Source organism: Malus sylvestris, chromosome 7 (genome assembly GCF_916048215.2).
Source record: "Malus sylvestris chromosome 7, drMalSylv7.2, whole genome shotgun sequence".
NCBI lineage: Eukaryota > Viridiplantae > Streptophyta > Magnoliopsida > Rosales > Rosaceae > Malus > Malus sylvestris.
In genome coordinates, this window is record NC_062266.1 from 29,591,658 (window position 1) to 29,652,605 (window position 60,948).

General features: G+C 37.4%; 5 protein-coding genes across 7 annotated transcripts; 2 read left to right on the plus strand and 3 right to left on the minus strand.

The window, feature by feature from the left end:
- Positions 1–21,655: 21,655 nt before the first annotated feature.
- Positions 21,656–23,526, minus strand: LOC126630416 (alcohol acyltransferase 9-like). The gene has a single exon (XM_050300542.1). The coding sequence runs from the start codon at positions 23,311–23,313 to the stop codon at positions 21,937–21,939; it is 1,377 nt and encodes a 458-aa protein (XP_050156499.1). The 5' UTR covers positions 23,314–23,526; the 3' UTR covers positions 21,656–21,936.
- Positions 23,527–37,384: 13,858 nt separating this feature from the next.
- LOC126630423 (trihelix transcription factor ENAP2-like) lies at positions 37,385–38,659 on the plus strand. Of its 3 annotated transcripts, none has more exons than XM_050300552.1 (2): positions 37,385–38,271; positions 38,465–38,659. In XM_050300552.1, the coding sequence occupies exon 1, from the start codon at positions 37,533–37,535 to the stop codon at positions 38,256–38,258; it is 726 nt and encodes a 241-aa protein (XP_050156509.1). In that variant the 5' UTR covers positions 37,385–37,532; the 3' UTR covers positions 38,259–38,271; positions 38,465–38,659. The 3 variants fall into 3 exon arrangements, with proteins under 3 accessions (XP_050156509.1, XP_050156510.1, XP_050156511.1); XM_050300553.1 differs by having other exon boundaries at positions 38,448–38,467; XM_050300554.1 differs by having other exon boundaries at positions 37,387–38,202.
- LOC126630426 (LOB domain-containing protein 21-like) lies at positions 38,625–39,539 on the minus strand. Its single transcript, XM_050300557.1, has one exon. The coding sequence runs from the start codon at positions 39,283–39,285 to the stop codon at positions 38,752–38,754; it is 534 nt and encodes a 177-aa protein (XP_050156514.1). The 5' UTR covers positions 39,286–39,539; the 3' UTR covers positions 38,625–38,751.
- A 12,060-nt stretch (positions 39,540–51,599) lies between these two features.
- Positions 51,600–53,766, plus strand: LOC126630411 (U-box domain-containing protein 1-like). Its single transcript, XM_050300536.1, has one exon. The coding sequence runs from the start codon at positions 51,703–51,705 to the stop codon at positions 53,764–53,766; it is 2,064 nt and encodes a 687-aa protein (XP_050156493.1). The 5' UTR covers positions 51,600–51,702.
- Positions 53,767–54,031: 265 nt separating this feature from the next.
- LOC126630410 (UTP--glucose-1-phosphate uridylyltransferase 3, chloroplastic) lies at positions 54,032–60,412 on the minus strand. Its single transcript, XM_050300535.1, has 17 exons — positions 59,540–60,412; positions 59,122–59,302; positions 58,888–59,037; positions 58,611–58,772; positions 58,323–58,495; positions 58,147–58,213; positions 57,744–57,910; positions 57,294–57,452; positions 56,939–57,030; positions 56,760–56,854; positions 56,552–56,629; positions 56,130–56,225; positions 55,606–55,680; positions 55,441–55,532; positions 55,178–55,340; positions 54,832–54,892; positions 54,032–54,475 (listed from the first exon to the last, which is right to left on the minus strand). Exons 1-17 carry the CDS (start codon positions 60,232–60,234, stop codon positions 54,363–54,365), a joined length of 2,619 nt encoding a protein of 872 aa, XP_050156492.1. The 5' UTR covers positions 60,235–60,412; the 3' UTR covers positions 54,032–54,362.
- Between the last annotated feature and the right edge of the window lie 536 nt (positions 60,413–60,948).

Here is a 60,948-nt window from a genome sequence, read left to right on the forward strand (position 1 = left end):
ACAGGCGAATGGGCAGGCCGAGGCAAGTAATAAAGTGTTGATCGGCATCCTCGAAAAAATAATAAAAGAAAGGCCTGGCATGTGGCATTTGAAGTTGAACGAGGCGTTATGGGCATACCAAACGTCGCCCCGGTCGGCGACTGCGACAACCCCATACGCATTAACCTACGAACACGATGCAATGTTACCAGTCGAGTTGAGCATAAATTCGTTGCGATTAATTGAGTAAAGTAGTTTGTTTAGCGCCGAATATAATCAGTCCATGAGACAGGAACTAGAAGATTTGGAAGAAGCGCGGCTTGACGCTTACAACTTGTTGGTGGCACAAAAGCAGATTGCCGAGCGGGCCTATAATCAAAAGGTGCGATAGAAAACATTCGGCGAGGATGATTTAGTGTGGCAAACGGTGTTGCCCGTAGGAATAAAAGATCCTAGGTTCGGCAAGTGGTCGCCGAATTGGGAAGGGCCGTTTATTGTGCATAAAGTATACGAAAAAGGGGCGTATCATCTTAAAGACCGAACCGGTGCGGTCCACAGATTACCGATTAATGGGAAGTTTTTGAAGAAATATTATCCGGTCACATGGGAAATGCGGGAATAGTAAACCAGTCCATTAAAATTGATAAGTATTTACAAAATGAGTAGGTCGGTTGGTTTACATTCAGATACATTTAAGGAGAAGAGGGAAGAAGAGTGCTGAGCAGAGCCTTCAACTCCAACCACTGCACGTCGGCCATGAGGACCTCGGCTTGCCGATTCTTTTTGTCCAGCTTCAGCCGCTCGACCCGTTTTTTGGCTGCCGCATACTCGGTTAGGCGATCCTTCCCGCCTGACTCGAAGTCTCTAGCAAGCTCGGAAGCAATGGCCGACCGACGTTTTGCTAGTTCGGCCATCTGACGGTCGAGCTCGGCTAACGCGTCTCCTTTTACCCGTAGATCGTCAATCTTCGGACGGAGGGTGTCTTGAACGGCCGTGGCGGCTTGCAGGTCTTGTTCGGCCTTTAGAGCGGTCTGTAAGATACTAAATGTCTCCCGAACGCGCTCCAAGGCAGATGATGCCCGAACAATGGCATCTCCGCTCAGGCGACCGTCGGCTCCAAGGTCGTTCAGACACACGCCGAGCAGATCAAGACCGTTGCGCTCAAGTACTTGCGATGATGAGAGCGACAGGACTTCTCGCAGCTGGGTTAGGGCGCTGGGATCGGCAGTTTCGGTCGTAGTGGCCGAAGGACCAGACTCTGCAGTAGCACTGGAGATGAGGGCTTTGAATTCGACCTCCCAGGAAGCCTGCACATACAAATCAGGTTAAGTTTAAAAGAAGTCATGACAGGAGTAGCAAGAAGGTTTCATTTTTTTAACCTGCCGAGAAGAGACCTCGGCCATGTCTCCAGGATCGTTGGTCGAACCTAAAGAACTCAATGGCCGAGCCCAGTGTTTCAGGTTGCTTCTCAATTCACGCGGCCGATGGAGGTTATCTATGTTTGATGGCCACTGAGGCGGCCACGAAATATAGATAACGCCTTTCGGCGCGTAGAATTCTCGGTGAAAAGAATGTACAGGCACCTGACATTTATTATTTTCCTCGTTTAGAATTCTAAAGAAAAAAAACAATCAAGGAAAGATGGTCGAAGGTGCTTACAAAGGCTGAGGTAGCCTCCTGTGGAGGAATGTGGAATCCCTGGTCTTGAGGATGAATAGGCGATTCCTCCGTTGCCTCGGGTTCCTCGACCGGTCGTTTGCCACGGTCGGCTGTGGAAGGGCCGACTGGAACAGCTACTTCAGAGGAGGCAGGGACGTCCTGGTCCTGAGAGGGAGCGAGAGGTTCGGCCACCGGGGTCGGATCCTCGACCGGGCGCTTGCCACGATCAGCCGTGGAGGGGCCGGCTCGAACCGCCTTCTCAGACACTAGAGGAGGTGGTTGGCGAGGATGAGGACGGTGTGCCGGCGGGACTTCGTCGCTCCCCTCACTCTCTTCTAGAACGAAGACCGAGGGCTTTGGATTTTTCGGGGAGGTTTCCTCGACCGTAGAGACCACCTGTTGAGGGACAGGCGCCTTCTCGACGGAGGGAGGTTCGACTTGTTTCTCGGCCAGGGGTTGGCCGGCGGCTGGAGAATGAGCACTGGGAGTCGTCGTCCCCGTAGTGTGACTGGAGATGACGTGGATCTCCCGTGCACCTTTCTTAGCCAGTTGTTTGACCCGCTTGGCAGGCGGGGAAGGCTCGATAGCCGGCTCGGCCTCTTGGCGAGGCTGTTTGACCAGCACGGCCCTACCGGCAGGTTTGTCTTTTTGGGCCACGACCGATTTTTTCCCGGCCATGGCAGCGGCAACTACCTCCGTTTTTCTCAAGGGCCGACTACCTAAGAAGACAGGCAATTCAGTAAGGCAAATCAATATGCAAGGTTGAAAAAAAAAAAAAAAAAAAAAAAAAAAAAAAAAAAAAGGAAAAAATTGAACAGGTACCTTGAGTATGAGAGGCCGAGGCCTTATTAGGTCGGTCACCAAAGAGTCTGCTCAGCACATCCTCGACCGGCGCACCAAGGAACTCCTGGGTGTAATTTTCCCACCACTCACCGAAGGTGTCGGTGCAATGGGTTTCTGGGGTGGCTGGTCGAAGGCGGATTTTTTGGTAGCGCTCTTGGAACTCCCTCATGGCAGTATTACATTCTGTCTCCGAGGAACGAGGCTCACGTCCACGGCTTAGGACTGTTCGGGAGGAGAGAAGGGGGACGGGGCAGCCCTGAAGGTAGCCGAGCTGTCGGGCAAGGAAGTTCGGATGATATACTTCCCAACCCGACCGTTTCCCATCACAGCTGAGAGGGAGGTCGCGAGCAAGCACAAACGATCCCAGGTCTGACGAAGATCGGCGTCTTCCTCCGAGCTCCATGTAGAGGTAGGCAGCCTGATGGAGGAAGGATAGTCTCGACGACGACATATCAGGAACTCGTCGTTGGAGAAGTCGTCGAGAGCGAAGAGGTACCGAAATACCTCTTCGGCTTGATGGGGAGGTATCGGTCGAGAGGCCAACTGAGGTCCAAGCTCCTCCGTTGGTGAGAAGTCAGCTATGGTCGGCCGAAGGGAGACGAAGTACACTTGTAACCAGAGCTGGAAGACCCAGAGGGGACCATTCTGGTGTGGGTCGACCTTGTGGAGGATTGCTTCGGCCAGGCAACGGAAGAGTTGGGCGAGAATGTTGGAACTCAGTGCCAGGACGTGACCACTAGCCAGGGCTTCGGCTATGGGCATGTTCTCGACCAAACACTTGTTTGACTTGGTACAACAAATATATTTGTTGTACCAATAGAAGAGGAAGGCTTCATGCTCTCCTTCTCGCAAGTCTTCTTCTCCTCGGCCGGCGAAGTGAAGATAAAGGGTGTTGTAATTACAGAAGTTCTTGTGGAGCTTCTGAATGTCTTCCTTCGACGGGATGTGGTCATCACGGCTCAGGGTCTCGAAGGCTCGACGGTCGAAAAGCGTCTTCAGGTCGATATTCGACGGGTGCCTAGAGAGAGTCGCGTCGACAGGGATCCCGGTTGCCGAAGTCCCCAGAATGGCGGTGATATCTAGGATGGTGGGACCAATGGGACCAAGAGGAAGAACCATTGTGTTGGTGGCCGAGCACCAGAAGCACAGAGCGGCTAGGAGAAGCTCCTTGTCGAGGACGACATCCATGGACGAGAGGAGGATGGCGTCGTAGATGCCGAGTGCCTTCCATTGATCGCCGAAGAGCCGTTCCATTCGAACGACCCAGGCTGCCCAGGTTGTGGTCGTCGAGGGCCAGGAGCCCTGGGGTTTCGCCGCGTCCCATCGCGACCATTCAAACCCTTGAAACAAGGGTGTTAGGCAGTGCTCCTGGAAGAGGCCAGTGATGGTCGGCGGTACTGCAGCCTTGAAGAGAGGACCCAGGATCTGGTGTTGAGTGCTCATGTCATTTTCAAACCGTATAGCCTTGATCGAGCTCCGATCAAGAATCTTCTGATGCTGGTCACATTCCTTGGAAAGCTTGGAAATGAAGGACGCCATTATAAGAAAGATTCACGGCGTAAAAGGATTTTCTGGGTTGGGGGTTTGAAGACGAAGACTTGGAATAGAGGACTGCACTATAGAGCAATAGCAAGGGATTTCAGAAAATTTTGGGAGCGTAAAGTACAAATGAGAGAATTTCGGTATTTATAGGGTTGTGGAGGGAAGAGCAATCGTTCGAAATTCAAAACAAAGGGGCAAAATCGACCGAAAGAATCGCTGATCATGATGAACATTTGGGAAATGCAGTTGAGAAGACCGAAGGGTTCAGATGTTGGGGGCGCACGATTGCGTGTGACGGCGAAATTAATGGCGGAAGACGTTTCGACGCCTGCACGATGACAAGTGGGCTCACGAACTGAGAAAGTGGCTCACGGATTGAGATAGTGGTCATAATGTCGACGGTTCAGGCAGCCGCACGCCTTGGACGTCATCATTAGGGTTGGCCGTCTTAAAGGACGCCACGTGGCAAGTTTGGTTAGCAGGATCAAGATCGTGCAATCGTGTTCAATAAATGCGCCTTGGAACTCGGGCATTAGGGTTCTGAGTGACATATTCGCTTCTTCAAGGCCGAAACTCGGCCAAAGAATTCAGGCCGAGGACCTCAGAAGCGAGGGGGCAATGTTTGGGCCCAAAATAACAGTTTGGGCCGAGTGTAGGGTCATTCTCGGCCCTGGAGGCCTTGCGGCAAGAATACCACGGATCGTTCAGTATGTGGGCCTCCAAACCTAGGTCGGCTAGGTCATAACGCAAGAGGTCGAAACCTAGTGCAATAAGGAGTCTCGGCAGGACCCGGAAGCGAATCCGGCTCAGGTAAAGGACTAGGTTCACAGTCCTAATAAAGGTAGGACTGGTCGAGTTGATGTTGATGAGGGAAAGAAAACCTAGTCCGAGTAGGTTGTTAACTCGACCTTGAGGGGAGCCATTGCTATAAATAGAAGAGGTTGCACATCTCCAAAGACCCCCACAAAATCAATACAAAATTGCCTTGCGCAAACTCTCACAACTCGTGATTTTTCTTTTTCCTTTTTCGCTGACACATCTTCCGTTGGCATCAACAGCACTGTGGAAGCAACCGGTGATATCTTAAGTCGGCATAGATAGCTCTGTCACCGTAGAGTCAGTCGGTCTCGCAGTATCTTCCGTTGGCATCAACAGCACTGCGACGAGAACGATTGATTACCTATCCAAGTCTCGGTCGAGAAGGGTTTCTAAATCCTTATTGGTCGAGGTCTTCTCATCAGCCTTCTCGGCGAAGTGAGGTGTTACAGTTATTACATTCGGCACATTGAAAGCCGAATTTGATATTGAACTTCGTAAGAATAGTAACCTTGTCTTCAGGTTCGAGAGCCCAAGAGGCCGAGACGTGTTCCTTTCTCGGTCGCAATCGCAAGACGCAGAAGTCAGTAGCGCGACCCAACGCAACATCAACAAATTTACTCCTCGGCCGAGCTCGGCCGACGAGTTGGCACACCCCGCATTCACCGAAGGACGTAGTTAGCTCATTAATTACTCGGCCTGCGCGCCACGTAGGCTTTGTAGTTTCCAAGGTCAACATTTTCATATTTGAATTCGAGAGTGATGAAGTTGGAGACCGACCTCAGGGAAGAAATTGGAGACTTGGATGCCCTGGGAGATGAGAGCGAGCAATCACTTGAGAGCCTTGCACTTGTCTACGGGCTCAAGTTCAACTGTGGGAATTCCTTCTCTGATCTAATTTGTCTGAATCAAAATTCCATTTGAAGTCGATGCAACAAACAAAATTAATACATAATTCAGAAAGTGGTGTACTTGATTTTGAAAAGACTGTTGCATGCAGAGCACAAAACCCAGAACGGCAACAACAAAGAAGGAGATTTGTGACTGATTTTTTCAATCCTTTTTCTGTTTGGAACGAAGGGAAACCACACACTAATCTAGTGAAAACGAAAATGGATTTCCTTCCTGTTATTCATCTCTAAATATTATTGGGGTGTGGGTAGTTACTGTTGAACCTCCCTCTAAACTCAGTTCAGATCGTGAATCCTCCAGAGTAAACCGTCAACTGGTTAGCGCTTATTCCTTCTACATCATTTTTAGCACGTATTTACTTTTGATTTTTTTTTCCTTCAACACAGTTGTTTTGTTTTTACCAGTTTGTCCTCATTTTATGATTTTTCTGGATTTGGATTGTGAAGAAAACAAAGGGGCTTTCTTGGCATTTCCGAATGCTTCACCAAACTGACCTTCTCCCTTTATATATATAGAAGATAACTATCATTCCATATTTCTTTTAGGACTTTTAGCTACATTTTGAGAGCTCGATTACAATTTTATTGTCCTATATGAAACTTAAAATTCGTCATTTTACTTTTTGAAACTCAATTGTGATCCCATTTTGCCCCTTGAAACTCCAAAGTAGCCACTTCGCTCTCTAAAATGCGATTTTGATCACACTTTGACCCCTACAACTCAATATTTACTCTATTTTTGCTTGTTTCTATGTATTCCTTTGAAAAACCATTAAGTTTACTTATGTGTCATAACTATGGTCCACTATAGTTGACTTGACAAAAATATAAAGCTCACACATCCAATTAAATGGTGTCACATAGATTGAAACAAAAAAAAAAACAGTAGAATTTAATTAACAGACATTAATAACATTGTATAACATTCATCCCTTCTCACTGCATATCGGGCCACCTTATCATTAGTTCCTTTGATTCGTTATTTATTGTGTTCTTATGTTCTTAATGGAAGTGGTTGGGGAAGAGAGAAGATGATTCTTTTTGTTTTTTTTACCATTCAACTTATTTCAGGGGATATTTTGACATATTACCAATTATTATGCACTTAATTGTCTTTCTTTTCCACATATTTTATATTAATTATTTCCATTCATATTAAAAAAAATTGAAAATGGAATGGCTTTGTTTTTTATTTTTATTTATTTTTATTTGCCGTTAATGGCAAGTTACTTAAGTATAGTATGCTCGAATCGAAACATGTAATTAAATATAATTAAAGCTACAGTTACCATTCAAATATGGATAATGTTCGGGAGACCAAACTTTTTAATTCAAATTTGCAAAGCAAATGATATGGTTGTTGATGATTGGATTATTACTTAGGCGTTGATAAGGTGACACATTATTTGGTTTCCAAATTTGATTTAAAATTTTGGTCTTCCTATCATCTCCCTTTAAATAATACCGCATTTTGTATACCATCGTATGGCAGCCTATTTATAAGATCTAGGTGTAATTTCAGGTTTTTATTATTTTTTTTATTTTTTTATATTTACTGCTTAAACGCAACAATATTACTCCTCTCACCTTCCCCGTTCTCTGGCTCCCATCCCTCCACCTGATCTGCTTTTGGAGATCAAAACATATAATGGGACTTCCGAAACAGTTTCTGCAGTTGCAAATCAAAATAAAGGAAAATTAGAAAAGAGCTTGTCATTATTGCCACCAATCTGAGACGAACGAAGGTAAAATAATGAGGGGTATACTTGTGCCCAATCTTCCTTTTGGAAAAGCCGTAGAAGAGATGCAACCAATTTTTTTCATATTTATATTAGCATATGGGCACACACAAAGTGTATGAGAATTTTTTTTGTTTTTTTTTTGTTTGTTTTTGAAATAGAAGGAGAGAGCAAGAGAGGAAGAGAGTGATAGAGAATGTGGGAGTGAGAAGTTTTTTTTTTTTGCGTTTTTTTAATTTTTTTAATTAGAGATATGTTAGGATTACATGTAGGCGAGGCTTTGAAAAAAAAACAGCAAAATTTGGTTGTGTGAAATTACATTTTTGCCTCATATTTCTTATTCATGTTCTGTTTTAATTAGAGGGTTTAAATTGGTAATTTCATAGGGTTTTGGTTGACAATGAGTGTTTTATTAATTAGTAGAGATTTGATGTTTGTGGGATTAAGAACCCTTGATATCCAAAGATTGCTTGGAGGGATAAACCCATTGAAATTGCAAAATCATCATGTTGCAATTTAAGATCAAGTCCCAACTAATAAAAGAATATTAGATGTTAGTGGGAAGATTGATTTCCCAATCACTTACTAGACCAGATATTGCTTATATTTTAAGTGTGATGAGTTAGTTTATTCATGTTCCAAATAGAGACCACATAGAGATAGTGATGCATATTTTGAGTTACCTAAAAGGAGCTCCAAAGAAATGCTTAAGTTTTTTAAAATATGGGTATATGGGGGTAAAGAGGTGTACTGATGTAGATTGGGTTGTAATATCATTGATTGACTACATTAGGTTACTTTACGTCGGTAGTAGGAAATCTTGTGACCTGCAAGCAAAATGTAGGGGCACGGTCTTCTGTAGAAGTCGAGTATAAAAGGATGGCGCATGGCATCTGTGAACTCTTGTGGCTTTTAATTTTACTCACAAAGATAAGTTTCAAGCCAAGGGGCCTATACTTTAATTTACGGATTTTTTAATTGTCTCTTGTACTACAAATTATGTATAGTGACCTTATATTAAACCCTAGAATTTATCTCTACATACATATTTTTTTTGTCTCAACATGATACATCCTTAAACGAGATCACGAACGAAAAATATCAACATGTATCGAACTATTAGTTGTGTACTTGTGTTAATATTTACTAGCATTTGCCTACACACTTTGTGTGCAAGAACACATTTTTTTAGAAAATGAGAAGGAGAGAGGCTTCAATAAAAACAGTATGACCTGTGAAATTACATTATTGCCCATCATTTTTTTTGTGTGATAGAAGATTAATTTGTCTTTTCACCCTTTTTTTATTGACAAAAATAATTTTATTAATTAGTAGAGATGACAGTCTATATACACAGTATGTTCCATGACTCGTTTTGGTGTTGTATGACAACTATGAGACAACCCTGATGTTAATCAAAATAAATTCAGATAAAAATAGCATGCATGTGCTGTGGGAATTGTAAACCAAGCTGTAACCACAAGGAAGAATATGCAGTATTACACTTGAGAGAGAGAAGAGAAATGAGTCTAGAGAAGAGAAGATAGAGAGAGAAGTAAACTTTCATATATTGTGTTTTATGAATGAATACAATCTTACTGTTCTAAGACTATATATTCTCTATATAAAACTTGTTGTTTAAGTCACAACATAACTAACTTCTAAAAGCCTTGCTAATCTCTTGACAAGTGTCTTATTATATCACCATTAATACTATCCTTAACATCCCCCCTCAAGCTCATGAGGTGAAACCAAGACTGAGATTGCGACAATGAGTTTAAAATAGTGGAGTAGATAAACCCTTGGTGAAAATATCAGCAAACTGCTCACTGGAAGTGACAAACTGAACCTGCAGGTGCTTCTTTGCAACTCGTTCTCGAACAAAATGAATATCAACTTCGATGTGTTTTGTACGCTGATGTAAAACCGGATTTGATGTTAAAGCAATAGCAGACATATTATCACAAAAGAGAACTGGGGAACTGGGAATATCAAGATGCAAAATTGTCAATAATTGCTTGATCCAATCCAATTCAGTAGCAGTTGTAGCAAGAGCGCGATACTCTGCCTCAGTGGACGATCTAGACACTGTTTGTTGCTTCTTAGAAGACCATGAAATTGGATTTGACCCCAAAAAGACCACAAATCCAGTTGTAGACCGTCTGTCATTCGGATCTCCAGCCCAATCTGCATCAGAAAATGCTCGTATAGTATCAGAATTAACCTCCAAACCCCCTCTAACATAGTGAATGCCCAAATTCAGAGTGCCTTTAAGATATCTTAGGATCCGCTTGACTGCACTAAAGTGAGACTCCATGGGATGCTGCATAAATTGGCATACCTGATGCACAGCAAACGCGATATCTGGCCTGGTAAATGTGAGGTACTGTAATGCACCAACCACACTTCTGTAGAGAGCAGGATTGTTGTAAGGTTTGCCATCATCAAGAACTAACCGATTATAAGGCAGACATGGTGTGGAACAAGGCTTGGAATCTAACATTTCAGTCTTGGTAAGAAGATCCTTAACATACTTAGCTTGAGAAAGAACCATACCATCATTCTGAGAAATAATCTGAATTCCCAGGAAAAAAATGCAGAGGACCCAAGTCTTTTATGTCAAATGCCTTTGTCAAAGCAGAAATCACATCAGAGATCAAATTGGGAGCATTACCAGTAATGATAATGTCATCCACATAGAGAAGTAATATCACTACAAAAGAATAAATCTTTTTCACAAACAAAGAGGGATCGGCATAAGTTGTAGTGAATCCAAGTGAGGGCAAAAAACTTGTGAACTTGTCATTCCAGGCTCTAGGAGCCTGTTTTAAGCCATATAAGGACTTGTGAAGTTTACAAACATAATCAGAGTAATGAGGATCAACGAAACTTGGAGGTTGTGACATATACACCTCTTCCTGCAATACCCCATGCAAAAACGCATTCTTAACATCAAGTTGTCTCAAATTCCACCCAAAATGAGCAGCCATGGCCAATACAAGTCTCATATTTGTTGGTTTAACAACTGGACTAAATGTTTCCTCATAATCAATGCCTTCCTCTTGATTGAAACCTTTTGCCACTAGTCGAGCCTTATATCTCCCTATAGAACCATCAACATTCCTTTTAATTTTAAAAACCCATTTACACCCAACCAGGTTTTTCTATGCTGGAAGAGGAACTAAACTCCATGTAGACTGAGTGTGTAAGGCAAATAACTCTTCTTGCATTGCATTAACCCATACCTGACACTTTAAGGCAGATTTATATGTTGCAGGTTCGACTGTAGACAAATCCACTGCCCCATTGTCATGAGTTGTAGTAAGTAAGGCCATCTTTTTGGAAATACCACTCTTGGACTTGGTTTGCATTGGATGCAAATTCAATGGAGGAATAGAGAGAACAACTTGAAGTCTCTCAGGTAGAAACTCAAAACTTTCAGAATTCGGAATTGGAACCACAGGATTCACAGAGGGAACCTCAGAAGCCACAGGGATTTGTGGAGATGAATACTGTTCATTTGCAGACCCATCAGATACTGGAGATAAGGATGATGAAGAATTTAAGGAATTGGAATGCTGTGAAACCGGAGAGGCTGGTGAAACTAACACATTATCAAGATTAGGCATTGATGGTTGTGGGGGAAATGGTGGATGGTGAGGTAGGATTGGTTGTGAGGTCACATGTGATGTATGAAGACTAGAGGAATGTGATGATACAAGACCTGGATAGGGAAATTCAGATTCATCAAATAACACATGCCTGGAAACATAAACTTTCTTCTTGATGACTTCATAACACAAATAACCCTTGTACTTTGATGCATATCCCAGAAAAATACACTTGGATGTCCTAGGTTGTAACTTTGTGGTGTTTAAGGGTCTTAAAAGTGGGTAACAAGAACAACAAAAAACTTTAAGGTGACTGACATCAGGAACCAAACCATAAAGAATTTCAAATGGGGACTTCTGATTAAGTGTTTGTGATGGCATTCTATTAACAAGATACACTGAAGTCTGACAAGCAAATGACCAAAATGGTGCAGGTAGGTGAGAGGTTTGAAGAAGAGTAATGGTGGTTTCAATAATACGACGATGTTTCCTTTCGGCCAAATCGTTTTGTTCTGGTGTATAAGGACAAGACAACTGATGATGGATACCTTTAGAAGTAAGAAAAGTTTGGAAATGTTTCCCTATATATTCACCCCCGCCATCACTTTGAAGTGTTTTGATTGAAACTGAAAATTGACTAAGTATAAACTGATAGAATGTCATAAATGTGGCACAAACATCAGTTTTATTGATAATTGGAAAAATCCAACATAATCGGGTACATTGGTCTATGAAGGTAACATAGTACTTAAAACCTTCTAGAAACAGACACGGAGCAGGGCCCCATACATCGCTGTGAACAATATCAAAGGGATTAACAGACGTATGTGGAGCAGAATGAAAGGGTAATTTGCTAATCTTGCCCTCTAGACAATTGGAACACAGCCTAGATATAGAATCAGCAATACTAGGAAGATTTGATTTCTTAAGCATAAGAGAAGCAACCTTATTTGATGGATGACCTAATCTATGATGCCATAGACTAGAGGTTACTTGTTTGCCAATGTAAGCAGCTACTGGAGGAGCTTTTTGTATAGAAGAAGAGGATGGTGTGGAAGGAATGGGATACAATCCATTACTGCAGAGACATTTGAACAGTATTCTCCCTGTGGCTTTGTCCTGAATCCAAAAACACCAAGCATCAAAGATCAGCCAACAATTATTGTCAAGACAGATTCTATGTACAAAGAGTAAATTCTGAGATATTCTAGGTACATATAGGACCGAATTTAACTTCAAATCATGAAAAAGAGTCTGCAATATGGAAGATCCTCTGTGGGATACGTTCAAACCTTCACCACTTGCAGTTTGGATCATCTCTGTTGAAGGAAAAGGAGTTGCCAATGACAGATTATTCAAATATGCAGTCATATGATTTGTTGCACCCGAATCTGTAAGCCATACTTGCTGAGAAAGATTGGATTCCAGTGGTGGAGCAGAAGCATTAACATGCATAGCATTCATAGATCCAACAGTATAAGGTAAATTTGCATTCCTAAAGTGACAGAACTTTGCACTATGATTCCTTTTTTCCACAGATTTGACACCCATCAGCCACTGTAGAATCAATATTCTGAAATCGACAAGTATCAGCAAGATGACCATATTTGCCACAGATTTGACAGGAAGTGCCAGAAGAAGACAGCTGCTGTTGTGGGGAATTTCCAAGAATCCCACGACCTTGAGTCGGGTAGAATGGCTTATTAGTCCCAAATTTAGAACCATACTGAAACTTTCCTTTGCCTTTGTTCTTGTTGTAAGAAGAACGATATTGAGAGGCAGCAGTTTGATTGTTGTAAAGATGCTGTTGATCAAATATTCCCTTAAGATTTGACTGAGACCCATCATTATCCGCAACCATTGCAGTAAGAAAAGGAGTTGCAGGGACATTATCAATCATTGCTTCTTCAGCAAGTAATTGAGATCTCAGATCTTTCATTGAAATAACATGATCCCTGACTCTAATGATTGATCTAATCGTGTTATATTCAGACAATAAGCCATTAAGAGTAAGAATAACTATATCATCATCATCAAATTTAACCCCAGCTGCAGAAAGATAATCTCGAGCCTCCTTAATTCGTTGTAAATACAGAGAAATAGAATCATTACCCTTTTTGATATTCTGCAACGCTGACTTCATTTGGAAGATATTGATTCTTGTAACAATTGAAAATTGTTCCTTAAGTCTTGTCCAAAGATCCTGAGCACTAGTGCTTCCTATCGCACAAGAAACAGTAGACGGTGAAAGAGTTGCAGTAATCAACTGCATTAAGGCACGATCATGCATCTTCCAAATCTTGTAGTCATCAGATTCTGTTTGAGAAGTAGTTCCTTGAGAATCAACCTCAGACCCACTAGAGGTAGACCTTGTAAATCGAATAGGACAGGGAGTAGAACCATCCACAAAACCCAAAATACCATGCCCTTCGAGAAGAAGCTGCATCTGAAAATGCCAAACCAAGTAGTTTGTCTCATCAAGCTTTACTGTCACAGATGATGAAACAGTGGAGATGAGAGAAGTAATCGGAGACTGGAGAATCTGTAATTGAGAATGAGTAATCATTGGTGCAAGAATTCAGAAAACTTGTTCGAGAACAATGATTGAGAACTTGTATCGAACACTTGGTGTGCACAGAAGACAAACGCCAAGAAGACTAATATGTAGAAGAAGATGAGCTCCAGAAATTTATACAGAGCACACAAAGATCAGAAACATCAAAGAAATCAGAAATGATGAGCGGAAGCAGTCCAAGATTGAAGATTTTCACCTAGCGATTAGCTAATCCGGCGAAGATACCATGTAAACCAAGCTATAACCACAAGGAAGAATATGCAGTATTACACTTGAGAGAGAGAAGAGAAATGAGTCGAGAGAAGAGAAGATAGAGAGAGAAGTAAACTTTCATATATTGTGTTTTCTGAATGAATACAATCTTACTGTTCTAAGACTATATATTCTCTATATAAAACTTGCTGTTTAAGTCACAACATAACTAACTTCTAACAGCCTTGCTAATCTCTTGACAAGTGTCTTATTATATCACCATTAATACTATCCTTAACAGGAATAACATGTTTCAATTATAATTGTGTTCCTTTAATATTTTGTGGCTGACTTGTATATTAATTTCTGTTTTGAACATTCAATATAACCATAACCCAACCATACAGTTTCATCGTGAAAAAAAAAAGTTTTATAAATGAATCATTTGAAATTATGAGAAAAATAAGTGGGACATCTTTGCAATTCTAACACTGCTTAGCAACGCCAGTTAGTACTATGGTTGATATTCCTCTTTACTTATAAGTGAGAGGTCTTCGATTCGATTTTCTATAAAAGAGAATTTAAACTACATTATTGTTAGCCTATTGTGAGGCTAAATTCACCTCATTCCCCTTCGTAGATAATATCATTTGTTAAAAAAAAACATTGCTTAAAAACATTTAAAGGACATTTTATAACAATTTCAATTTAATAAAAACTGAAACTCGTGTTTCAATATTTAATTTTTGAAAACGAGAGATTAAAGTATAAAATAAACATTTTAAAATTTGAAATTGGCTACTAGATAAATTTCGGTTTCTAAAAAGAATGAAAATTAAAACTGGAATAATTATAAAAATTAATTCATGTACTCAAAAAATAAAATTAATTCATAGATAAAGTTCTAACCAAACATGTAATGCGTCCACAATGTATAGTATAATGTTAGGTAAACAAACCAGAAAACCATTCAAACCAAACCACTTGATTTATAAAACCAAACAAAATCAAACGAAAGATTCTTTTGGTATGAAGTTTTTATTTTTATTAACAGGGGTTTAACCCAACAAAATTGCTTACAATAAAATACATAAAATAATACATAATACTAGTGGTATTATTATTATTTTTTTTGAGTAACTAGTGGTATTATTTGAAAAATATTATGTATCTTACTATTTTATTAAACATCTTGAAATTATGGGAAATTTGAGATTTGAGTTGAGTTATCAGATAAGTATTTGTGAAATTATGAGACTATAAATTGAAGTTATGAGCCACTTAGTACTACAATATGATGATATTTCTTTTCACTTATAAGTAAGAGGTATTATGTTCGATTCTTACTAAAGGCGAAGTTAAATCACCTTCTCTCATATCAGAGATGCTAATGGGGCGGGAATCGAAGCGGGAGACACTGAAACTTAAATTGGCAACGAGTGCATGTCAATAGCAAAAACCTAGTGTCAGAGAACACGTATAATTAGTTCTAAAGCATTATGGTTCGATTATAGTTTGGGATTAAAAGAAATGGAAGTGACGCACGATTTATACTTAAAACGCAACCAACTGAACCACCTCCATCCCTTATGCAATATCTTTGCTTGCAATAACTGCAAGATCAATACATTTACTTTGATGAAACAATTATCGAAAATGATCACTTCTTGATGTTAATTTAATGTGTGTTATTATTGGATGATTGTTGTGTTATAGTTGTCTTGTCATTTATATCATATAATATAAACCTTATTATAAAAAAATTATTTTTGTAACTAAAAGTGTTGTACGTCTACTGGTATAAAGAAAGTGTGAAGAGAATTGTTGGTGAATACTCACTTCTTGATGTTGATTTAATGTGTGTTATTATTTGGTAATTTGTTGTGTTTTCGTTGTTCGTCATTTATATCATATAATATTAATCTTATTATAAAAAATTATTTGTGTAACTAAAAGTGTTGTACGTCTACTGGTATAAAGAAAGTGTGAAGAGAATTGTTGGTGAATACTCGATGAGGAAAATGACGATGATGATGATAGGAAAATTATCTTTCCATTGATTTTCAATAAGATTACAGAATCCAGTATTTATATGGTATCTCATCACACAAATAATTGACAGCTCACTAACTATTGCAAACTACAAATCCTAACTGTCAAAATAACAAACTCTAACAAACTGTGAAAACATTTACAAATTGATACTCCTAAGTTTTATTTTTTACACTTTGATCCAAAATATCCCCCCTCAAACTTGTTAAGAGTTGTCCCACATTGATGAGGGACAAGGTTTGCTATGTGCTTATATGATCTTGGGCTACTCCCCATATTGCCAATTGGTTTTATGGTGGACCCTCAATTTCATCATGGTAGTATCAGAGTGGGTTGTCCTCGTGTGAAGCCAAATGGCCACACGCGTTCTACGTCACCCAGTTGTTGTCCACGTGTAGGCTTGAAAATCCGCCACATGTGCGGGGGCGTGTTGAGAGTTGTCCCACATTGGTGAGGGACAATGTTTGCTATGTGCTTATCAAATCTTGGGCTACTTCCCATATTGCCAATTGGTTTTATGGTGGACCCTCAATTTCATCAATATTAACCATAGTCATTAGTGATGACATGGTTACTTAGTAATGAAGAATATAGTTAGTTGAAATGTGTTGGTAGGTAGTCATAAGGATAAGATTGGTTAGAATTGTTAGAGGGTATTATTGTAATTGAGCTTATCAATTTACCTCTATAAAACCAAATGTAAACAACCATTTATAGCTATCCAGAAATATATGTAAAACTTCATACTCTCCCATCTTCTCTTCGAAAGCTTCTTCTTTGTTTTGTATTCAGAGATTGTTTAGAATAGTTAACATGGTATCATCGCCGGAAACGGTTCGCTACCATTTCCGATCCTAATGATTTTTCTTCTGCTGATGTTCTTTCTTCCGCTGGTGATCTATCTTCTGCTGTCTATTTCTTTTCAATTGAAGGTCTCTGGTTGTGCTGGAAACTACTGATTGGGTTCGCGAGTTTGTGCATTTGGTGTTGTTGCTGCTCATTGAATCAGGTGTTATTCCTGCCATTTCTTTTGATTAAATGTTTGGATGTATTGATTTGATCAGGTGTTATTCCTGCAATATGGGTGTTCATATGATTTCTTGAGTAATACTGTGGTGAATTGTTTTGAGTGTTCAAGGAAGTGTCAGTCTTTATTGGTTTTACATAAAGTATCAATCTTTCTTGAATTGTTAGAAAGTATCAATCTTTCTTGCTTTAAAAGGGAGTATCAATCTTTCCTGCGAAATTAGATAATAGTGCATTTGTTCTTCTGATTGAGTACAATTTTGCTTTAGGGTATATTGTGCTTTTCATCATGTCTACATCTGTTGTTAAAGTTGAGAATCTTTTGGGTATGCTCACAATCAAACTGAAGGATGACAATTTTGCTAAGTGGGCTTTTCAGTTCAAGTAAGTTCTAATGGGATATAAAATGTTTGGGCATTTTGATGGTACGGATGCTTGTCCACCAAAATTTGTGATAACCACTGATATTGGGGTTACAGCTGAGATTAATAAAGAATATGTTGAATGGGAATCGATTGATATAGCATTACTTAGTCTATTATTAGCTACTCTTTCTGATGATGCTATTGAGTATGTTCTTGGTTGTAAAGTTGCATTTGAAGCTTGGTCCATTCTTGTCGATCGGTTTGAATATGTGTTTAAGTCCATGGTTAATCATCTAAAAACAAAGTTCATAGAAAAGTATATGTTGAGACTAAAGAACATAAGAGATCAATTAACTGCTGCAGGAGAGTTTGTATCTGATAATGATGTTATAATTGCTAGACTTGCTGGGTTACCAAAGAAGTATGCCATAATTCGAACATTCATTCTGTTTAGAGAATCTACTATTACTTTGAAGGAGTTTCAGGCTCAGTTGTTAGGTGCTGAAAAGGAGATTGAAGGGGAGCTAAATGTATTGTCACAAAGCTTGGCTACTTTATACACTCAAGGCTCATCTACAATACCAAATTTATCTAATGCATCGGGTTCTAATCCCTTGGGCCATTGCCATATTCCTGCAACAATTGGTGGTATAATTCAACAACAATTTTCAATGCCTCAGTACCAACAGCCACAATTTCAATTACCACAACAGTCACAATTTCCACAACAACAATTTCCTATACCTCAGTATCAACAACAACCATCATTCTTTGAGTCGTTGTATGGTTTTGGTTTCATGGGGAATGGATCAAACTTTGGGGGATCAAAATAGAATTTTGCACAGAAGTCGTTCAATGGTTTAAATTACAGAAAGAAAAATGGTGGGTATAAAGGTAAACAGTTCAACTTGGGTAGTTCTTATGGTTTTCAGTCTGGGAATTCAAGGCAGAATGGTTCTAACATGTGGTCTAGTAACACTGCAACCAGGCATATTGTGGTAATCGAATGTCAAATCTGCAATAAAAGGGGTCATACAACTGTCAATTGTTTCCATCAAAATTCAAGTACACCATCCACAGGGTTCTTGCTTGAGTGCCAAATTTGTGGGAAAATAGGGCATTCTGCACTTGAATGCTTTCACAGGGCCGATTATGCTTTTCAAGGTGCTTCTCCACCATCAACAATGAATGCCATGGCTGCACAGCAAACACCTCAATATGGTCAACAAGACTCTTGGATTGTTGACACTGGAGCTTTTCACCATATCACTGCAGATGTGAATGCCCTAAATCAAGTCACTAATTATGAAGGTTCTGAGAAAATTACTATTGGCAATGGAACAGGTTTAACCATTGACAATATCGGTTCTACTACACTTAAACATAACTCTCATGAATTGATTCTTAATAATGTATTACATGTGCCAAAATTTGCAAGAACTCTTCTATCTGTGCAACAACTCTGTGCTGATAACCATAGTTGGTTTATTTGTGATGAGATTGAGTTTTTTGTACAGGACAAGAAGGCAAATGAGGTTTTGTATCAAGGAAAGAGTAAGCCTAAGGAGTTGTTTCAAATCCCAGTTGTCAAATGAGCAAGATGAGTACAGTTTACAATGCAGAATTCAGCTTTCTTAGGATAATTGGTCAAGTCAAAACTGTAGCATCAGAGATTGGGACATCCAACACATGAAATAATGGCTATTATGTTGAAAAAGTCAAATATAAGTATAGAAGTGGAAAGAAATGGAAGTGACGCACGATTATACTTGAAACGCAACCACCTGAACCAAGTCCATCCCTTATGCAATATCTTCGCTTGCAATAACTGCAACAAGATCAATACGTTTACTTTGATTCTGACAAAAAAAAAACGTTTACTTTGATGAAACAATTATCGAAAATGATCACTTCTTGATGTTAATTTAATGTGTGTTATTATTGGATGATTGTTGTATTATCATTGTCTCGTCATTTATATCATATAATATAAATCTTATTATCAAAAATTAATTGTGTAACTAAAAGTGTTGTACGTCTACTGGTATAAAGAAAGTGTGAAGAGAATTGTTGGTGAATACTCGCTTCTTGATGTTAATTTAAGGTGTGTTATTATTGGGTAATTTGTTGTGTTATTGTTGTCTCGTCATTTATATTATATAATATAAATCTTATTATAAAAATTATTTGTGTAACCAGAAGTGTTGTACGTCTACTGGTAAAAAGAACGTGTGAAGAGAATACTCGATGAGGAAAATGACGATGATGACGTGGGAGACGGATTTGCATGCAGGAGTGACGTGTCTGAAGACCAGAGGAAGTGCAGAAAATGTTAGGAGCAGTAAGCATGTGGTGGCCAACTAACGCCTTGGAACTCGCAAAAGCAGTCGCAGCAGAAATTTCTGTCTTCTGATACGATGCCCTATCTCTCTGCAAAAACAACATATAATCAATATTTTATATAAATTATTAGGTGACTTTTTTCCCTTTGCTTGTTCTTCACTTTCAGTCTGGACAACTCTTGGAATATTTGATCAGCATTTTTGTTGCTGTAAGCAACGCATGGAGGGGAGCTGTTCCAATCCGAGCCACAACCTCTATCTCTCAACGCGATTTCTTATATTAATTTCAAAATTTTATCTTTTCCTTGTTGCAAGACAAATATGTACGAACAAAACAAGTAATCCATCATCAATGAGATCTCACAGCAGCCATTGCGATCGTAGTTTAGTTTATCTGGTAAACAAACAGTTTATCCAAAACAAAAAGAAAATTTACGTACAAAGAGACTAGAGTTGAGTTATTCACACTGTATTTTATTGGTAAAAAAAAAAAAAAAAAAAAGGAAAGACACTGAACTTTGTTTCTGAATTTTTGAACCAATTCAACACGATGCATTCAACACACCCAGGCCACGTACACTGAAACATGATCTAAAGGGCATCGATCCAAACAGATGAAATAAGCATTTTCTATAAGGTGTAGTCATTGTTTATAAAGATGTAGGAATCATTTCTCAAAAATAAAATATGAAGTATAGAGGCACTTAAAAACCTTTTGCTTGTTACAGAATAATGGGAGAGAATGGGACTTATATACCCTTTTACAATCATGCTTAACTCCTAAGCTATGCTTAACTAACAAACACATGCTAATATAATTCTGACGTGGCATCTAAAAATATGCTAAATAATGAGCCATTAGCCTTTTGTAATATTAGAAAGGGAAATGATGTTTCGCATCTATTTTAGCCTCTCACGTATTCTTCTTTGTTTTATACTATTAGGTTGAATAAATCAAATGAAAACAGCCATCAGAATTAAACAAATATGTGTAAAAAGCTAAAAATGATGCGTGTTTATCATTTCTATGTTAGAAACCATCAACCCCCATTTGAACACACACAGAAAAAGACATCAACTCCGATCAGTTTTTCTCCTCCTGCATGGATTATATGCGCATGAACTGACGCGATGAAATCTTGGCTTTCCACTTTCGGCTGTTTCAATCTTTGTTGTAGCTTTTTTTCCCAAACCACATCACAGCCACTCATTTTCATTTACAAGAGTGGAAGGCTGAAATTTTATCGCATCAGCTCATGCGCAGGAGAGAAAAACTGCAACTCCCATACTCTTAGAACTGTGAAAAAGTTCAAATATGGGCTTTATTGCTAAAAAGAGCTCTAGTGAGCTGAGTTCTCATAAGATAACTCATGCAAGGACAGGGCATTGGGCCTTGACTAATATAGAAGGATTGGAACGCAGAATTCGAATCAAACAAAAGCCCAAATAGGTTAAAGCTCACTCAATTCTAATTGTACGCTTGAAAAAGCTAGGTTATAACACTGCCACTCCATCTGAGATAACAGATTGTGTTTGCTGCTTCTCATCCAACTTTGAATCGCATTTTTTTAATTAGAGTAGTTTAAAATATCTTAACATGTTACATCTTTTAGCCTTTCGGTCTTTGCAAAAGCACCTTGCCTGCCGAATTATTTAGGTACCAATTTGACGAAAGAAAAAAACACAAAGATTACGGTCTATTTGATAACTATTTATTTATTTTTATTTATTTTTGTGTTAGTGATATAGGGGAAATAAATAGAGTAAAAAAGGGGATGAAGAAGAGAGAATGAAGGATGGTAGAGAGATGTATTACAAGACACAAAAAATAAAAACTAAAAACTAAAATCTATGTTCAATTCTTTTCACTTTCAAAATTTTGTTTTCATTCCTTCATCTTTATTTTAAGTTGTTTTCCTTATATACATCCCACATGATCTCAAACACTAAAATAAAATGCAAATTATTATCAAACAGATCCTCCTCTATGTAGTACAAATTCATACAACCATCTAAGTGAGCAATCTTCTATTTAAATATGTTGTTCAACGTGTTCGTTAATACCTTTAGCATCAACATAAATTGGATCCAACGGTTCTCATCGCACATTACAATTTACCACTTCGATTGCATGCATTTCGGATGAAAACATTAGAACAGTAAACCCTAAACCATCGCTCTCTCGCTCTCTCCAATTATACAAGTAAAAAAAAAAAAAAACCTATACAAGTCAACGGCAGTGAGGTGAGCAAAAGAAAGAGAGGGAATCGAGTTCTACAGGTCCTCATGAGTAAGGACTCTTGACCAACATTTCGTACTTTTCAACTGCACTTGTGGGGACCGCCACCATGACCTTCACAGATTCCCCCCGATCATCATCACCATCGTTAGAATGTCCAGCTGGCAGAAACAGGCAGTACCTATCGCTGCATATGGGACCAACGTGCACCGGCTTCCCCATCCCAAAGTCAACCCTCTCCAGCCCCAGCCTCGACCACTGCGACACGATCAGCACCCCCACCGAGTCCGGACAAGCCCTTCCCCCCTCCCCGCTCACCGACTCCACCACCCTCCGCACGTGCTCCTCCCCCACCCTCTCCTTTGCGCGCTTCACCAGCTCCGCCGCGTGCCACAGACCATTCTCCGCCAGTTCCCTCGCGCTGCATTGCGCGCACCCCAGCACGAACGCGTTCCCGTAGTATCCGTCGGGTAGACTCGGCCTGACTCGGTCACGTACGTTCACGCTGAATAAAATCTTTAGGGTTTGGTTTGGTGGGAGATTCAATGCTCGAGCCCAACTCCGCCATACGTGACCGGATAGGACCTCAAAGGATGTGTACGACGATGATGACTCGGTACTGAGTCGACTCGTTGACGCAGCGAGTTTCTTCAGCTCAATTAAATATTTTTTATGGAATGTGATCGAGGTGGGGGTGAGTCGTTCGTTGGCGAACCGAGTCACGAAGTTGGAAACGTCCGGGACCTTGCTGTACTCGGGATGACTCGCCGCGTTGGTTATTCGATGATGACGTGGATTTAATGCATGATGTACTGGTTGTGGGTCCAGAAGGTGGCGATCCCAAACGGGCTTGGGTTTGAACTCGCTAGTGAACCCGCGCTTCCCGGTTGCCAGCTCGGCAAACGAGTTGAGAAACTCCGCGCTTCCGATCCCGTCGCAGACGCAGTGGTTGAATCCAACGCCAAGTGCCGCCGCTCCATCTTTAAGCCACGTCAGTTGGACAACGAGCGGCGGGGCCCCTTTAAGTACGTCAGCGACTTGTAGCGACAATAGCTTCCTCCACTCGGCGACGTAGCGCGGAGCACGCTCAAAGTCAGAGACTGCGACATTGTAGGAGACAGCTTCTATGAAGACTGCGCCCTGAGCCCGACAGACCACTTCAAGACTGGAGCCATCGGGCTTGGGGTGCACTCTGCCTGCTAGAGGGTAGTAAGGCACCAAAGCGTGAGCCAGTGCAGCCTTGACGCGCGACGCGGTCGAGATCTGATTCAGTCCCGGGCAAGGAGTGTAGACCAAGAGGTACTCAATGGTGAAGCGGAGGAAGAGCTGCGAGTCGACGGCGGAGAGGTTGAGAACGCAAGTCGGGGTGGGATCGGAGGGGGTGACGACCACGGCGTCCTTTACACGGAGAGAGCTTCCCATATCCTCAAGTATAACGATCAAATAATTGAAGAATTTAATTAAACCGTGAGTTTTGCGTATTTTTGGTAATGTGAGGGGTAGAGGATTTAGGGTTTGTGGGTTTGCTTTTTCCAGATGAGCAATGTATGAATATATAAGAGACAGAAAGGAATTTGGTGAATGTTTAAGCAACCCAGGGCCATGTGTATGTTTGCTGTTTCGTTACTGTGAAAGATTTGCGCAAGATTCTCTGGGTATACTTTACGAGAAAAAATGAATAAAAAAACAAAAAACTATTGTTCCCTCAGACTGATAGCTCTCTCTCCTACTGAGAGACTGATAAAGATGACTTTTTCCAACTAATCACTTAATCAAATACTTAACAAGTGTAGTCAATGATAGAGAGACTAAGTTTAGTGATGATTAAATTATGGAAGTTCTAACGAAAAGCTCACAGTACTGTTCATTTTAATGAAAAATCATATTTTTATACAAAAAAATCAAACCTGATACTATTCATTTTACAATTTATTTTATCCTTATCGTTAAAACTCAAAGTTTTCAAGCCATTTTCATTAGTTTTCCTTTAAATTATTACTTAAATGTTGATTAATATGTTTATTTTCCATTGGTAACATATCATTTAGTTTACAAATTTGATTTATTTAGCATTATCCCAATTTGTGTGATAATATTATGAGAAATACTAGGAATACTCTCTAAAAAATGGAACTCTTCGTAGACTTCTATGTCACCTCATGCATTTGCATGAAAATTAACGTTAAATATGATGTGATAGAGAAATTATAAAAAATCTCACTTTGAAAAAGTTTATTTAACCTTTCTCTAATATTATTAAACACTTACAAATCGAATTGCAGAAGTATATCTCACCAATAGTACCATAGAAGTAGGTACAATAACAGTTGCGTCCGTGAACGACGTTACAAATGCTTTATTGGAAAATAGAGTTTTATGAGCTTTTTTTGTGAAGAATCTCTAATTAAACTAATATACTTGAATTTGGCATTACTAGATTATTACTTGACTTAATATACATAAATCCTAACTAAAATCTTAATTATGGTTAGGTTTAGATGAATTTTGTGCACGTTTAGACAGGTATTAGTTTGTGTGGTGTTCTGATTATTCGCTAATGTATGTTTGAATTTAGTTATAACAACTAGGTGTTTTAAATAATATTTTGGGAGGTGGAGGGAACTGATGGACGTGGAGACTGATATCTGTCCACTTCATGTCTGCGTTATCTTATGCAAAAAGATATTGATACAATCATATACCAATATTACGTAAAACCTGTTTTGTGTGGTTGGACATCAAGATGAAAACTGGCCTTTTGGGGACTTTTGGCTTTTGGGGTGGGGTCTATAATTATAAGGCAATTTTAGGATTATTTCTCTCATTGTTTTTATCATTTTATGGTGAGAATTTTAACGAAAAGTTCTTGATACAGTTTATTTTAATTAAAAACTATATTTTTACACTAAAAAGTCAATTATGATACTATTAACTTTACCCTTTATTTTGTCATTTTCGTTAAAACTCAAAGTTTTCAAGTTATTTTCATTAATTTTCCTTTTTATGGTAGATATGATTTCCAAAAGACAAAGTATTGTATCGAACATATTTTAGTGCGGGTGAAAACCAAGCGAGACGGGCAAACTTGGCTAATACTTTAAGGATTGTATTCGAAAATAGATTAGTCGCGTAATACAATAATTTTATGTGTTAAATATAGTGAATTATTCAGTTATAACTCATATTATGTCCCAAACTACACATTGTCAATTTTATCTGCCACATATAATATATATATTTGAATTTATTAACTTATCTGCCAACTCAAAGTGAGACAATGAGAAAGGTGCACATATTCTTTGTTCACTATGTATTAGTGTTTGTAGAATGAAAATGATTTGTTATTTATTCAGCCTTCGGGGTGTATTTTGGCTCATTTACCTCAAGTGTATAGTAATGCTCATCACTTTACTTATTATTATTAGATGTGTTTAAATTTTGAGATTGTGAATCATTTATGGGGCATTTTTGTTGATTGCCCTGAAGTGGTAGTATTGCTCATTAGTCACCACCCTTAACTGGTGGTAATGCTCACCACTCTTAAGTGGTGGTAATTATTATTATTGAATGAGTTTAAATTTTGAAATTTGTGTCTATTTACTACGTAGGTCTCAAAATTTAAACGCATTCAGTAATAACTAGAATGATGAGCATCACGATCACTTGAGGATTCCCATTTCAGTTTTAATTGATTAGTAAATTGCTCAATTGAGTTGGAAAACAATACGGACGCTGCACATGAACAGGAATAATGTTGTTTGTGTAGTTATCATTTCGTTCCTCAATTGTTTATGTAAAGCAAAGCTACTACATTTCAATATGTATTTTTTTTATAATACATTTCAATATATTTTAAAGCTGGGATTTAAGTACTATTAAATGTAAACTAAACATTAATTTAGAGGGCATCAATAGGAAGCATTGTGCCTATCACATATATAATTGACTTTCTTACCAGATTATAAGCATTCTAATTGACAAAAGTACTAAAAGTTCACATATATAATTGACTTTCTTACCGGATTACATTTAGTCTATTCTTACTCATCAGTCTAGCTACGCATTATCACCGCTAAAGGGTTATTTTAAGTCTTGTGCCAACGGATTAAACCACAAACAGATTTTCTTTTCTCTATTTAGTTGGAGTAAATTTGAAACAAGATCACGGACTACTCTATGGAAAACAAATTGAAACGAAAAATGTGCCTTGAATTATTCTCTTGAAAAGCTAAATGAAGCTCACTGGCTAGAGCCTAGAATCTTAATTAGATACAATTTAAATATATACTTACGCTTTTTCTGTGTCATATATCTTCTGACATAGGCTTGCTTTAGAGGATGTTCTCTAAGTTTGCTGAACCTTAAAGAAAGCGCCCTAATTCCTCGGGTTTCCCTTTTAGAAATTCCTCCTCAGATATGGACTACATGAAAAAAAGTTGATGAAGTCAGCTGTAGATTTGGTATTGATGCCAATGCATCTTATGTGGAGGATGCCGTTAGTTTTGTGCTCGTCTACTCGGTTGGTCGATTGTCACTCTCCCTTTGGTTTAAATTGGTCATGCAGAACATATACTTGCTTGGATATGCACATAAAGTTGGAGACAGAAAGTTTAATTAGTCTCCCTTTAGAAACAGTCACCTACAAGCTAAATAGGGCTTAATTCATCAAGCATACGAACTCGAAACTTCATTTATATAAATAGAAATAATTATATGATCGCCTATTTTATGTATTATAAAAATACGATAAGATAAAAAAATCATAATCGAGTTGAAAAGGAAATGAACATTATATGGACATAAGTATTTTCCTTTTACAATATTATGAATTAGTACGGGCAGTGTGCTTATCCCATTGATGAGAGATGCCATGAGATGTCCACGGAAAGTCATATATATTGAATAGGGAAATTTTAGGGGGATTATAATTCTGTACCACGTTTATGTACTATCTGATGTGACAAGTGATGTGTATATGCTATGATAATTAATAAATTTATCTAATTGAATGTTGATTTTATGCATTACTTATCGCATGTGATGTTCCCTAGCATTACTCGTTAAAATTAAAATAATTTTCAAAGTTTAGGAAACTAAAGGAAGGAGGTAATGCATGCCTACCCCAGTAATTATTAGGATTCTATTTATAGGGACTAGAAGTTTATTTCTTTGAAAGCTAATTATGCTTCTATTATTGATTTCTTGCATTCTCTAAAATTGGTGCCTTGGCGGTTGAAGGTGAAGTGGAGGAATTATTTGCATTGAATTTTCCAAGTTTATTTTCAGTCTTGTCATATTTATATGAATGATATCAAATTGTCAATGCTCTAGCAAATAATGACACCTCTTCTATTAGTTTTGTTTGAATTCTTCTCCTGTTGTTATATGCCGAATTATCATCGACTTTATGTGGGTCTTTCAAGCTACAGCTTTTGATAGGTTTTTTATTTTTATTTTTTATAATTGTTATTTAGTTTGTTTGTTTTTATGGCTTTCTTTCGTTGTCATAATTAGGCTCATGCTCTTTTTGATATATTGTATTTTTCTTTCTATTAATGAAATTATCACTTAGTCACTTTCCATGATAGCAATGTTGGAGTGATACTTACTTTGTGATCTTAATTTAAAAAAAAAAAAAAAGGATTCCATATCTACAATTTGATTATGAACAGATGGTGGATGATCTGATCTTGTTTAAACAAATTCGTAATCTATTTCTGCCCTTTACTAGTGAATCCAATCTTATAAACAATTTGTGGAAATGCATCTAGCCATGTGGTCCATGTCATCTTGTTCAATAAAGTCATCAATATCATCCCTTCATGTGTTAATAAGAAGACTATCTACTTGAATCATATTTTGTTAATCACATGATATGACAATTAATGGTTCGATTCATTGTTTAAAACATTAAAGGTAGATATATCCATCAATCGTAACACCATATAATTCACAAAATATAATCTAAAAATATAACCTCCTAGCATTTCTCTATTACACAATGTGATTTCCATCTTATTTTTTAAGAGTTGTATTATTGTTTGTGACCTGCCCTCTGACTTTCTTTTTTTCCCTGGTTCTATAAATATGTTTCCCATATACTTTTGACTTAAAAAAAAAATTGTAATTTAACAACAAAATAAGTCCGCCCCCAAAGGATAATACTTGTGCTTTTTTTTTTAATAAACTCATTCCCCACTTGCAAATATCTTCTATTCACTGTAGAAATTTTATAATAAGAACTGTTTAATTTCTTAAGTTTCATTTGAAGATCATTCATTCGAATCAGAGTTCGATTAGTCATCCAAATGTATTAATAAATGGATGGTTCATCATGAATATGTTACTCAATACTTACATTGTTGATTTTTTTTATATACATTTGAATCACTAAACGAACACCGATTCAAATTATTTTTTGTAGGAATGATTTTCAAATGAATCTTAAGAAATTGAACAGTTCCGATTATGAAATTTCTACGAGAAGGATACATTATTCGCTAGAAGGAGAATGAGACCATCTCAAAAGGGATGCAAGTGTGACCCTTGAACAATAATTAAGGGTATTGAACCTAGCTATCTACTATAATTATATGTAGCAGTGAGATATTGCTTACGTAAACGAAAGGATAAGATCGTATGGATAGGTATATGAGTAGAATTATAATTTTATAAAGACTTGTTGGCATGAACCCTTAATTATTTGTATGAATAATGATTCTTAAACATTATAAAAAAAAATATTCATAAAGCAAGTATGAGATTGTGCGTATGTTTACCTTTTTATAAGACCAACTTTGCAATTAGAAGTGATTCGTGAAAGTTAATCTTGTTTTGTTGCAATTTCATAACTACTAGCATGTACACGTATTCATAGATAGAAAATTTTCATAGTTTTGATTAAAACAACAAATTTTCATAGTTGAATGAGAATTGATCTCCTCGCACTTTATGGTTTCAAACCTAAAGATACAATAAGTCAATGAAAATAATGGACATAAATAAACATAATTTATAATGCATCAGTACAGAAAAAAAGACAGTGAGAATCATTTTCCTAGTTCGATTATATGTTTTGGCCTGCCTTTTAGCTAGTTCATAGAAGGACAAATTAATTTCTCATTCCGATGGTAAGAAAACAAAATTAGAAATATGCGGTATCAGGTCAGCTGTAAAATTGTTAGGTAGCTGGGTGTAGTGTGTGTACAATAAGTCATGCATGACTGTGCTTGATACGATGATGACCATGACATTACCAAAGAAGCAAATGCGCCATGGTCAAATCATGACCTACCACCGACCTATTAATTTCTTCCTGAAAGATGCTCTGTGATCGCTCGGTGCAGTACTATCTCAGACTGAAAGAGATGGGAGATGGGAGATGGGAGGGATGATAGGGAGAGAGAGGAATACGAATCCCTTCAGCTTAACTTTTATTTAACTTATTAGGTAAATTACATAAGTATAGGATAAAAGAACAGTGATAATATAAGAAAATTACATTCTTATTCGAATGAGCGGTTTAAAGTTGTTGTAACGCCGGGAGAGAGGAATTCTCAGGGCGAGTTTGAGCCTCAAAGGTGAGGAGGTGGGAACGAAGATCAGGAAATTCCAGCAATGGGGAAAATTGAAAACAGCAGTGACAAACATCGAATAATCAGACCCCAACATAATCCTAACCGGATTAGTCTATACTAACATTTATATATTAGGTAAAATATACAAGTATGAGACTAGTAAAAGATAGTAAAGAAGAATTCTCTTTGACAATAGAAGACGATTGGATTCTTATTTGAATAACAATTCAAATTTGTTAGAGATTTCAATAATACATATATAAATTATTATTATTACAATTCAAATTTGTTAGAGATTTCAATAATACATATATAAATTATTATTATTATTTTGTGTGTGTGTGTGTGTATATATATATATAAAATATATGTATAGACTTGGTGTTGCATTGTGCAGCATATGTGTATGTATAATAGGGAAAGGCTACTGCTGCGGTGCGCAGCAAGCCTACAGACGGCAAGGTTGGATTTCATTCAACCTTTGTATATTTTGTTGAATGGTTACAACTTTTAGTTAAAAGACATGATGCTTACTCAAATTGTATGAGTAAAATTAAAGATGTAATAAGTCGTACCTCAAAGTCATCATTCGGATTATTCTCTATATTTCTATATTTACTCTAACAATCTTAAAGTGTTATTATCGTCATGGAGAACAAGTCTGATAACATGACTTTGAAGATTATCAATCAAGATGTCTACAAGCTAGACAAATTTGATGGATCAAACTTCACCCGATGGAAGGACAAGATGCGTTTCATGCTTACTGGTCTAAATGTCATATATGTGTTGTACCCGAAATTGGAGCCTATTCGTGAACCAAGTGACAAAGACTCGGACAAAATAGTTGTCGATCGAAAGAAGCGTGAAGAAGATGAATTGGTATGTCGAGGACACATCTTGGGCACATTATATGATCGCTTATATGACCTGTACTCACACATTCAATCTCCAAATGAAATTTGGGAAGCACTTGAACACAAGTACACAACGGAGAAAAAAGGTACCGATAAAATTTTAATGTTCAAATATTATGAATTCATTATATTTGATAACAAACCCATTCTAGACCAAATTCATGAATTATTGGTCTTGGTCTCAAAGCTTCATGAACTTAAAATAGTTATTCCGGATCATATGATAGTTGGGGCTATTATGGCAAAATTACCCCAAACATGTAATAACTATAGAAAGAAACTTCTACACACGGTGGAAGATATTAGTTTGGAGGATTTGCAAAAGGGTATTCAAATTGAAGAGGAAACTCGAAATCGTGATAAGAATTTTGCAAATCAAGATTCCTCTAAAGCTCACATTGTCGAAGGAAACAAATATAAAAAAAACTTCAAAGTCAAAATTGACAAAGGGAAGTTTAAGAAGATCAATTCCAACAACAATCAAAATAAGCAAATACCCCTTATAACCCTAGTGAAACTTTGCATAATAATTCTGGTAGGTCCGTTGCATAGCTTGAGTATGCTAATGTAATTAGAAGTTTAATGTATGCCATGCATTGTACCAGGCCAGATATTGCATTTGTAGTAAGTAAACTTTCTAGATACACTAGTCATCCATGTACTGCTCATTGGAAAGTAATAAATATAATTTTTGGTTATCTTAAAAGAACTATTAACCTGAGTTTAACTTACTATGAGTTTCTAGCAGTACTTGAAGGATATTCAGATGCAAGTTGGGTAACAAGTGCTAATGATAATAAGTCTACATCAGGGTGGATTTTTAAAATTGCCGAATGAGCAATTTCTTGGGATTCGAAAAAGCAAACATGTATAACATATTCAACTATGGAATATGAATTTATAGCATTAGCCGCAGCAGGTAAAGAAGCATAATAGATTAGAAATTTGTTATTGGAAATAGAGTTGTGGCTACAACCAATGCCATCCATTTCTTTATAATGTTATATTGAGGCTACTTTGTCTAGAGCATACAATAAGGTATACAATAGAAAGTCTAGACATATTAGCTTGAGACATGAATATGTCAAGCAATTAATAATTGATGGAGTTATTAATATTATTTATGTTAAAACAAGTAATAACTTGGCAGATCCGTTAACGAAAACACTTTCAAGAGCTTTGGTAGTTAGTACATCTAGTGGAATGGGGCTAAACCTTTTACTGAAATTTAGCCACCAATAATGGTAACCTGACTTTCTTTAGAACATCACTAGTTTAAAAGTTCAATGGGTAATAACAAGTTATTGTTAAGTGGTTGTGAAAGTACTGAAAATTAATATATAGCTTATTCCAGGATGATCAGTGCAAGACTGTTACGTTTAGGAGGATGAGTTTTGTCACTTAATGAGGTTATTTGTAGTTATGTCTATAGTAGCAGGGACATGGGAATGAACCTCACCTATATGAACATAAGAAATGGTGCCACTTCTACCAAAAGTTGGGTTTTCTCTTGTAAATGTTTATGAAACCAGGATGAAGCACAAGGCCATAATAGTGCTTAATTATTTCAGAAATTTCTTTAAGGAAATAAGACATAATCATGTGTGTAGTGATTCCGGTTTTAACATAAGAATAGGTGGTTTAAACTTAGGTCACCATCGCATTCGTTATAACTTTGAATTACTTACACTAATTAAAGGTTTAATTCGAAAGACACCTTTATTGTATGCATGATTATATCGGTATGTTTGTGATTAATTATAAAGAGAGGATTGTTAGTATATTATTTATCATATTATTGAAATTGGGAAGGATTGTTAGAGATTTCAATAATACATATATAAATTATTATTATTATTATTGTGTGTGTGTGTGTGTGTGTGTGTGTGTGTGTGTGTGTGTGTGTACTTGGTGTTGCATTGTGTAGTGTAGCATATGTGTATGTATAATAGGGAAAGGCTACTGCTGCGGTGCGCAGCAAGCCTACGGACGGCAAGGTTGAATTTCATTCAATCTTTGTATATTTTGTTGAATGGTTGCAACCTTTAGTTAAAAGACATGATGCTTACTCAAATTGCATGAGTAAAATTAAAGATGTAATAAGTCAAAATTATTTTCTGAAAATATTAAATAGAAGACATGTCTTTGGATCAACACTTTTAAGAAGAGTTATATATCTTCAACTAAAATGAAAGGGTTCGATGAACAGGTGCTTTAATGCCTATAAATACCTATTGTGGCATAATGTTTCATACACAATTTCAGAAAATAATTTTGACTTATTACATCTTTAATTTTACTCATACAATTTGAGTAAGCATCATGTCTTTTAACTAAAAGTTGTAACCATTCAACAAAATATACAAAGGTTGAATGAAATCCAACCTTGCCGTCAAATTAGGGTTTGGTTTTTTTTTTTTTTTTTTCAAAGGTTTGGAGTTTTTTTTTTTTTTTTTTTTTTGTGGAAACAGGTTTGGAGTTTAGGATGTCCAAATCTACAAATCTACAAATCATTTCCAGTCATTAATGGCTGCTCTTGCATTATTGAGCGGCTTACTTTCATAATCTTTTCTTTTCTAACACAGTGACACAGACTAGGAGCCTCAAGAATAAATTAAAAGTGAAAAGGTTAAGTCAGAAAAATAGGTCAAACTTTGTCCCTACGGGAAACAAAAAGATGCTGTCTGATATCTCCTCATATCCCTGTAAAAAGGGAAAAGGTTTAGACCGAGATAATAACTCCTACACGAGAGATCAAGTTCTCTACTTTTTGTTAGCTTCAATGGATATGCATGGATCTGCATGCAATGCATGCTTTTCACAGTCATGCATCAATGTCGATCGGCTCGGAGAATTTCCTATAGGCATCGATTCTTTGTCCAGCTGGTTTGTGATTTAACCCTTCACTTCTTTTCACAAAAAAGCCAGACCAAGACAATCTGCTTAAAGGCGATTTTATTAGTTTGCACTAAGATTGTTTCTTTTTAGGGTTTCGTCGTGATACGGAACGTTTATTTTGGTTTGATTTAACTTGTGATTAAGGGCGCAGGTCAGTCATCATTTTCCACAGCAGTACCCTAAGAGCTGCGACTGGAAAATTGGAAATATATGTTGAGTCGGCATCGTCATAAATTAGTCGGCACTGACGGCAAAATCTTTGTCCATAGGTACGCTTGTGGTCATAAATCATAATGGTGGTGGGATATGGGTACTCTTTTGAAGTCAGTGCTCTGGATGACTTTTGTTTTGGCATGGAAAATTGTTGAAACAGTTTAATATTCGTTAGAAATCATATTGAACATCAGAGATCTCAATCACCATTTAACAAAGTTAGATCACAACGTTTTTCTGAATTTCTGTCTTACAATGTCAATGAGGTGGCTATAGATCGCACACATTAATTGCATATTTGCTACCAACTAGCAATTTTGTTTTGGGAGTTTGTTAAGGTACGTCAATTCTCCAACTGGGGCAATTTCAGACATAACATGCAACAACGACAAACCATTATCTTATTAAGTGGTGTCGGCGCTATGAGTACTAGAACGCATTTAGTTTTGCATCAAGTATTCTATTAGCTCCAAGTAAACCATGTTTTCTCTAACTCTTTGAAGGATTTTTTCTACCCTTTTGCCTTGAGCCTCTGTCTCATAATCGTATTTTCTAATCAGAGCATATGTAGGTCTTTATTCACATGTCCAAACCACCTTAATAAATTTTCTCTCATCTTATCTTCAATTGCGACCACTCTTACTTTATCTTGGATATCCTCATTGTTAATCTTGTCCTTTCTCGTGCACGCATCCAACGAAGCATTCTCATCTCTGCTACACTCATTTTTCTATGTGTTGAAGCTTGACCGCCTAATATTTTGTGTCGTAAAGCATTGCTGACCTTATTGTCGTCCTATAAAATTTTCCCTAGTTTTAGTGGCATACGACAGTCGCATAACATACCGGATGCACTCTTCGACTTCATCCATCTACCTTGTATTCTATGATTGAAATATTCATCCAATTCTCTGTTCTTTTCAGACATTGATAAAATTTGAGTTTTAACATTTGTACATATAAACCACTTCTCGTTTGTAGGCGTCCACATGAACTAATTTTGTGACATTAATAAAATGTGTGTCGTAGTGATCTACAATAAAAAAATCAACTATCATGTGTGTGCGACGAAGGTAAATAACAAGCAAAATTAATAACTCAGCGTATGTTTGTTGTAAACAGGGATGTAATTAACCACTTTAGCTGGAGCAAATATGTTCCTTAATGCACTTGAGTTTTGAATCGACTCATTGTTGTTTAGATTGGTTGAAAGTAGAATATCACTTTTGAAATCTAAAGTAACCTATAAATCATTTAAGAGCATCTCTAAAAGATATGTTAAATGTAAAACATCAAAATGATATTTGATGACTTATATAGCAATTTGACATTTTGCATAAATTTTTTCTCCACCCGATATGTTAAATAAAAATGTAATTCTATAATTCCTTTACCTATTTGTGGGATCCAATTATTGAGACAATCAATCAAATACTTGGAACACACAACATCATTTATTATGAATTTCATCCCATCTATTAAACAATTATTAAATAAATTTGATAGCAGCTGTCAAATATGACAACATAAGGCTTTGCCTTCAATTGCCTCAGAGTGAAGGCACAGCTGGAGAAAGTTTACCCATTTTTATTGTCATATGTCTATGTGGCAGTTTTGACATCTTCTTTAACAATGCTCTAATTTGCTAACTCCCGATATTTTGATCAACCATGACGTTAACGGACAATAAGACTATATACACTTGACTAGGGACCTTCAAAGTTTCAAAGAACTTATGATTCAAATGTTAAAAATACATGCGTATGCAACCATACCGTATTACCATGGCAATTGTAGCAATCAAATTCAATCATATAAACTCAAGTAAATGCCATTTGCCTTTCACATGTACATTAAGCTGAATCAATTAAGATCAATTACAAATCATTGACTAACATGGAGCACATGTACTCCCCCCTTATGCATCAAACTCTGAATTCTCTCGTCGCAGTTTGGATTAGTTGACAATAGAATATCGTTTTATTGAAGAACAAGACAAAAAAATAACTCAATTTATGTTTACTACAACATGTATAACCTGGGCCATGAAGAACCAACCCCAACCCAAATCAATCCAATGGGCAATATCCAGCTTACAAATCAATCCAGGAAAACCAACCCCAACCCAAATTCCTGCCCAATGGGCTTAAGCCCAAGAAGCCCATTCCCAAATTGAACTCCCTAAGCCCATTTCTCAACTGGGGATTCAAGAGCTGTGATCTTCATACAGGTGCTTAAGCCCCATCCCCTCCGAACCAGCTAGTCACGTGTCTTGTTTTAACGTTCTCGTGTCGTGGGAGATTATGCATAACGCAATTGGCTCATTTGCTTATCGTTTTAGAATATATAAAAACCCAAACTCGTTAACGAATTCTTACTTGTACTTTACTAACATCTCTAAGTTTCTCTCGTCAATCGAACATCAAATTATAAAGCATTAACAACAAATAGAACATCTTAGTTGTATTTAACTAGCATCTCTAAGTTGTTCTGTGGGGTTGCCCATAAATTAACCAAGTTTGCCGTTTCTATTGGCAATGAGTTTGTATGGTTAGAGAACCCTCCTGAGTTCATTCAGAACCTCCTCTACGAAGATTTCTCGTAGTTTCATTCGAAGTTAATAAAATATCGAGGTTTCATCAAATAAAACAAAACAATAAATAGAACATTGAGAAAAGAGATTGAAAATTAAAGCATTAACAAAAAATATAAAGCATTAATAAATAATAATTATTTATTAATTTTCATAAACATTTCCGCATAGGGATGAAATTTATTACCAAATTACTGTATCAACCGAATTGTCAACGTTATACTGATTTTATGCTAAACTTTTTGTGCCAGTTGGTATTGGCATGGTATTATACCGAATTGAAATTTTGTAGTACGGTATTGCTATTCAATATCATTACTAATAGTATTATCGTACCATACCGAAAAATATAAATATATATTATACAATTTATATATATAAATAACTATATAATATTTCAATAATTTTAGTAAAAACCCATCATTGCCTCTCATTCCTTCGACACTTTCTCTCTTCGACACTCTCTCATTCTCTATAGGGATTGGTGTTGGTGTGCTTGCTACCTATGGTTTCTTACAGCAGGAATTCTATTTGGGTTTTCTAATTTAGGCAACAATATATGAGATAAAGTTATAAAAATAGAAAAAAGCAAGCGTTTGGGGCTTGACTTCGGTTGAAAAAAAATAAAAAAATAAAATTTTGGCCCAAAAAGTGATCCAAAACAAAGAGACAATTATTATCATCATACAATGTCAATCGAATTATTTGACATACCGACATTCGACACACCAAAAGTTTAGCACGGTAATAGTACTAAATTTTGCTATAACAAAATTTTGGTATGGTAATTCATACATAGGTTTTGGTAGAGTAATCGTAAATGAAAACACCCCTATTTTTGGGGTAAGCCAAAGAGTGAAAATTGAACAATATTTGGCTACTCAAAGATGAGTAGAAACTCCTACTCAAAATTTGTGCTTATGATCAAAACCGTTTATATTATAAATCACACTATAAAGATCATCTCTACAAAAAATAAATTAAAATCAAGATCGTTTAGTCAATCTATTGTAGCAAATGCATAAATAGTTTGTAATACTTTTACCAATACCGTTCATTTGTTTTTAAAAAGTTTGATGACTAAACGACCTTAGTTTTAATTTATTTTTTGCAGATGCGATTTTTATATGGTGATTTATAATATGAACGATTCTGATTATAAACACAAAGTTCTATAAATTAATAGCTAATAATTTTGAAAAATTTTGAGTTGGAACCTACTCATCTTTGAGTAGCCAAGTGTTGTTTGTGAAAATTAAAGCAGTCGGTAGTCCGTCCAACGACAATTGGGTAGCTGACGTCACTGCCGGCAGATTGAACGGCCAGATTCCATATCCTTCTTACTCCGATATTTTCCTTCGTCTGTCGATCATTACCCGCATCGACAGCTCCCACTTCCTTATCTCTCTCTCCACCACCTCCGGACCCGAACCCGTCCCTGTTCATGGACCGCCGAACCCGTACCCACGCCCCGGCTGGCCGCGAGGACTGTTGGAACGAGGCTGACACGGAGGCACTAATAACGGCCTGGGGCGACCGTTACGTCCATTTAAACCACGGCATCCTCCGTCAGAAAGAGTGGAAGGAGGTGGCTGACGCCGTTAATTCCACTCAAAATGGCGGCGTCAAGCCGTCCAAGACAGACGTCCAGTGCAGGAACCGCATCGACACGTTGAAGAAAAAGTACAAGCTGGAGAAGTCGAAGCCCGGCCCGTCCAAGTGGCCCTTCTACCGCCGCCTCCACTCCCTAATCTGCTCAACTCCCTCAAACGCCACCGTATCTACCGAATCAAAACCCCCAATCCTCGCTCTCACTGGCAAATCCCCCGACCCAAGTCCTTATCCCCTCAAAGGGTCTCGCCGCGACGACGGTGGTGATGAGGCGGCGGGGTTATCGGGTGGAGCGGCGTGCAGGGAATTGGCGAGGGCAATTTCGAGATTTGGGGAAATGTACGAGAGGATTGAGATTTCGAAGAGGAAGCAGATGATGGAGCTGGAGAAGCAGAGAATGGAGTTCGACAAGGAGCTCGAGTTGCAGAGGTTGAATATGTTCATGGATGTTCAGGTGGAGCTCGGGAAGAAGATGAAGCTCCCAAAGTACTCACATGCTTCAGGTGCCGCCATTGCTGAGAGCCTCATGAGTAGTTTCTTGGTTATATTTGACCGTTAAGAATTACTGCAATGTAAACAATTATAACGCCTTTTGATAACTATTCCGTTTTTCGAATTCTAGATTCTCGGTTTCTTCTGTTTGCTTGATAATAATTTTGTTTTTCGAATTTTAGATTCTCGGTTTCTTCTAGTTGCTTGATAGGCCTCTGGTTATGTTCTAATGAGATTGTGTGCTGCATAACTTTAGCAGGGAAGAAATCGTAGGGAAGAAATCGTAGAAGTTTCGGAAGGGGGACACGAATTCATATGCAACTGAGACGTCAAAGCGGCGGTGTCCCAAAATAATGTGTGATTATTTGTGCATGAGTAGTTGTTTTGCTTGATAATTATTGTACATTATGATTCTGATTTCCGTAGAGTAATATTATTTGTCAATAATCACATAATCCCTCCTTCCCATTTCTTTATTTTGATCAGAAATTAAGTCCACACATTTCAAATTACCAACAAAGAGAGAGAAAGAGAGAGAAATTTAGAGAGAGAGCATGAATTCACAGTATATATGAAGGATAGCTAAAATCACTAGCTTGTCCATGCTGGCTGATCAAATCAGATGAATTCTGGCAGAAATTGTTACTATTTAATCCACTCCAAGCAGGAAATCCAGTGAAAGTAGCCTCATCTAACATGGCACAACAAGAAGAAGAGCACGACGACAACGAGGGCGAATTCTTCGGAGCATAGCAAGCGAGACGAGCTCGAGCAACGGCCAGATCATGCTGCAACTGAATCATCTTCCTTTGCAACATCGATATGGCGCCAATGCAGCCGTAAACAGGGTCTCTCAGCCTCGCTTCTGCCTCGTAGGCCAGCGAATTCACCGTGTCCTCGCGCTGATCCTCGGGGACTTCGGTTAGGATCTTGCTCACATTGCTCGCCCCGAACACTTTGTGAACTTGGGCGAATTTTTTGGGATCGTCGGAGTGGAAATAGGGTGCGAAAATGCAGGTGGGACTGCATCTTCTCTTCAGTGTCTTGCAAGCTGCGCAAGAGGAGCTTGAACGGGGCTCATGACTTCCCTTCATGGCTTCACCAATTAAAAATTCTACTTTAATTCCTCTAATGACTTATCTCCTTTCCATCACATGCATATATATAGCCTTGTACATATGTAATAAATGGTTAGTTTTTACCAAAAAAAAATAATTATAAATGGTTAGTTCGGAAACGATGAACAAAATTTAGTGACATGTTATTTATATATTTTTAACAAGGGACGGATCTCGTGTATGACGAATTCGATACCAAATTAGGCTGCACATTGTATGGTTTAGCCGAACTCTCTCACCCCTAGTGTAAAAATATCGATATACTAAAAAAAAAAAAAGAGTGGATCTGTGACACTACGTTTTTTTTACATAATTTTTACATATGTTTTTGTGGATCCCATTTTGTAATTTTTTTTAACAATCCGAATTGTCTATCATTTAGAATATCGTTCGTAGATTATCCTTACAAAAAATTAGACAAATTCAAAACCATTAAAACATTCATTTGTAGTAAATAAAATAAACGAATATGATTCTATAAAGAAACCCTAAACCCTTAATCAAACGGGCATATGGTTTCAAATTTTAATGATTTTTGGTAGACATGATATTGAGGCAAGACCGAAAACATAGACGGTTCGAATCGTTGAAATATATTTTTACGGAGTGAGTCCCAGATAAAGAGTATCAAACGTTATGTAAAAAATGATGTCACGACTCAGTTCCTTTTTAACAATACTAATCCATGTCCGTATTTTATAAATAATGGACTTCAAGCACAAAGAATCTATGTTCAGATGATATTCAAAATTCAAAATTATGTTTTAGTTGATTGGAGTGTGATGCAAGTTGCAGGGTCCTAAATTTGCATGAGCTATTTTGTGGTTCAAAATGAAGTTTTTCAATTCCATAATTCAATATTTATTCATTTAATTGAATGAAATTAAAAAAAAAAAATCGAAAATAATTGAAGATGGGGCACCATCATGATTCTGCGCCATTGGTGGCTATAATGGGAAATGATGGTTCATCAAAAGAGGATGGGATATCTCACTTGACAGAGTGACCAAATTTCAATTGAAAAGTAGATTAATCACATATCAAGAAAGTTGGATTCGTCCACAGGATGGAAAAACGGTGCAAAAGATAATGGATACGTAAGAAATTAACTTGGATCTTCAGTGGATAAGGATCCTCAATTCACTAGTAGAATTGTTGATTTATTGAATTTCATTCTTATGATTATAATCGTTCATATTATAAATTTTTTTGTAAAGATCGTTGGATTTGTTCACAAGATAAAAAAAGGGAACGGTGCAAAAGATAATGGATTTGTAAGAAATTAACTTGGCTCCACAGCGGATGAGGATCCTCAATTCACTACGTGGTCAAATTACCGGTTACAGAACTTTATGTTTATGATCGAAACTGCATATTATAAAGATCTTTGTAAAGATTATATTTGCAACAAAATGAAATTGTTTAGTTGTCGAACTGTATAAAAACAGATGGACGGATTTAGCACAATTATTAAAAACTGTCTATTTATTTGCTACAATTGATTGACTAAATAACCTTAGTTTTAATTGATTTTTATAGAATTGATCTTTACATAGAGATTTATAGTATGAACGGTACCGGTTATAAATATGAAATTGGCTACTAAATAAATTGAGGAGAAATTCGTCCTCAATCTTGGAGAGCCAAACATTGCTCAATTTGAAATTAGGAAAGCATCGCCCTAACATCATTTTTATTTGTGATTAACTCTTTTAACATAAAAACTTATCATTACCCATCATAATATTCTCATACCCGAACTTTTAAAGCTTACCAACTTAAAGGTCCGCTTGATATAAAGAGAATGTACATGTGAAAATTTGAGGAATAAAGATGAGTGGACAAGGGTGGAGGGAGCAACAAAACTAGAAAAGAAAGCCTACTAAAAAATTATTCTCGATTTTTCTCATGTGTAACATTTCATGTTCAGCTCAATTTCCGTCACTCCTTGTTCATTCCTACATACTATAAACACACGCAAAATTAATATAGAATATTAGACTGCAACATTGATTATGTGAGTAATATTAGAAAGAGAAAAATTATAATATAGGACTGTAAACGAAGCGCTCTTAACACTTGAACTACAAACCACTTTGCCTAAACCCTTAATTTAGGATGACGTTTGCCAAACTCTCCAATTTAGTCCTCTTCGGTTTTATTCTCGGCTAATTAATTTTTGTCCCCAATATTTTTGAGCAAACGAGAGAATAAGTTGTCACTTCAGACATTTTTGTGGTAGAGACAGAGTGGAAATGCAACAAAGACGACATCAATGGTCAATAGTGCTCCTCCCTCCAGGAGCCCACTTGATGAAATGCATGTCGTTTTCCCAAAACACACGAAGAGAACCGCACCATGGAAAGTGTCCATCACGCCTTTGTTTTGGTTCGAAACCCAATCCGGTTATTGGTCGACACGCTCGGGCAGCAAGCGTGGGGCCAAATGTGCATAGAGAAAGGAATATGGGCCGGCCCAAAATTGAATGATTAGGGTTTATTTTTATTTTTTTGAAACACATCAATCTTCTCCTTTGAAAAAGAAAGAGATACTCCACTTGGAGGAACAGAGAATTGTGTTAAGTCATATAACAAGTTAATTATAACTAGATATCGAAATCAATATATACCATACGTTTTTACAATTTAAGTGAGTTGAATCTGGATATCTCTCACTTACAAACATCACTAACTCGTAAGATTAGTAATAATTGCCGTTGTGGGTGCGCATAAAAAACAGTGTCTTATTTAACATTAGCCCCTGACATACGCATTCGGGTGTGACAATTTGCTTTTTTGCATTGTTTTTTTTTTTTTTGTTCTAATTCTACTGATTTTAGATATTATTGTTTTTTGTTAAAATATATTTTAATAAAAAAATAATGAACGCCCATAATCCAAATACATGGGTTTTTTATTTATGATTTTTTGAAATCCTAATTGGAAAAGAATAATTTGGGTATTATGAAAGTTTTATCCTTTTTACTTGTTCCCTTTATATATAGATAAAAAAATAAAATAAAATAAAAAGTGTCTTAGACTGTAGCAATATTTTTGTGGCTTGACTTTGGGAAAAAACTCCACTCACCCAACCATTCCCACTTATTAATGTTGATAAATGAAACTATTCATGTGTTTCTAGATTTGACGTTGTAGGCCACAACACGAGATCTTCTTATATAATCAGAGATTGCTAAAATGCTATTTAAAGAAAGAAAATGATATGCTAAGATTACTTGTGCGTTGCTAAAAACTTGCATGTAACAATGGTACGTAATGGAATATCTAAATTATTTTGAATCGCACAATGCAATGACATAGATTTATGTGAATCCCATTATTATCATCAATTACCGTTGCATTATACACGTTCTCACGCGTTACTGATGTTAGCACAATTTAAATGAGCGAGGGAGGGAGGAAATTAACCGAAACAGGATTAAGACGGAATCTGGGTAATGGGCTAACAGTGGGCTTTTGATAAGAGAGACTACAACGGCCGGCCCAATATCATGTAGACTACATGAGGATTTGGACATAAGTAGACCTGTAAACGGGTCGGGTTTATTGGGTTTGAGTCGGGTTGAACCCGACCCGTTAAGTTAACGGGTCACCCGAACCCGACCCGTTAAGCTAACGGGTCACCTGTTTCACCCGTTATCACCCGTTAACAATTATTATTATTATTTTTTTTGCATAAAGTTTATTTTTTGTTATTAAGACTTTACTAAAATTACTAAAATATCCTCAACTAACGGGTGTTAACGGGTCTAACGGGTTGACCCAAAGTGACCCGTTATTTAACGGGTTGTTAACGGGTTCACCCGTTAGCAACCAAACCTGTTAAGCATCCACCCAAATACAAATATTAACGGGTTGGGTCGGGTCGGATTAACGGGTTTGGTCCAAAATGCCAGGCCTAGACATAAGCAGTACTAAAATATGCATGCAGCATATGCATATGATGTTAAGAATTACGATTATTACACTTAATTACAACTATAAGATAATAAATGGGGTTGTTGACAAATGTTAAGGAGACTCTTTTAGAAGTATGACTCTTTTTCACTAGTGGCGAATTCACTAAGATATCAGAATGATTCTTGACCCATCCTGCATTTTTTTCTTCTTGCTACCAAAAATTCAAATGTGTTCTCAGTCCAAACATTTTTTTTTGTTCCAGGCTAGGCCTCATTTTTCTCTCCATCTTGCAGCCTTCACTTCCCCTCCTTGTTCTATCAAATTTTCTTTAACTTATATTTTAAGAAATTTTTTGCTTACTCTTTACCTCACATTCGGGTTTCTAGGTTTGTGCAATGTTTTTAGTTCCCTTTTCAAATTTTTATGCAAATTATTCCAATATCTCATGCTCTGAGTTCAAATACCTATGTAAAGCCCTCCACACAAGAAATCGGGCTCCATCATTGTTTGGCACAATGTTTTATAATGTTGACATGAAAATCGACATTAAAATGTCAAGTAACACATAATCTATATAAAATAAAATAAACCATTTTAAGAATCTATTTAGCATTTCTCTTTGTTGTTAGCAAGAAAGGCAGTGGATTTATAGTCTTGCATGTTTATTACTATTATAATTAATGGAGAGGACTGGTATTATATGCGAGAAGTCGACTAAAACCAAATAATCCAAACAAAAAAGGTTATTTCAGATGTTAGACAACAGCCAAGTCAAACAAGCTCTCTCACAAAATAAAAAATAAAAAATAATAATAATATTTTGCACTTTAGTGATAATTCTTTCTAATTAATTGGAGAATATCACATGTTTGACGCATATAAATGTCAAATCAACAACTTTTTGTTGTGTGTTTGATCTCTAAATTCCTTCAGCATATTATAGTGGTTCTTTATAGTGAATGCAATTTGCATTTTCGATCGTTATAAATATTGTATCGTTTTCAAAAGAAAAAAAAAAGCAATGTTTTAAGTAAATTAGCTCGAAATCCTTGATCCTTTTAAAGGTTTAGGGGAATGAATTGTTAAGACTACAGAGAAATCTTGAGGAAGAAGACTTAGAATTCTGAAGAAGCAGAGAGAGAGAGAGAGAGAGAGAGAGAGAGAGAGAGAGAGAGAGAGAGAGAGAGAGAGAGAGAGAGAGAGAAGAAAAGTTTGTTGTATTTCTTGACAATGAAGTAACAAATTTACAAAGTTTGTTATATAGTTTTTACAAAGTTTTATCACTAAGCTAAAGACTAACTACCTTATAACAACCTATGTTATCTCTTGACAAGTGTCACTCAATTGAACCATTTATTCATATTCCACATGGATATTGGTTTTCTTCACTTCACTATTCTTACATTCCCCCTCAATCTCATGCTTAAGTGAGCTGAACATGAGATTGCCACAATGCAATTGAAACTATGGTGCATACAATCCTTATCTAGGCAAGCTCAGCAACAATGATGGCAAAAGCTCTATACCCAGCCTCTGTTGAAGATCTGGAAACAATATGTTGTTTCTTTGAAGCCCACGAAATCGGATTTGAACCAAAAAAGACAATGAAACCAGAGTTGGACCTTCTGTCATTTGGATCTCTTGTCCAATATGCATCACTATATGATTGTAGATAAATAGGTCTTGATTGAAATTGAATTCCATACTCTAAAGTACCTTTGAGATACCTATTTATTCTCTTTACTGCAATAACATGTGACTCCATGGGATTGTGCATAAACTGACAAGCTTGATTGACTAAGAAATCTATGTCAGGTCTAGTGAAAGTGAGATATTACAATGCTCCGACAATGCTTCTGTATTGCTCACGGTTATGATAAGGTTTTCCATCATCTTTGAGCAACCTAAGATAAGGAAGACATGGAGTGGCACAGGGTTTGTAGTCTTGAAGATCAACTTTGTCCACTAACTTCTTTATGTACTTTGATTGGGAGACAAACAAACCATCAGAGGTGTAGTGTATCTATAGCCCTAAGAAATAGTTCAAGATTCCTAACTCCTTCATGTCAAACTCTTTTGTGAGATCTTCTATGACATTTGAAACCAACTGAGGATCACTGCATGTGAGGATCACATCATCAACATAGAGCAAGAGAACAACTGTGCCTAGTGATGTGTGTTTAACAAACAAAGAGGGATCTGCTTGAGACATTTGAAACCTCAATCCTAGTAGAAAGCTTGTAAACCTCTCATTCCAAGCTCTAGGAGCTTGTTTTAAACCATAGAGTGATTTTTGAAGCTTGCAGACATAGTTTGAGGGATGACAGGAACTTTGAAAACCTGGAGGTTGTTCCATATATACCTCTTCTTGAAGTATACCATGCAAAAATGCATTTTTGACATCCAATTGCCTTAAAGTCCATTTAAACTGAGCTGCCAATGCTAGAATCAATCGAATTGTTGTTGGTTTAACCACTAGACTGAATGTCTCACCATAGTCTATGCCTTCTTCTTGGCTATACCCCTTTGCAACAAGTCTTGCTTTGTATCTGGATATTGACCCATTTGCATTCCTTTTTATTCTGTACACCCACTTACAACCAACAAGGTTTTTATGTTTGGGAAGAGAAACAAAGGACCATGTGTTTTGAGAATGGAGAGCATCAATTTCATCTTGCATTGTAGATTGCCACTCTGGTATTTTTGCAGCTACTTTGAATGTTCTTGGTTCTGTTGGTGTGAGATTTGCAGCCACTGAAGCAGAATAGGCATTTCTTTTGATAATTCCACTCTTTGACCTTATCTGCATTAGATGCAGATTCATATGGATTGGTAAAACAACAGTGAGTTGTTCTTGTTGGAAATCAGGATCAACAGGGATAGTGAACTGTGTAATTTTAGGCTGATAAGGTTATGTGATTTGTGAATTTGAATTTGTATCTGAAGTATGTAACATAAGTGTTTGAATAGAATTTGAAGTACTACATGATTTTGTTTCCAAGAACTCTAAGGTTGTAGATGTAGTCAAGGATTCTGTGGCACTAGATGATTTTTGATTCAAGAGTTTTGAAGCTCGAGATGAGGATGAATGCACATGAGATAAAGGTAATGTGATCCGATTATGTAGAGAAACTGATGGTATTGATGATGCAGACAAATGTAGTGATGACATGGATGTTGGTTTTGAGATTTGATGTGTAATAGATGGCAGTTTTGAATATGGGAATTGTGTTTCATCAAAAAGCACATGTCTAGAGATATAAATCTTATTTGTACTCCCATCTAGACATATAAAACCTTTGTAGTTTTCAGCATACCCTAAAAAGATATAAGTTATTGTTTTTTGTTGTAGTTTAGAACTGATATATGGCTTCATTAAAGGCTAGCATGCACATTCAAAGGTTTTCATATGTGTAAGAACTGGAGGTTTTCCCATTAACAACTTGTAAGGAGATTGCATCTTTAATGTAACACAGGGCATTCTATTGATCAAGTATATGGTTGTAGAACAAGCAAAGAACTAGAACTATGATGGAAGTTTAGCTGTTTGCATTAATATTATAGTAGTTTCTAAAATGTGTCTGTGTTTCCTTTCAGCTAAGCCATTTTGTTCTAGGGTATATGGGCAAGATTTCTGATGAAAAATTCCTTTTGATGCTAGGAAATTTTGAAATTGGTGACTGGTATATTCACCACCACCATCACTTTGAAATGTTTTAACAATTGCAGAAAACTAAGTGCTGAGAAATATATGAAACTTAACAAATGTTGCAAAAACTTCAGCTTTATTATTTATTTGAAAGGTGTATCTGGTACATTTATCAATGAAACTAACATAGCACCTAGACCTTTCAAATGACAACACAGAGGCAGGCCCCCATACATCACTATGAATCACTTCTAATGGGTTTATAGATTTACTTGCAGAAAAAAATAAAGACAATTTTGTAAATTTACCTTCCAAACAAGGTGTACAAATAGTTTGAGATCTGTATGTGGATGCAACGGCCTTAGTGTGTTGTAGAATTGCAGAAGTAATTGCATTTGATGGATGCCCTAATCTTTGATGCCATAAGTTTGTATTAACAGGTTTGGCTAGGTAGCATGCATGTGAATTTGATGCAAGTAATGTCTTATGTGGAGAATGAAATGGAATGAGGTAATAACCAACTTTACACAGTCCATTGAGAAGTATTTTCCCTGTGATTTTGTCTTGAACCCAAAAAGAAATATCATCACTTATGAATCTACATTTATTATCTGTGCAGAGTTGATATATAAATAGTAGGTGTTGTGAGAGTTTAGGAACATGCAACATATTTTTCAATGTAAAAATGTAACTAGAAGCTTGCAGTTTTGATGCACCAATACTAGAATTTGTCAAACGCAATGGTTATGGTATCAGTGCCTTGATATGGAGTAGCCAAATCCAGATTTGCAAGTTTTGAGGTCATGTGAGATGTGGCACCAGTATTTGCAACCTAAAACTGTTCAGGTGGTGCAGAAGGATTGTAACTTGCTTGCATTGCAGTGAGATTGACTGAGGGTGGTCTTCCTTGGTATGCAAAATTGTTCCTGTGGTAGCTCTAAGTAGTTGAATGCCCAAACTTCCAACATATTTGACATTGTATAATTGCACCATTTCCGGTAGATGGTGTATTGTGCCTTTGAAAACAATCTGCAACCACATGACCCATTTTGTTGCAGATTTGACAAGTAGGAATCTCATTTGGATGATTAGGACATGTATGTTGGAATGGTTTTGGAGCACCAAGAATTCCAGGGCCTAAGTTGTATGATGAAGAGTGAAATCTGGGGCCATTATTGTAGTGAAACCTGCCTCTTCTTTTTCCTCCATAGTTAGACCCTTTATATCCATTAGAATGAAATGAATTACCATTGAAATTTCCAAAGCCATATTGAGAAGATGATCCTTGACCATAATTAAACCCAGTAGAACTAGACCCTCAATTGGGATTGTAGCCTTGGCTTGAGGAACCTATATCAAAGCCCTGAGATGGAGATGGAATTTGTTCAAGACTAAAAGCTTTTCCTTTTTCTGACTGAGTACTTGCAACCATTGCAGATCCAAAATTCACAAAAGACTCACAAGACTATCCAATTATGGCTTCCTCATCAAGAAGCTGTCATCTAAACTATTTCAATGAAATCCCATTTTGTCTTTCTCGAACAACACATCGAAATGTATTATAATCAGCAAATAATCCTTTAAGAGCAAGAATGATTATGTCCACATCTTCAAATAAGACACCAGCTGCAGCAATATGATCTCTTGCATCTTTGATTTTCTGTAGATAAACAGAAATGGAATCAGACCCTTTATGAATATTTTGTAGCTCTGTCTTCATTTGAAAGATTGTGGCTTTTATGAATGTGGAAAATCGTTCTTTGAGACTTGTCCACATTGCATGAGAACTGGTACTTCCAAGAATGTAGGAAATCATAGTGGATGGCAGCGTAGCTATAAGAAGTTGCATAAGAGCACGATCATGCATTTTTCATACTTGATAGGCATCTGATTCAATTCCTTCAAGATTTTCCTTATCAAGAAACCTCTGTGGACATTTCTTCGACCCATCAACAAAACCAAGAATGCCATAACTCTCTAGCAAAAGATTGATCTGAAAACTCCATGCAAGATAGTTGGAGTCATCAAATTTTACTGTAACCGAAGATGATACAGTAGTAATAAGATTTGTAATGGGTGATTGCACAATTTACAATTGTGCCGCAGTGACCATTGTTGAAACAACAAAAGATTTCTTCACTTCGAACTTTTATCAAACATGTAACGTGCACTGTTATATCAATCGAGTATCTTTAAGTCTGAGAAGAGAAATATATGTTGTAGAGAGTATGCGGAAGCGTTAGAGAGAATAAAAGTTTGTTGTATTTCTTGACAATGAAGTAACAGATTTACAAAGTCTGTTATATAATTTTTACCAAGCTTTATCACTAAGCTAAAGACTAACTACCTTATAACAACCTATGTTATCTCTTGACAAGTGTCACTCAATTTAACCATTGATTCATCTTCCACATGGATATTGGTTTTCTTCACTTCACTATTCTTACACGAATGGCACATTCAAGCCCTTTTATTTTTGGAAGTTAATACTATTATCATCATGGATTTTCTTTAGTAATATAATATATAGGCAAAAAAGTTGTCACCATCTCCTTCATCATAATTAATAACATTATGTAATGAATAATATGAAATCAGAACAACTAATTATCTCCAATTAAAAGAGAGGTGTGAGATTTTTGGAGAATTAGAACTATTGTCAAAGACATAAAATGGTTGGCTTCCTCTTTTAATTTAGTGGAATAGAACAATTTGTATATTTGGGATGGTTGTATTCCCTATCAAGCTAGGAATGCCCTGTTGTATGACTCTAGAGGACTCGTGTGTTCCAAAGGCTTCTCCCTTAATTAATTTCATTTTTTTTCCTAAAAAAAATCCATATTCAAAAGATAGTAAACTTGGTTCATTGTGCAATAAATTTAAAAAGCCGATATTATTTTTTTATATCATGTGATTTACAAAATATAATCTAAAAAAACTAATTTCTCTAGCATTTTCCTAAATTTAAATCTTGATGGTGTACTTGTTTAAGACCTAAACGTGTGAACATTGAACAATCTAGGGTTTTTGGTTTGACAGTAAGTATTGACCATTGCTTGAAACTTAGAGGCAATTAAGTGCGTCCGAAAATGATGAACGAGCAAACAAACTGCAAAAGTAAGACAAAAGAAAAGTGGAAATATTATATTTTCAATCATCTTAATTTCACTCTTTCGTTCATTCTCCTCTTTCTTTCTTTCTTTCTTACATTGTCCTCCAAAACCATAAGTCGCATCTTTTTGTCCTTTTCAATTGTGGCCAAAATCTTTTCGTTTATTTTATGTAAATTTGTAATTAATTAATAGTATACACGTAATGTCCATACGTAATGAGTTGTAATATGTGTAAATATATTTGTTTGTCTTCAGTTAGTTATATTTAGCAAGAGTTTTCAATATAAATGGTACATTATAAACGGTGTCTCTCCCATATTGTATTGTGGTCGAGGTATTCATGCATGGTGCATTGACAACTAAAAAGATCGAAATATCAACAATATTAATACTAATGGTTATTCACACTTTTAAACATTGCAGTTAAAGAGATGGATGCATGGCACTTACTTTTTTATACGATTTTTCATTCACGTTCTATCTTTTAGAACATCATTCATAGATCATTCTTGCAAAATATTAAATAAGCTTAAAACTATTAAAACATTTATTTGTAATGAAGAAAATAAACGAACAAGGTTCTACAAAAAAAATCATAAACCCTTAACGATCATATGGTTTCACATTTGGGTGATTTTTGGTAAATATGATATTTGAATGAAGATCTAAAAGATAGACGGTTCGGATTTTTGAAATACATTATGAAGCAGATCGCATAATAATGTGTGCCAAAAGTTGTGAAAAAAAATGATGCCACGGACATGTCCGTCCCCATAGTTAAATATAAAAAGAAATGACTACAAAATATTCGTATAACCAATGTAGTTATATACAGTTATGCACAATGACATGATATGTTTGCAAGCACATTTTTAATAGAATTGAATTTTACGGTTGTAAGTAATATCATTTGTATTACAGTGTGTCAACGCTATGTTTTTTAAGTAGCATTAGACTACTAGCTAGTAATTATAAGATCAATTAATTTCCTATATTTATGGTATTTCCGCACCGAATGCTCAATGCTTCCTGGGCTGGTTTGGTATTGCTGTGCTTTGAAAAAAAACTGATTTTGTTATGCTGTGAGAATAAGCTCATTTTTGCTGCTTCACGTTTTCAACTTTTTTTTATCCAAAACTGTGAAAATAAGCTGTTTTTAAGTGTTTACCAAACACATTTTTGAGCTTAGTTTTTTTTATACCCATTTTTTATAAAAGGACATCAGTACTAAACCAATACTAAAACATTCCACGTACAAACATGAGAAACCTGCAGTTTGAAATGGCTTCAATTAACATTCGACGTCCCCAAACTTTTTTTAATGCAAAATTTGGTAGGGGAATTATAAAACCCTAGAAGGCCTGACGTCCCTCCAAGTGGCAGCAACCCACGAATCCCTCCCTTTTTTCTTCACTTGCCATCATCTTTTCTTTTGCCTTCTGATGTCAACTTTCCAAACAGAAAATTCCAATAGTCCATGCAATTACGTTATTCATTTCTTTCCTTCCCCATCACTTTTTGTTTATAACACCAAAAAAATTATGAAACGTTCTTCTTGTTCCAGATTTCAACGAAAAGGTCCTCGAAAGTGTTTCGTTTGCTCTTTGGCCTGAACCTGAATCCTAAACCCTAAACTCTAAATTGCAACGGCGGAACCGAGCAGTTTCTCTCGTTTGTACCAACAATTGCCATAAGCATAGTGACATTACACATGGATGTAGCTCTTGTTCCTCCTCTAATGGTTTCCACGGGATTTTTGCCGACTGGGTCGTTGTTACAATCATTGGTTCACATATGCAACGAAGTTTGCTCCATGGAAAAGCTTCCGGTTTTGCAGGGCCGGAACATCTCCACCATGATAAGGAGGATCAAGCTCCTCGCTTCTCTGTTCGAAGAGATACAAGAATCAAACGGCCCGCTTCCTCCCTCTTCGATCCTTTGCCTCACGGAGCTTTTCTCGGTGATTCGAAGAGTCAAGTTTCTGATCCAAGATTGTAAAGACGGGAGCTCTCTGTGGGGGCTTATGCAGACTGAGTTGGTTTCGAATCAGTTTTACGTGCTGGTGAAGGAATTGGGGAGGGCTCTTGATATTCTGCCGCTGAGTTTGCTTAAGGTGACGGCAGATATAAGAGAGCAGGTCGAGCTTCTTCACCGGCAAGCGAAAAGAGTGGAGCTTTTTATCCATCTCAAAGAGCTGCAGAGAAGAGAAGAGCTTTTGGTTTTGATGGGAAGCAATAGTGAGAAGAACAAAGGGTTCATAGATTTGGTCAAAGTGAGAGATGTTCTGAGCAGCATTGGCCTGAGAAACACCGTGGATTACGAAGAAGAAACCTCGAAGCTTGAGGCAGAAGCTCGCAAGCAAGCAGGCAGCGGAGGGCTGATTGTAGTGTCAAACATAAACAATCTCATTTCCCTTGTTTCGTATTGCAAGACCATCATTTTTACTGATGATGAATTCGAAAAACCGAGTAAAGAGGATATGAAACTGCAGTGTGTCCGCTCGGGTAGATATTATGATCATTCTTCATCTTCTAAATCGTTGATTCTCAATGTTCCGCATGAATTTCGCTGCCCGATTTCATTGGATTTGATAAGAGACCCTGTTATTGTAGCATCCGGGCACACTTATGACCGAAATTCGATTGCACAATGGATCAATTCAGGGCACCAGACGTGCCCCAAAAGCGGGCAGAAGCTGATTCACATAGCGCTGATTCCAAACTATGCACTCAAGAGTCTAATGCAACAATGGTGCGAGGAGAACAACGTTCCCACAACTGAATCTTCCCAGTCTTCTTCCTCCGATTTGGAGAGGAGCAACAGTAAAAGGGAATTGTACGAGGACGCCGTGGATCACATTTCAGTTGTAAAAGCTGCTGTTGATGCTGTGAAATTGACAGCTGAGTTTCTGGTGGGAAAACTAGCAACTGGCTCACCGGATATCCAAAGGCAAGCGGCGTATGAGCTAAGATTACTTGCTAAAACCGGCATGGATAATAGAAGGATCATAGCTGAGGCGGGAGCTATTCCGTTTTTGGTGACATTGCTGAAATCCCATGAACCGAGAATACAGGAAAATGCAGTTACTGCACTGCTCAACCTCTCCATCTACAACAACAACAAGATTCTGATCATGGCGGCAGGAGCAATTGACAACATAGTAAACGTCTTGGAATCAGGGAACACAATGGAAGCAAGAGAGAATGCAGCAGCAGCAATTTTCAGCTTGTCCATGATAGATGACTGCAAGGTAACGATTGGAAAGCACCCTAGAGCGATTCTGGCATTGGTGGGGCTTTTGAAAGAAGGCACTCCGGCTGGTAAAAAAGATGCTGCCATAGCACTCTTCAATCTTGCATTCTACAATGCCAACAAGGTGAGCGTTGTGTTTGCTGGGGCGGTTCCTCTCCTCATTGAGCTGTTGATGGATGACAAGGCAGGCATTACGGATGATGCCTTGGCAGTGCTTGCTCAGCTTTTGGGTTGCTCTGAAGGGATGGAAGAGATTGGGAAAAGCAGGATTTTAGTGCCTATTCTTATCGATCTCTTAAGATTTGGTTCTCCAAAGGGGAAGGAAAACTCAATCACTCTTCTGCTGGGGCTGTGCAAAGATGGAGGAGAGGAGGTTGCAAGACGTCTGCTAATGAACCCACGGAGTATTCCTTCCCTTCAGAGCTTGGCTGCGGACGGATCCTTGAAAGCTCGAAGAAAAGCCGATGCACTGCTTAGATTACTGAATAGATGCTGCTTTCAATCTCACAATCACATTGGATGACAGTGTTGAGAGTGTTTGGTTAGATACAATTCAGGTGTATATTTGTGAAAATTAAGCACAGAAATGACAGTATTGTTCATTTGTTACTGCAAATTGATCCCAAAGCTCGAAGTGTTGTTTGTTTCCAGAACTGTATATTTTCCCATTCATTTTTTCAGTCCATATGATTCATACCTTTCCGAAGAGAGCGAAAATGGTTCGAACCCAAGATTTATGCACAGCAACCATATTTCTTGCCAGATCTACTAAAGAGCCAGATCGAAAATGAAATAATTGAATACATTTTATTGCTTCGTCGATTTTACATCAGTTTCTCGCGGAGGCAACAACCTGTTGCCCCTCGCCGATGATAAAAGAAATAAGTAGATACAATGAGCAGCTGGAGTGACCCTAAGAGTATGACGCTCTTAATTTAACATACTACTGCTTAAAAAAGGGGAAGGAGAAGAAGCAATTCCAAAGACGAAATAGGTTTAACAATGTTAAACCAGTCAGACCGGAGCATGCCGGCTTTAATGCTGTTATGAGGGTGAGTTCCAAATCCTTCTGTGAACCACGATTCACCTATGACGAGGATGAGTATTTTGTATAGCGTTTCACAACTCTACCAATTCCAACTGAATGTGTGTGCCCTTTATCCTGTACTCCCAGAACCAGCTTCCACTATCCATCATGTTCTGTTCAATGGGATCTAATCGGGCGGCTAAACCTGCAAAATCAATGAAATGGTGCATCAATTGATGATTGCCTAGCACAGATTTAAGGATGTGACAATACATTCAGGTATGTGAGCGTGTAAGAGAGGAAGGGATTCAGTTCTAACTCTCAATGTTAGGCTCAACTCTACGGTCTCAGATATAAATTTCTATGTTTCATCAAACAATTTCCCATCAGTCTTTAGTGACATAGCAGGAGACCAGAGTACCATTCACATACTCGCATTGCCAGGTATAATAAGTAAGACATTATGCTGATTATCAGTAAGAGTGCTTTTACGAAAAGTCAATTCTAGTCAGAGTTAGATATCTGAAGTCAACAGCCAAGTTAACTTTACAGTTTACATACCCGAATCTCCCGCTGTGATCTTCATTTTGTAGCCATTTGGAACTTCAAATGTATGATTTCCCTGCATCCGGTTGTAAGCAGCAAAATAAGCTTCGTAGATTTTACTCGTAAAATAAATTCATGATTTCTGAATATACGCGGTAAAGGTGACCTCCTAACAATTCGATGTAACTTCCATTTTCCAAAGTCATCGGAGGAAATATCCCTAATGGAATGAAGAGAAGCTTATGACTGGAGGTCATATCCCTAATGGAATGATAAATAAAAAATCTATGAAATTCAATGATTTCTGAAAAACTTTGTCTATCCTCCGTGCATATCTCCACTAATTAGTTGTCAATCTAACCTGTAAGATAACATCAGTTGCCTCAAATTCAGCATTTCCATGCAGTACAACCTTGCAAGCCTCGAGGCGTTGAACATCATGCTTCCAGTACACATTGTCTTCAAAGTTCCAGTCAATTCCATCATTTAGTACTTTTACATTTTGCAATTTACATCTTCCACACCTGCGGGATGAATAGACTGTAAGTATGAGTCCAATTGTAAAATGGGCTCACCATTTCTGAACGGTCTTAAAATGTAGTAAGGATTAACACAGCATACTACCTGTGCCCATATTGTAAAATGGGTTCACCATTTTGATCAATCCTAGTTGAGCCCATAACATTATCAGCCTCCACGATCAGGCTTCCATCAAGCTGGACAGTAGGAAACAGATTAGCTAAGGAAACAATAATATTCCTTAATGTGTTGTATGTGAATAGTATGAACCTGAACGTTCCTCCACAGAAACTCTGCAACTTCTACTTGTAACTCAGAGCCCTCGGATACTGAGCCTCCGTAGAACTGGTAGACAGAGACAATTTTCTGATTAACTATTGAGCTCAATATTTTGAATGAGGAAAGGAAATAAAATAGGGAAGTGACTTGCCCACACCCCTTTTAGCTTCTCACATGCCCCTCTTTATTTGTGGCCATCATATTGAATAAATTAAACGAAACCAACGGCAAGGATTAAACAGGGGTGTGCAAGAGGCCAAAAAGGGTGTGTGAAAATCACTTCTTATAAAACAAACACAGCAACACAGTCTTGGTTGCTACATGAATTTCTAAATGACCACTTGATTATTACAGCATGCGAAAATGGAGGCATAACACAATGCAGATAGAATCTCAATATGGTAATTCGTGATAAAAGATTTCAGAAATACAATACAAACTAAATGCACATTCCAAGAGTAAAAGGAGAAAATGAGATAAAACTTGAAATCGCGCATTAGCTCACATTGACTTACTTTTTGTCTGGTGACCTCCCAAAGTGGGCCAAGAGCAGGGTGCAGAAGAATAAGAAATGGTGGTCCAGAACCTTGATATTTTTCATTACTTCCAATCTGCAGCATATCAGAAGCAAAATACCATAACTGAGCATCAAAAAGAAAAATCATAAAAAACAAAAAACTTTTATGGGTTGCTACAAGAAATGAATTTGCATTGAGCAAATATTTATGGGCTGTTTGGTATCCTTCTTGGATCCTTGTTTTATTTGTTTTTGAAACTAATTGAGTACTAAGTAACTTAGCTACATTCATCATTTTTTCTTAAACTTGTACAATTGTTTTCAAATTGACTACCAAACAACCCATTAGTATCTAATGATAGCTCACACCATATGGAAGTAAGTTATTAACATTATTACAACAGAATTAAGAGGATGTACCTCAGGAAGTTCAATATCACATTGTGAAAGAAGATCATGGGCATTCCGTAGGATATCCAACAGTGAACCATCAGGAGTCTACACGTGAAATCAACTTAAACATATTAAACTTAGGGAGAAAAATTACATCTGTTCTGTGCAAAGAAAGTGTAAACTTAATTCAGTCCAAGCTCTACTCCCAAACTGGAGACAGAAAACACATACATACTTGGTGTAAAGATTTCTCCGCATGTCTTCTTTTCCTCTTAGCAGATGATGTGACCCTTCTTCGTTCATTATAAACAATGAAGGTATCAAGCTTATCTGCCAACAGTTATTGCCACTAAAGTTATTGACCAACACGGATTGGTGTGCCACAATAATCCACCATATAGACTGAAATAATACCTTCAACACCCTTATAACATCGAGATGGACATGTATTAAGAAAGCTGTCAGCAATATTTTGCATCGTGCATTCAAGCCTTCCACCAGAGACACTATGATAAATGAAAAGTGATTAGAGACTGGGTAATAATTATTCATGTGTGCTACATGTTCTGACTCTTCTTATAGTGCACATTGTAATGGTTAGCATAACATGCAGAGTAATTAATAGTTCGTTGGTGAAAGAAGGTAATTTGAGGTTATTGTTGGTGAAAGAAGGTAATTTGAGGTTATCTTTGTATATCTGCTATCAAGTATTACTGACGACAACAAAATAGTCACTTGCAAAAACAGCACTTAAGTTTTAAGAAAGTACCTGTGTTGTTTTCCAAATTGGTCTACAAATGTTATAGGCTTTTTAACATTCAGCACCATGCCTGGTAAGCTGTTTCCACTGTTACTTGACCCAACCGACTCTGCTGAAGGTAAATCTACATACAAGATGTTTGTATTGGCGGGAAACTCTGCCTGCAACCTTGAACATAGAATGGTTAATTAGTATAAAATGGAATTCATTAATAAGAAATCATATTGAATTTTCAACTTCTTCACACTTAAAAAGCATATTCGACAAGACAGGAAAAGTAGAATGACGATTATCACTAAATAACAACAATGGAAATCTTTAACAGAGAAAAAAATATATATTGTATAAGCTAATATGAGAGTAAGCATGCTGCTCACATGCCAACAAGCATCAAGGTAACAAATCATATAATATCATGTAAACCAAATTAGAGATTTGGATTCACAGAAAAATGTATACCTATTTCGAGAATGAGGTCCATCTGCTATGCCAAACTTGTCGAACTCTGTGTACTCAATGCACGACAAACCATATGCCCACCTTCCATCAAGATTTTTTTTCTCAGTTAGGACATTAATTCCTTCTGTAGCCCCCAAGTTCCTCTTACAGGATGCAAACCCCAGTTTCTGTTGCAAGGCAAGAAGTCAAAACAGTAAACCAGAAGAACTTCCAAGTCTGTAAGGACTCTCTAGTAACATAGGTACCGTTGTGTAAACTCAAGCGAACTCCATACCAATGAAAATTAGATAAGGAGTAGACTGTTTGATCTAAACAAACTTCCTGCTCTTTGGCAACTAAGGGTTAACTATTTAGCAGGTTCTAGAAAAGAGGGGGATCTAAAATAACTTTTTAACAAGCATACCTTGCCGTGATGTAAACCAATCCCTGCCAGTGCCAAGAGAGTCAAATCTGTAGCGGCCACAACATTACTGGAAGGTCACCATTACTTAGGTCAATACAGAGTTGGGCATCCAAATTAACAAAATTCTCCAAATGAAGGAGATTAAAGGACGTATGTTAATAAATTTAACGGCTCACCTAACTTGACGTACAGTTGCACCCTTCCGCCCATGATCATAAAACCATTTGAAAATGCCTTTGTCATATGCAAGTTTCCATATTACACCATGACCACCAGGCTTGCATACAGGTGCAAAAGGTTTTGTGATTATCCATTGCCCATTTTCTGCACCAATGGCTGGAACAAGGGGCTGAAAATGCACGAGTAATTAACTCAGCAATGACAGTCATTGCTCAAACCAGATAGACTATTACACTGTGGACAACTAATAATAGAAAATAATCTCGTAGTTTTGCATATTAAACCTGTTCAAAAAGTTGGAAACTTGATCGACCTCTTCTAAACCATTCAAGTTTTTCACAAAGAGAAGTTATGTGTTCATGGTTGTTCTTTGCAGAGCTTGTCATAATTGCAACAGGGGTGATGCATTGTTTCCCGTAGATCTTGAAGTACAAGAACTCTCTAGCCTTGAAATAGAAACACACAAAATGTAAGATGCATATAACTTCACCGTCTACAAAATAGTCTTAATGTCAGCTTATTCTTGTCAAGTACTAAGCTTGACAAACAGACAACTTATACCTGAAGATCTCTTATAAGACCTTCCAATAAAGTCCGTCCACAATAAGGAAGCATTGCGGCAGGGAGACATTCACCTGTCTCGGGATCAACCAAACCAAGCCTGTCGGCAGAACCTCCCAAAGGATAAATTTCACCTAGGTCTGGCAAACCCTAAAATGAATAAGATCTTTTAGTTCAAGAAAAACCGGCGTTACATCCTTCCACGTCTAATGAACAAGATACCCCGGCACTAACCTGAATTCCCCATAATGCAGCTTGAGATGCATATTCTGCATTTTGAGAAAGATCAAGTCCACTGGGAGCATGAATTTCCAAAAACTGGCATTCCATTTGCTCTTGTATGCTTTTGGCCCAATTTGCAGTCTGCATTTCGACTCTCGATTGGGCTAGAATCTCCAATACTGTTATCTGGTATCTGCACCAAATATGTAATTAGATTAATTTCATTTCTCAATTTAAAAGGGCCAAAAGTGCTTTCTGCCACCAAAAGCACTTCTCGTTATGTTTGGCATAAAAAATTAAAATTGCTTCTGGGTCATAGACGCACTTTCTAAACAAGCATTCTCAACTGCTTTTCCAGTAAGCACTTGAATTTTTAATAATTAAAGTTTAAAAATTGACAATAAAATTCAGAAGGGAATAGTTAACTGACCCAATAATTCCTCCAATGCAGTTATAAAACTGTTCAATTTCTCCCAAATTCTTCAGGAGCTTCTTCAAGTCCTTAAAATCTTCATCATTCAAAGCCAAATCTCCAATCTTCATCCCGGAACCCTCGTCGTTCACGTCCAATTTCTCAATCATTGCGACAAGCGCGTAAAGCGCGCTCTTCACCGAGCTCATCGCCGTCTCCACCTCGCCGTCGTCGAACTGGAGCCCCCAACCGAGCACATGCTCTTGCCCAGCAGCAACCAGGCACTTGAACAAGAACAGCTCTTCAGAGCTCAAATTGAGCGAACCTAAAGCCGCGGAGAAACCGCCGTTGCTGCCGGAATTGAAGAATCGCTTCACTCTGGAATCGCCGTCGATCACTCTGAGCTTGGCGCGGAGGGAATCGCAATCAGCGAGCCTGGAACGGAGCGATTTGAGGCGCGAGAGCTCCTGGTGGAAGTCGAAGTCGGGAGTTGACGGCGCGTACTCTACCGGAACGGTGGTGACGCGCGTGATATGACACGACGGCGAGCTCGATGATAAAGAAGAAGAAGTAGAAGAAGAGGAGAGAGAGTGGGAGTATGGGGGTTTGGCGAGGCGGAGAGAGGCGAGAGAGTGGAAGTGAGAGTGGGGAGTTTTGGAGGCGAAGAGCAAGCGTGTGTTGTTTTGGTTGAGAATTGGGGTTGTGCGCGCCATTTTTCACACAGAGAGAGAGAGAGCCAGAGCGACTGACAGAATATGAAGAAGAAGAAGAAGAGGAGAGAGAGAGAGAGAGAGGAGGGAAGGATAAGAAGGAGATGCTGAAAGAATATACGGAGGTTGGGAGTGAGCGCGAAAGGGGTGGTATTTTTCGCTGCTGCTTCCAAAACCGTCCAACGATGGTGGAGGATGATGATGACGTGTCCTAATTTAAACGTACCTCATCTGCTGCCGCCTGACTGCCGACTGGTCCATTATACTTCTTAATACTTTCCGTCAATTTTCCTACGCATTTTAGTCTTTTTCTTTCCACGTTTATTTATTTATTTTTTTGGTTACCTCAAATAAAACAAATTCATGAAACGCGAAAAAGAACAAAATGGAAATGGGATGAACGTACAAAAATACAACGATACGTATAGTGACTCTCTTATAATCTCAACGTTTAGATGATGATTGTCTTACGTATATTCACATAATTTATATATGATTGTTAGATTGTGAATAGATCTAGCATTGTGGACCCGACCCGTTAATCCGATCCGATCCGACCCGTTAATATTTGGATGGATGCTTAACGGATTGAATAGTTAACGGGTGAACCCGTTAACAACCCATTAAAAAACGGGTCACTTTAAGTCAATCCATTAAACCCGTTAGTACCCGTTAGTTGATGATGTTTTAATAATTTCAATAAAGTCTTAACAACAA

What these genes read in the sequence shown, in the direction of transcription:
- LOC126630416 (XM_050300542.1), bottom strand. Translation starts at nt 23,313, where the DNA reads ATGGGAAGCTCTCTCCGTGTAAAGGACGCCGTGGTCGTCACCCCCTCC.
- LOC126630410 (XM_050300535.1), bottom strand. Translation starts at nt 60,234, where the DNA reads ATGGCGCGCACAACCCCAATTCTCAACCAAAACAACACACGCTTGCTC. An exon ending in CTGCATTATGGGGAATTCAG is followed by an intron (nt 59,038 to 59,121) that starts GTTAGTGCCGGG and finishes TATTCATTTTAG; the next exon opens with GGTTTGCCAGACCTAGGTGA. An exon ending in CAATTTGGAAAACAACACAG is followed by an intron (nt 57,031 to 57,293) that starts GTACTTTCTTAA and finishes CATTTATCATAG; the next exon opens with TGTCTCTGGTGGAAGGCTTG.
- LOC126630426 (XM_050300557.1), bottom strand. Translation starts at nt 39,285, where the DNA reads ATGAAGGGAAGTCATGAGCCCCGTTCAAGCTCCTCTTGCGCAGCTTGC.
- LOC126630423 (XM_050300552.1), top strand. Translation starts at nt 37,533, where the DNA reads ATGGACCGCCGAACCCGTACCCACGCCCCGGCTGGCCGCGAGGACTGT.
- LOC126630411 (XM_050300536.1), top strand. Translation starts at nt 51,703, where the DNA reads ATGGATGTAGCTCTTGTTCCTCCTCTAATGGTTTCCACGGGATTTTTG.